Genomic DNA, 69496 nt, shown 5'->3' on the forward strand with positions numbered 1-69496 from the left:
TCTCTGGGCCAAGGCACGAACCAGTTTGGCTGCCAAGACTTTGCCCCCGTTGAGTTTCAGGGGAGTAAAAGCCAAGCCCTGAGAGGCATGGGGGCCAAATCAAACTCAAAACACTGAAAACACCAGGAGGGCCCCTTGCCTGGCTAGAATCGGAGAGTTGGGTCATCTAGCCCACACCTGCAATGCAGGAATCGCAGTTAAAGTATCCCTGACACATGACCATCCAATCTCCAATTCAAAATCCCCAGTGAAGTCCACCACGTTCAAGAACACACTCGATAGTTTTGTGCTAGCCTAAACGGCTGCCAAGTCCCTGGTGCCCAAAGCCATGAGGACCAGCAGCTTGTTTTCCTTTTTTTAAAGACTTGCAGAATTAGCTCAGCCCCTGGGCTTTGGTAGAAGGTCCCAGGATCAACTCCCACTGATGTCTCTTCACCAGAGATCCCGGCAAGTTGCTGCCAGTCAGTGTAGGCAGGCTGAGCTAGGCAGGCCAAGGGTTTTAGAGCATCCTCTGCTCCTGCGCCGAGTCCTTGGCCAACCCTTCTCTGCTTCCTCCGCTTGTCCCAGAGGGGCCTCAGAAATGGAAGCACATCAGTTGCCGGTTGCCAACACTGCCATGCGCTGACTCTGCTTCCTTTGTAAAACGGTGGCATGTTAAATCTATTTTCTGCCCTTTGTGGGACGCAGGGAGTGGCCTTCATTCAGACTGTTACCTGCTCAGCCTTCCTCTTGGGTCAAGGCCTGTCAGAAGGGCATGGTGGAATACCCAGATATTCCTTGCTGCTTGCTTGGGCATGGGGTGTCAGCCACACTCAGCTTACAAGCCCATCTTATTTGTTTTAGGCAAGGCCTGAATCAATACCGCAGGTGTGGTTGTTTGTGTTCTACCTTGGCCCTTACACCTAGCCTTGATAAGAAAATGGGTGGCGGCAGCGGCCAGGGAAAATCACACCCTGAGTCCATAGCTGCTCCTGTTGCTCTTTGCAAAGCATCCGCACTGTCCTCCCTTGGTTTAGCTGGAAAGGGGTGTGTCAGGGTTTGGAAACCTGTCTAGCAACTTCATAAAGGTGCCACTTCCACCCACCCCTCCCCATTTCAAGGACTTAAGAGCCTTGATGGATCCGGCCAGTGGCCCATCTAGTCCAGCATCCTGTTCTCACAATGGCCGCCAGATTCTTCCATCATGGGAAACCTGCAAGCAGGACCCAGGCACTCTCCTGTCCTGTGGTTTCCAGCAACTGGAACGCAGAAGCGTTGCTGCCTCCAACTGTGGAGGCAGAGCCAAGCCACTGCAGCAAGTAGTCATTGATAGCCTTCTCTTCCTCCATGAATTTATCTGATCCTCTTTTAAAGCCACCCAAGTTGGCGGCCATCAATGCCTCCTGTGGCAGGGAGTTCCATAGTTTAAATACATGCTGCGTGAAAAGCCCTTCCTTTTATCCATCCCTAATCTTCCAACATTCAGCTGCACTGGATGTCCCCAAGATCTAGTTCTGTTCCAGAAACAGATCTGTGTCGTTCCTTGCCTTCCAAAGGCCCTCCCTATGGACACCCCCATCTCTTTTATCCTTTAGGCACAAGGCAAACACATCCGTTTCCCCAGGGGTTAAAGAACTGCTCACGTAGGCATTCTTAAAATGCAAACCAGCTAGACTTCCCCCATCCTATTTAATATATATTTAAAATTGTACATTGATTTCTCTCTGGCCCTCTTGAGTTTTGCAAGACAACTCAAAGGAGCAACAGGGCCTGCTCCCAACTTGTGCTAATGGAGAAACAGCAAAGCAAGAAACTTTCACTGGTTTCTGACCTTTCTCACACCCCAGGACAAATCAGGGGGCCCCTCTATCTGGCAGGCATATTCTAGGGGAGCTGGAAGCAGCCAGGGGCAAGGGCCATGCTGTGGGGTGTAGAAAGAGGCTGCCTTGTAAGCCAAACTACTATTTGTAACTCCCTCGAGGAGCAAAAGAGGAAATGTTGTCCCCTCCTCCTCCTGGCACTGAGGCCTTCCACAGGCCCCCCCCCCCCAAAGCACAGACCGGACACTGAAGCTACTAGCACACTCGGGTTTTTAATTCGCGTCTTTGAATGTCACGACGTCTCTCCCTGCTGAGTTGTTTCTAACGGTGGCGGGAGCTCTCACCGCTCCTTCGGAGACTACGACGCCCTTCCTTAGGTCCATGGTTTTGGGAACAGTCCCGCCCCCCTCGCCAGCTCTCTGGCCGCATCACTTGAAGATCTTTCCCTGGTTGAAGGCTTTGCCGACGTGCTTGAACTCGCCCTCCCACAGGAAATACTCCTTCACCATCGTCTTGCACTCCTCGCTCTCCGGGTCCAGCTTCCGCCAAGTGTAGGATTCGTAATCCACCTGCCAGTCGGGGCTCAGCTGAAGGAGACACGGAGGGAGCAGAGTCAGGTTGGGTGGGGGGGGAGGGGGGGAGAGAGAAATAAAGGGGCCGCCTCCCTCCCCACTTCACCCGTTAACTGTAAGAGCAGCTCAGCCCCGGCTGCTGAAGCCCAAAGTGGAAATCACCTTTAAATATTTAAACACTGGCACTGAATCTCGTTAAGACTGCTTCCGCCAACCTGGTGCCCTCCAAGTTGTTTCTGGACTACAACTCCCATCAGCCCCAGCAAGTATAACCCATATGTCAGGGTTGATTGAGTCGCAGTGCAAACTACCAGGGCGGCACCAGGTTGGCAAAAGATATTCTCCATCAGATCTGACCGTTGTGAACAGAAGTCAGTTTGCAATGGTATTCTGCTTTTCTTACGTATAATAAAAATGCTGCAGGGTCGTCACGCTGCAGTTTGTAGTTTGTGGCCAGGCAAACTACAATGTGGCAAGAGGCGGTGGGTGAGAGGCCCATGTCAGCTGTGGAGGGACAACCACAGCTGGCTGTTGCTAAGGTGTGCATAGCCTCACTTTTTCTTCCTTCCAGGTGTTGTTGGACTACAACTCCCAGCAGCCCCCAGCAAGCACAGGTTGGCAAAGGCTGCTGTAAAGTGTTCCTGGCATGGCTGCCCACTTGATCGATCTATCGTGGCTCCTTGCTTGTGGGAGAGCAACATAAATCTAGCCTAGGTGGGCCTGACTAAAGATCCAATGGGGAGCCACCTGTCTGAGCTGCAGTGAGAACGGCTAATGGCAATGCTGCTTTTCCCTGACCCTCCTGCGAGAGAAATAGCTAGGGAAGCCATCAAGCTCAGATCTCCCAAGAGGTCCGGGTTCCTCACAGGTCTCCCCGAGGCATAAACTCACTGGAAAGGCTAGCTCCTGCCCACGGAAGACCCAGATGCCAGAGATGCAGCTGGCGTTGTTGGTGCCAAAGAGGATGACAGAAGCAAAGGCGTTCTTGCGCAGCTTGTCTAGGCGCTGGAACATGCCTGCCAGGAAAGAAAGGGGGGGGGGGACAAAGAGGTCACTTGACTGTCTGGCCCAGCTCAGAGGCCGCCAGCCCAGAAAAAAATGGAGGTGGTGGCGACTGGGGTCACGGCAGGCTTACCTGTGATGAGGTTGCAGCTCATGAAGGTCTGAGCGAGCTCCTCGGGGAAGCGATACTCTGCATACCAGATGGACCAACCCTCCTTGTCAAAATGCTCCCAGAAGTGGGGTATTGCCACCGTCAGGGTGTCCTCGTTGGAGTACTTCCTCTTGAACTCGTCCATGACGAAGGAGCTGAAGGGAAGAGGACAGGAAAGGGTCGTAGGGAGCTGTGTTACGTTGGGTTGGACCAGGGGCACATCTGGCTCAGTACTGCCTGCACTGGGTGGCAGCAGCTCTCCAGGGCTTCAGACAAGGGCCTCCCCCAGCAATACCTGGAGATGCAGGCAGGGACTGACCCGGGGGGTCCTTCTGCACGCAGAGCACATGCTCAGGCACTGAGCCACAGCCCTTCCCCGAAGATGCCACTCAGCCTCTGCCGCACAGAGTGAAGCTACTCTTGCTAAATTAAAGCGATGCTTTTAAGGCTTACTTTGATACCACAAGAGAAGGGGCCAAATGGAGTTTTAGGGGAGAGAATTCTACCTCTGTGTGTGTGTTGGCAGGGGACACCCAACTGAAAAAGCCCCGTCTTTGGTTCTCTGACACTTGACTTGTTTAACAACAAGCAGCAGCAGCAGGGTCTCTCGAGGCAGACCTCCAGGTCCAGGCAGGCCCACAGACCTCCAAACAAACCTCATCCCAAAGCATTTAGCGCTTCTGAAATGTTAGCAGCAGCACTCTGAAATGAGCCTGGAGATAAAGGAGCTAACTGATGCAAAATGCAGTTGAAATCCCAATAAGCAGCCTGGTAGAGGAATTAAAAGCACCAGTCTCTAAAGGCAATTGTGCGTAGAGAGAACAGTAGTCAATCCATCATTCTGCACAAGAAGAATAGAGGGAGGGGCACAGGTGAGCAGCTGCTGTAGGAAAGGTGACTGTCCTAAAGTGGGAGACCAGAAGGTGTGGCTGCTACCCTTGTTCAATAGACATTGCCATGGCTTTCTCCAGAAAGTCGTCCACTTTTGTGTGTTCATCATGGGTTCGGGGGTGGGGGTCTCTTAGCCAAACAGGCAGAAATTCTGTAGAAGCCCACTGGGTGGCTGGGTCCCAAAGATGCTGATCCCAAACAGCAGCCCACCCACATCCAAGTTCACACTCACTGCAAAAGGGAAAAGCCAGCTGAAAATCTAGAAAAACCTGTTTTCGGGGAGAAGGGAGGGATCGCGTGGATGAAAAAACCCAAACCAAAACTCAAGTGGTATTATGACCCATCTGCCTTCAGAATGACGAACGCTATTAATTACGCCTGATACAGAACACATGGGGTAGGGGAGGGGGGTTTCCAAAAACAAGGCAGCTACTGTTTAAGAGTATATTGGCTCAGAGGATGGTTTGTGCTGGTAACAGCTGCAGTGTTGCATCAAGGCCAATATTAACGGTGTGATTCCTCTTGTAGAAACACACCATGCTCTGAATACAGCTCAGCAGGGGAACATGTTTTACATGGGGGGCGGGGAGAGAGAGAGTTGGCTGTCCCACCCAACCCAGTGGACAGGCCTCCTCTGCCGGATGCTTGAGTGTGAACAACATACATTTGAACATAGAAGGCAGCCTTACATGGTCCATCTAGTTCAGTAGCGTCTACACTGACTGGCAGCAGCTCACCAAGAAGTCTCTCCCAATCCTGGGACCTTCTGCACTCAAGGCAGGTGCTCTGCTTCTGAGCTACGGCCCTTCCCATCTTCCAGGGCCAAGCCAAACCCAGTTTTCTAACCCCACCTTGTTTTGCTCTTTCACGCATTAAAGTTTTGACACTTTCGCTTTACACTCTGCTGCCAGAGCTATTCGGTCTCCCAGCCATTCCAAGAGCTGCGGCTGACAGGGGTGTTGCAGCCCCAAACATCTGGAGGGCACCAGGTTGGCGAACCACCCAAGGAGCAAGGCTCCTTGCCGCCGCCCAGTGTTTCTTTCTCCCAAGCAGGGAATGTGGGCTCGGCCTGGCTGGGGCAAAGCACAAAAGGAGCCCTAGCACGTGGCAGGGCATGGGATGTGGGACAGCCAAAGCACAGCTATGGGCTGCCCCCTAGTGGGTGAACCAGGAGAGGGCGCCCATGTGATTTTAAACAAGTGTGCAAGTTAAGCTTGTAATTTTAGGGGGCAGGATATTTTCTTACAGCCGCTGTTAAGCCACTATTAAGCAACTGGGATTCAGAAACACTTGCTGTAGGGTGATTTACTTTCTGCCCACGTCTGGACTCCTAAGTGTCTAACAAGGGCAGCTAGGGAAACAAGGGAAGCTTGGGGGAGTGGGGAGGCCAGGAGAGGATTCTGCCCTGGGCTGATCCTGTGCAAAGTTCTGAGCATATGCTTGCCCTCCAGTTCCACTGGTTTTGCACCTGAAATGCAGCAGGCATATATACATATAGTGCAGCGGTGAGCCCATTTCAGTAATTTTTCTCCCTGAATGAGCAGATCTCCTAAGTTGTCTTTCATTTACTGCTTTTGGACAGAACTTGAGCTGCTGTGCTTGGCCAAGCCCCACATACAAAGGAGAGAAGCAAGTCCCTTTGCCAAGCCCTACAGTACCTTGCCCTTCTTCACAAGATCCACTGTGTGGACCACCTGAAAATACTGCTGGCCAGGATCCTTCCCACAGAACCATCTACTCTTAAATCAAGAGCCTGCTGCAGCTGAACAATCCTTTCCCAAGGCCAACAACTGTCCTGTGCATTATAAGGTACGTGGTTCGCACCCACAGCCTTTGAAACAGAAGGGAAGCATGCAGCAAGCTACACACTCCCCTTTGGCTTGGAAAGCCATCCCTGCAGAGTTTGGGGGGGGGTCTTTGCCTGCACACTGCTCTCCCCCTGCCAGGGTCCTGGGGGACGGCTTGCATGCCTAGAACTGGGCCCTCACCACCTGGGAGGCAGCAGGGGGTCATTCAGGAAAGGGCACCTCAACCTTCCCCAACAGAGAACCTTCCCTATCCCATCTCACTCCAAGCAAGCTGCACACAGAGAGCCTGTAAGGGCTGCACACCCTGGGATGCTGCCCGGCACTCCCTGCAAGTAATTGAGGGAGAGGTGGATTCTGAACAGAAGGCCTATGCCAATGGCAGCCAGCCCTGAATGTCTTCTGACACCACCCATAAAACAAGGGTCAGTCACCGGACTTAGGAACAGTCCAGGAACAAAAGCTTGGCTAGAACACAGCTTTTTTTTTTTTTTTTTAAAGGAAAACTTCTAGACCTTATTTCAGAGGCAGAACCACTTGAACAATGCACGGGAAAATTTGAGGAGCCTCCAAAATGGCAGAATATAACATCAAGTGGTTGGGAGAAGGGAGACCTGGTGCCTTGCACAACTCTGGGACTTCCCCATTATCACAAGCTGGGATTTTCTGGGGGAGGGGGGTTTAGGGTGGAAGGGACTCAGAACTGATTTGCTAAGTGGCCTCCAAGCTTGTACAACGCACACCCCCCAATTCTCTGGCACTAGGGCTGAGCGATATATCAATATAGCATGCAAAAATGGTTTGAAGTACACATCATGAGAACTGTTTCATAATATTTCAGCTGGCAAAATATCACAAATCACAATGTGTGTAACGGCTTGGCAATATCTGGCTTTCAACATCAGGACAACTCACCAGCTAAACATTGCAAAGGTTATCACAAGCTAACCCTCTCAATATCACCTGCTAAACATTGCAATAGGAGTCTAAAACAGATAAATGACAATATTATCAATCATTACACACTCAGTTTCATCAGTAGTCAAGCCCCAAAGTAGACACTGTCCTGTTCGCCTCTGCATGGTTCCTTCCTTGTTTCAGATATTGTGATATATCAATATATAACAATGTTTAGCTGGTGATATATCGCAATACTGAAAACCAGTTATCGCCCAGTCCTATCTGGCACATGGACTTTTTCTAGCTATCCAGAAACAGGATTGTCCCAAGGCTTTCCCAATCCATCACTGCCACCCCGAGCAGGGCCTCACCTTTTGGGGAGGTGAGCAAAGGGGTCTTTGGATTTGGGCTCGGAGGCCAAGGCCTCATCGCACTCGTCCATCTCCTCCTCGGGCTCGGGCTTCTTCTCCTCTTTCTTCTCCGACTTCTTGTCCTCCTTGGGCTGCTTCTCCTTCTTGGGAACCTCCTTCTTGGGCTGGTTCTCAGCAAACTTCTTGGCTGCACAGAGAGGGAATGAGGAGGAAAATGGTGTGTGGGGCGGGGGCACTGTCAAGAGGTTGACCCCAGCCAATCATCTGGGATTATGGGAAATGCAGTCCCAACATTTGGAGAGCCACAGGTTGGCCACACCCACGCCAAGCTACTTACTTCAAGAAGGGACTACTGCATTGCACTCAGTGTGGGGCTTCCCGCACACTTGATATGGAAAAGCTGCAGCTGGAATGCATGATTGCTGACAGGGGTGAGACCCTGCCTGCATGCACCTGGGCTCAAGGGACCTGCACTCATTGCCAGTATGCTACTGGGCCAAGGTGTTACTATTAGTATATGAAGCCCTGAACAACTTGGGACCGGTTTACCTGCGAGAGCACCTTACCCATATATGCCCACTCAGCCACCTGGATCTGCAAAACTGACACTGTTACGGGGGACACATAATGCCCATTTTGCACCCACAATTTGGAACTCCCTGCCTATTAACATCAGTCAGGCTTCTTTGAACTTTTTTCGGAAAGCAGCTAAATGCAGTCGTACCTTGGAAGTCTTGGCTCCCGAACAAATCAGCTCCCAAACGATCAAAACCTGGAAGTGAGTGTTCTGGTTTCTGAACGTTCTTCAAACCCTTCCCCTGTCTGATGGGGCTTCCACAGCTTCTGACTGGCTGCAGGTCTGATTTCCAAACGTTTTGGAAGTTGGACTTCCTGAATGGATTCCGTTCGACTTTCAAGGTACGACTGTACCTTTTTGCTTAGGCAAACCTGCCTAGATACTTAGGTATCTGGTGTTTCACACTTACTGAAGATTTTAATTTTCAAATGCTTTAAATAGCTGTTTCTAACTGTTTCTACTGATAATTTTATTGCTTTATTATTTTCGTGAACTGCTCTTTTGGGGGGGGGGTTTCCTTAGCCATCAAGTGTTATAAAATTTTTAGGAAATAAATAAATAAAAATAAGCCAGCACATTGGTACGTACAAATGGCAATTCTGTTGTTAATTCCAAGCAATTTCTTTGGGTAGGCCGGTCATAAATTTGTGGCTGCCAAGCCAAACAGCACCAAGTTTTTCAAAAGCACCTTCTAGTTTTCTACTCTGCTCAAGACTTATTTTAATCTATTTCAGCAAGCAGATTTCATTAATTCCTAAGGCCGCAGAGGTGCCAAGTCAGCAGATCTGAAAAAGCATAAGGATGGAAGGTGGATTAATGGTTTAAGAAGCCAAGCTGGGTTGATTCGTCTAAGATCAGGTAGCTGAATCTGTAGATAACACTGGCGAGCTTTTAAAGAACAGTCACTTGTGATTAAGCATATGCTGCTGCCAGCAGAGAAACACAGTAAGGCAGACAATGCCCCTTCCTTGGGAGCAGAGTAAAGAGGGTCTTAGTTTCTGAACCACCACACTTTCCAGAAGGAGGACAGATGGTATAGGGGAGAGATGTCATCTTTCTGCACCTGTGTCTCATTTCTATAGCACAAGGAACAGAACCAGAGAGGGCGAGGACTGCCCAATACAGGGCACCAGTTCTCACAGAGCACATTTCTTTAAATTTATAAATCACCACTTTTTAGCAAGGACAATTCACAAACTATTTAAAGGCATTTTTAAAAACAAAATATGAATTTAAGTAGAGGCCTCTAGTTCCCTTACCATCAAACTGTGCCATCTTCTCACACAGCTTCACCTCTCCCAAGACAGCCTTGAACTGAGGCTGGTTTATGCAGGTCACAAACCAGCGGTTGACGTTTTCGTACGGCTGGCGGAAGGACGGCTCCAAAACCTGAAGACAGCAAGGGGAACCAGACTGAGTGGCACATGCTCATCTCCCCCGTCGTTTGGTTTGGGCTAGGCAGGCTGCATAAGACCGTGACTTCTAGATTAAACACGAATGGTCTGCAGCTTGTGTGAATAAACCGTAGGCTTCACATGACAACAAGGAGGATCAGACATCACCCAGCCCAACCCTGTGTTCAATGAAAGATGCAACTACACGCAGCGGTTCTCAACCTGTGGGTCCCCAGATGTTGTTGGACTACAACTCCCATCATCCCTGAGCTCTGGCCCTGCTAGCTAGGGGTGATGGGAGTTGTAGTCCAACAACATCTGGGGACTCACAGGTTGAGAAAGGCTGAACTACAGCATCCCTTACTTGTGGCCTCAGCCTTAGCTTAAACACCTCCAACAGAGAGCCCCCCTGAGGCAGACTCTGTCCCACTGCTGTAGCTTTCCCCAACCTGCAGGTGACATCTGCTGCCCTGCCATTTCCACCAACCTGTTCCAGTTCTGCCCTCTGGAGCAACAGAGAGACAGTTCTTCAGCTAAATGGAGATGGCTACCATGTCTCCCCTTCATTTCCATCAGTTTAAAGAAGGTTAAAAGCTTTCACTTTTAAACCAGGGTGGATAAAAATCAATGTTTTTTAAATTAAAAAAAATCAGATTGTTAAAATTTAAATTGGATTTTTAAAATAAAATGCTTTTGGAGGAAAAATCTTTCTAAAGTTAGCTTTCTATTTAAGTTACATTATAGTCCAAAGGCTATTCATCAGGAAATAAGGATTTGTTTTAAGTTTTTCATGTGTGCTAAAACTCAGTCTAAGTTTTTTTTAAATTGTTTAACCACATCAGTTAACAAACATGGATACATATGCAATGTTATTGTTTTAGTTAAATAAATTATTTAAATTGTTATTAAGGAAATGATTTGTTTTCTCCTTCCAATAAAGTACAGCGGAAAAGTTGCTGAAATATAAACAGTTAACTTATTAAACCGCACAATAATTTCATAATTATCTATCTATGTATTTCTAATAGTATAACCAAATCAGTAATTTTTGATATAACTGTAAAACCACTGGTTGTGATCCCAACTTGTTTGAACAAACCATTGTTTTGGATAAAACAGGAACTTCTTGACAGTTTAAATGTGGAAGTAAAAGCCCTCCCCTCATGGCCATGCCAGAGAAAAGGGATGGTGGCAGAGAACTTGAGCCTTCCCACACCTAACAGAAGTAGGATTATGAAGGGAGATGTTTTACATATTGCATAAGGCTCTTCAAGCAACTCTTGAGCATAATCTGGGTTTTTCTTCTCTTGACATTTGAGTTCCATCACAGCAGACCCAACAGCCTGCTCCTTCCATGTTTTTCTACACTCTTTTCTATCCAAACTGCTCTTAACAGCCTCGTTTAAAGAACGCAACCTGCCAAACGGTGAGGATAGGACACTTCACCCCCCGCAATCAGGTCTCGACCCGCCTCAGCTCTGCACTGCTTCTTCCGTGGTTACCCCTGGTTCAGAAGAGGTGCTGTTTCCAACCTTGCCGCCAGAGGACTCCTTGCCCTGGGCAACCCAGAGGGCAGAACTGCTAATCCGGCCCTCACAAGCTTCAATTACTCTCTGGAGTTGCAACTGGCCAGAGATGTGGAATCTTGCTGCCCCTCCCCAATACCTACTAGGAGCAAATAGCACATAGGTTTACCGTGCCAGGATATATGTTTACTACCATGCCCAGACGCTTCTGTCCCGTGCTCCTCAGTCAGCTCTCAGGAACTCACCTGCTTATAAAGCCAGAGAAGTGTGCAGACAATCGTGATGTCAGCCAGTGTGATGCATTCCCCCACCAGGAACGTCCTGGTCTTCAAATGGGCATCGAGGAGGGCCAGAATCCGCTTCACTTCCTCCTTGGCATACTCTGTAGCCTGGGGAAAGAGGGGGATGCACAATTTAGAAAGAAATCCTGAAGGGACAGCAGAATCTGCTGCAGCCAAAACAACCCTGAATAAAAGATTGAGTTAGGGGACTCAGGAGACAGCAAAAAGGATAAAAACCCCAGGAAAATAAGACAGCCACCCCCGCTATACAAAAATCCACTGCAAAGTGCATTTAACATGAATCAATTAAATATGCAACTTTGAAATAAGGTGGGGAGTGCATCTTCTATTTTTAAGTGCCTGTCCTGTCCATCCAGCTCCACATGAATGAAGAACACCTGCCTAGTGTTTAAGGACATGCGTAGCACATGTAAGACCCCTGAGTTCAATCCACAGCACCTCCAGTTTAAAAGACCTCTCAAGCAGAGGAGTCTAGCTTGCTAGTATGCACGACAGCTAAATGGGGCCTCTGGATTCAGGGGCAGTTTACCACCACTGAGTACCAGTTGTCAAGGGGAGGAGAAATAGCAGCAGGCTACTTGTGGGATTCAAAGAAGCCATCTGCCTGCAGAACATGTTGTTGCTCGATCAGGGCTAGGTAGAGAAATGGATATGTCAACAGGGCCTGTTGAGACACAGCCAACCTTCTGTGGCCCATGTCAATGGGTAGGTGGGGCATGCTGCCTGCCAATCATATGACAGTGCAACCTGGGGTTGCAAAGGAAGAGTCGAGGGCGCAGTCTAAGTTGGCTCTGCCGTAAGAATTCAGCGTTTTTTCTCCCCAATGTAGTACTTCTTTTTGTCACATCTGACACTTCCTTTGCAGCTGTGGCTTGAACTTTTTTGTTGCCTGACATAATATGACACCTGGCACAGGAAAGGTAGGTGTGGTCCAGGAGAACTACCCTTATAGCTGGGAAATAACTGGCCAGAAACCTCACAGAACTAGAGCAAGGGCAACCTGCAGGGGCCCTTGAGATGCTGTTGGGATGCCAGTTTCCAGAAGCCCCAGCAGCCAGGGATGATGGGAGTTATTGTCCAGCAAAACCTGCAGGACCAGAACCTTCCCAACGCTGCACCAGGTGAGCCAATGGCCTGACTGTGCACAGGCAGCTTCACCTACGTCCAGCACTCACCTGTTTGTTGTAATGCATGATGCCCAGCGTGGGGAAGACCCACGTGCTGGCAGGAGGGACAATGTCGCTGTCCGCAAAGCTCACCCACTGGATGACCTGGGCAGCTGCCTCCTTGGTGGGTCCTCGCAGCTCTTCGTTACTGACTGGAGGAGGAAAGCAACTATTACTGCAAGGGCAAAGACCCGTCTCCCCACCCCATGGCTACATCCATCTTATCCATCAGACTCTTGTTCTGCCTTTCTGTGCATTTTCCCCAAGGCAAAGACTAAAGCCACCAATTGTAATAAAAAAAATGAAACTATAATAGCCAGGATAAAGTAAATCAGAAACAAAACAACCAGAGGAGTTTTAAACTCAGCTTCCGAAAGTCAAACAAAAGATGTTGACCTGTCTGCAAAAGGATGACCAGGGGGAAGGAGGGTAAGAGAGGAGGGTCACAAGGGCCTCTCAAGGACAGCCTCTAGGCTGCTGTATTCAGAATCTCATCTGTAGCTCTTAGGAAAGCAGGTGAGGCATTTGGAAGAGTGAGCAAGTGCAAAACTCAGGACAGCGAGGGAAGGTGGCATAACAAGAACTGGCAGTTGCCCCAGGCCACCCACAGTTCCCTTGCACCTGCCACTAGCAGTCAACCAACCTCAAACCTTCTGCCTTGCACAGGAGTCCCCAACCAAGGAATTCTTGGTTCAATGCCCACAAACCCTGCTCCCACTTTCTATTAAGTTATCAGAAGCAGACAGAGGTGACTGGGGTTACCGTAGTGTGCAATGGCGTTGCTCTCAAACACACAGAATCCATCGTCCCCTTCGAAGGCTGGAACCTATGGAAGAAAAACAGCCTCTCTCAAGCCACTGGCTGGTCAAATGCAAAGGTCCCATTTGAAGCACCCACAACGCTGGGAAGCCAGCTAGTGCCCCCCAGCCAAGACCAATTCAACCCCACTCTTGGATGCTTGCAAAATAAGCATAAAATTATAGCTTGACATTTGACATCACTACTGCATGTAGAAATCCATGCACAGCACTCCAAAAGTGGTACAATGGCAATACCAAATCCGGATTGTACAAATGGCCCCGTTTGTAAGCAGAAGTCAAGAGGTGGGGCTACCTTGCTGCAGGTGCGAGGCTGAATACTTTCCTATTACAAAAGCACAACTCCTTGCATATAAGAAAACAAGCACGTTTGGGAGAGTTCAGCCCAACCTTTTCAACACGCGGTTTCTCCCAGCCCTGCGAGACTTTCAGGACTGTGACTCCTCACCCAGAACAGAGTGGCAGCTCTTGAGGATTGTGCCAAACCAACATTTGGGTGTAACAATATTCTCTACATGACTATATAAACACTGTAGTAAATGTATTTACTATATTGGCCCGAATATAAGCCGTACCCTAATATAAGCCACACCTTTAAAATTCAGCGGCTTGGGGGAGGTGGACAGGCGCCGCTGCCCTGCACTCCCAACGGCCATTGTGGGCAGCTGTTTCAGCAGCGATATCGTATGGTCAAGAATATAAGCTGCACTTTAACTTTTCACAGTCAGAATTTGGAAAGAAGTGTTGCTTATATTCAGGCCAACATATATAAATGCTACACTTGCCGAGTTGTCATACGTAAGGAGGAATTCCCTGCAGACCAAGTGCCCACAGGACACAGTGTGTTTCTCAGGCTCACAGTAATTTGTAGTAACTTTTGCCAACTTATTTACAGAATATACGTATTAAGAACATAACAAAGAGCTTGCTGGGTCTATCTGGCCCGGCATCCTGTTCTTATAATGGCCAACCAGATGCCTCTTACAGGAAGCCCACAAGCAGTTCCTGAACACAAGAGCGCTCTCCCCTCCTGTGGTTTCCTGCGACTGGCATTCAGGAGCATTGCTGTCTCTGACTGTGGAGGCAGTTCTGATGTAGGGATGCTGATGTTTTTACCAGGCATATCTAGAAAACCTTTGCCACTATGCACAGTCACCTCTTGGCAAACTGGGAACAAGCGAAGGTGACCCCAGCAGGCTCATAGGCAGCTTCCCTTTCACCAACTCTCAGCAAGGAGAGGCAGCTGGAAGACATCAGCCCAAGTGGGGCCAGTCACTCACCTTCCCAGCTGGGAATTTCTTCAGGAACTCTGGGGTCTTGTTGGTCTGCCCAAAGTGGAACTGTGGTGGGGTGGAGAGGACCTTGATCTTGGCGCCACTGTACTGGGCAGCTATGAGGGCTTTGAACGCCCGCCAGTTCTCGGGGTAGGTGTAAAGAGTCTGCAAAAGAAAGGATCAGTGTAAGACACAATGCAGAACAGAGCTTTGATACGCAAGAGAAGATTCCTAGCACAGTACACCAGCTCCTGCTCTCTGGAAACGACCCCCACCCCCAAATATATTTTCAAGTGGTGCTATTTTAGAACCAGAGATTTAATGGCTTACAGTTGACCGTACGAGATCTTACGGTTGTAGTATCCTACACTGCCATCATATCTCATCATTTCCTGCCTTGAGTCACTGCAACTCTGACACTGCAGTACTGTAGGAAATCTTGAGCTTACCACACCCGCAGCATAATGCTATCTCATCACTATGAACTAGAAACCTCAGCAGCCTTCTATTCTTGTATGCACCCTCCCAACTGCCCATATAAACTACTTCCTAGACACTCACTCCACCACAGAGCCACACCCACCAATGAACAGCCTCCAGGGTCTCCAAAAGGTTGCACTCCAGCCTGCTTTTCCATCAGCCTAGTCTCCCCCTCACAAAAACCCACTCCAACTATACAGGAAGCAGCAGCCTTATAGTCAAGTTACTGCTCTATCTAACTCTGCTAAACTGACTGGCAGCTAATCCCCAGGATCTTATCCAGGGGTCTTTCCCAGCCATACCTGCAGGTGCTGAGGATTGAACCTGCAGCCTTTTGTATGCAAAGATGCTCTACCCCTGAACTACGCCCCTTAACTCAGCGCCAAGCAGGCTACCCACCTTCTTCTGTATCCCGCTCTGCACTCAAGACTTCCGACCCACAAGACCCCACTCCCATTTCACAAGCCATTTCCCACTGCTCCCCAGCAGTGCAGCAAGGCACCAGACCCACCTCTCCTCTGACACACCTAATCAAGGCCTCAGACCAGATCTAGATTTAATCCAGCTTTCTTTTCCCATCACCTGACAGCCAGAAGCAGTCTCCCTTCTTCTGCGTAGACTGCTGCTAAACATGGAGGTTTCGATGCCCCACCATGGCTAAGAATCACTGACCTATTGCTCTTTAGATTGTTTAAGAGTCCCACTAGTTTACATTTCTCAGCAGCCGCCAGGGATGACCCCAGGAAATATCAGAAAACCAACAGCCCCCATCCTACTTGTTCGCTCTCTAAATCAGCTGCTATTCTGCAGTAGACTGCCCCTACACACAGAGGATCAATGGCATGCAGAACACGCCCCCACCATGATTCCAGCACGCACAAAGTCCCTTTAATACTCCTGCACCCCATAAATAAGAAACAGCATGGGAACATTACCAATGCCTTTACAAGCACACCAGGGGCATCAATTTATGGGGAAGCTTAGTGTAAGAGAATCTGCCTTGCATGCAGATCAATCTCCAGTTAGGGCTGGGAGAGACTTCAGACTGAAACGCTGGAGAACCACTGCTGCCAGTCAGTGTAAGCAATACTGAGTTAGATAGACCAATGGCCTTCCCACGGCGAGGTTCATAAATCTCCCATGTGGCTCCCTGGCACAGTTTAGCCACCCCAATGAGGCAGCCTGAACCGAATGACATTAGAATTGGGGAGGGGAGGAAAGAAAGTATCCCTGACACTCCCACCTCGGCCCTTCCTGCCCCTCTCCTCCTAACCCAACCGCCTCTCCCCAGCAATATCCCCCCCAAAACAACTGGCTAGGGTCATTTTTTCTATGTGCCCCACTCCCGGCGCCCAAATGCTGCCCCCAAAGTCGGATGCAAACGGATTGCGAGGGGCCCCCAGGTGTAAACGCAAGCTCACCCCGGCCGCCGCCATCTTAGCGAGGAAAGGAAAAGGAGGAGCGTCGCGCGAGGCGGCCGTAAAGCGAGTCGGAACCCGGCCTATCCAGCGAGCGCGACGACAAGGCCACGCACGCCCCGCCCCCTCTCTCTTATAGTGCGTCACTGGAGAGGGGCGGAGCCTCCTGGTGACAATGCTGGAGGGGGCGGACGGCGCCACGTGGGAGGGGGCGGCGACAGCTAGAGCACAGAGATAAGAAAAACAGAAGATACTTTACTGGCTGGATAGGTTATTTCGTGGTTCCCATTCTTGAAAGTGAGAGTTGTCTTATCGAAATTCATGTGGGGAAATCCAATATGTTGACGTGGTTGTGATTTAGTAATTGAGCATATCTGCACTCAAACGGACGGTATAATAATAATCAATGTTTTTTTTCTGGGAGGACGCAGGGATACGCATACCCTAAACATTTTGTGAATCTAAGTTTGGCCTCATTGAGGGACAGTATTTCAATATGAGTAGGAAAATGAGAGTACCCCTAAACATTTTTTTAGGAAAAAAGCTCTGATGATGATAATAATAATAATAATAATAATAATAATAATAATAAATTATATATTATAATATTTATTATATAATATACTATTATTATATATGTATGGTGGCAACAAAGGAAGGTATTTCTGCTCTTTCTAACTTGGATCATAATCCATATGTTTTTAAGTTTATAGCACAAACTGGCCCTGTCAATGTAAATTCCAATTTTTTATTTATTATTTATACCTGATTAATCAACTTAACACACCACCCATGCAGGCTGCCCTCGAAGTGCCTCAATCATGGGTCTGCATTTGGCAATGGCTGCCCATCTCTCCCTCCAACTCCCCACGTTCAGATGTTGCTCCTGCCACCCTCTCAAAAAGGGTATCTTCCCAGCAGGTCCAAAGTCAGCACATGATGGCACCCCTGTGAGGGTATTGTGCACCCCCTCTCCCCCAGCACACACCCTGAGGGGGTGGGGGTGGCAAGCCCCAATGCCCCTTGCTCATCCCCCCCCTCTCACTGCTGGGCATCTTGCAACCATATATATATATATTTACCTCAGAAGCAGCCTTCTTCTTTTTTATCATCCCACTGTTTGTTTATATTACATATGCTCAGCCTGGTGTCTTGGATGGTGATGATACGAAAAACGGAACGTGCTGAATATCTATGTGTATATATTAAGGTTGCCAGATGTCCCTGTTTCCTGGGGACAGTCCCCGGATTTACAAATCAGTCTCCTGACAAAATTGATCTGTTTAATAGGAAGTTGCAAAGTGTCCTCGGATTCATTGAAAAAATTCTGGTAACCTTAGCATATACAGGAATTTAACATTTTTGATGATACAGTCATACCTCGGGTTACAGACACTTCAGGTTGCATTTTTTCGGGTTGCGAACTGCCAAAACCTGGAAGTACTGGAATGGGTTACTTCTCCGTTTCGGTGGTTGCACATGTGCAGAAGCACTAAATCATGTTTTGCGCATGCGCAGAAGTGCCGAATCGCAACCCGTGTGTGCGCAGACGTGCAGGTGTGGGTTATGAACGCTGCAGGTTGCGAACGTGCATCCCACATGAATCATGTTTGCAACCCGAGCGTTCACTGTACTGTTTAATGGCAGAGAGAACCAGAGGCTTAGCGTGAGTGGGGCTGGGGGAAACTTCACCCCGGCGCTGTTGTGTTTTTTTTTGGGGGGGCGCATTCCTCACGACACCCTGCCAGCCCACAGGGTGAACAGGGCGTCATGAGCTGTTGCCCCCTTCTCCCGCCACCCTCTAGGTGAAGGACTCAACGAGCGTGTGCCCTGCCAGCCCTATGCAGCTCACAAAGCAGCGCTGGGCTCGCAGGGAGCCATGACTTGTGCCCATCTCTGGTTTGAAGGGTGTATTCCCACCACAGCCACCGCCCTCCCAGCTCCACACCAATTTGCAAAAAATAATAATAGTGAGTTCTGGGATGTAATCTATATGGAACTTAAAAGAATGTTTGAAGTTTCATTTTTTTAAAAAAACAGAGGCTTTCCTTTTGGGAATCTTAGGCCGATATACCCAGGAATGCAAGGGAGTTATTTTTATGTGCCACCGTGGCGGGGAGAATCCTGATAGCCTCCAACTGGAAAGGAGAAAAGGTACCATCAAAACTGGAGTGGCAACAAAAATTAATGGAATATTCAGAGGTGGCTAAATTAACAGGGAAAATGAGAGACCATACAGATCAAATGTTTATTCAAAAATGGGACGTGTATAAAAACTATCTTAAGAAGTACTGTAGTAACATAACGTCTGTGGCAGCTTTTGAATAACTTCGGCATTACATTGGATATGTATAGGAAAACATAATCCTCTTGAGAATTGGTAGCAATAACTGAGATAAATGGCGCAATAAGGAAATGAATAATTTAAAATATATGGAGCTGACGTGAAGTCGATGGAACCTCAAGAAGATGATGACAAAGTGTAACAAACTTGTATAATTTTGTGTTATCTAGAAATAATTTTTAGGGACGCAGGTGGCGTTGTGGTCTAAACCACTGAGCCTATGACTTGCCGATCGGAAGGTCGGCGGTTCGAATCCCTGCGACGGAATCAGCTCCCATTGCTTGGTCCCTGCTTCTGCCAACCTAGCCGTTCGAAAGCACATCAAAGTGCAAGTAGATAAATAGGTAAACGGCGTTTCCGTGCGCTGCTCTGGTTTCGCCAGAAGCGGCTAAGTCATGCTGGCCACATGTCCTGGAAAAACTGTCTGCGGACAAATGCCGGCTCCCTTGGCCAGTAAAGCAAGATGATTTCCACAACCCCAGAGTCGTTCGTGACTGGCCTTAACTGTCAGGGGTCCTTTACCTTTTTTTAAGAAATAATTTTATTTTGGATTCAATGTTACTTTGTGTTAAGTTCAATAAAGCATTAAAAAAAAATACTGCCAGGCTGCCAGGCAGCGTCAGCCATGTTAGCCAGCTCGGCTCCCCACTGATATGGTTAGGATAAATAATAATAATAATAATAATAATAATAATAATAATAATAATTTATTATTTATACCCCGCCCATCTGGCTGGGCTTCCCCAGCCACTCTGGGTGGCTTCCCAAAAAATATTAAAATACTGTAATACACCAAACATTAAAAGCTTCCCTAAACAGGGCTGCCTTCAAATGTCTTCTAAAAGTGTGGTAGTTGTTGTTCTCTTTGACATCTGCTGGGAGGGTGTTCCATGGTTTTCTTTTCGCATATAGACAAGGTGAGTCTAGGATGGGGGCGCTCCCAGCATCAGCTCCCCAACAGATCTTGCCTTCCCATTCTCCTTCACAGGAAGAATTGGCATCCAGCCAGGTGAGGTGGGAAAAGCCCACCCATTTGTCTCTGTGGCAGCCTCTTAAGACATGTATGTCTCCGTACTTAACAGAATGGAAGATGGCAGGATGCCAAAGGATATGCTCTACGGGGAACTGGTTTCAGGCACCCGGCCAGTTGACAGACCATCTCTGTGTTACAAAAATGTCTGCAAATGTGACATGAAGGGTGGAAACATCAATCCCGCCATATTGGAATCCCTTTCAGACGACCGCAGTGCCTGGAAATGGACATTCGAGTCTTGCATCCATAGCAGTGACCAGAGGAGGAATGACCGCTGGAGGAGCGCAGAGAGAAGGAGTGCCACAATGCAGCAGCACAAGCGGACGCCTTCGTCTGCCCCAGCTGCAACAAAACATCTCTCTCCTTTATCAGTCTCTACAGCCACAGCAGGCGCTGCAACCTTCCAATGGTTTGACTCGACTCACAAAGACACACTCCTCCATCGTCTCCCGAGACAGATGGATGCCAACCACAAGGGTTGGTTAATGTTTCTAAATTTGCATCTGTGCCTATGCAAATATTTTGTACATCTTTGTCCTTCCTCCCCCCCTTTTAAGTGATGCTGGAACGGCCACCCTAACAGGTAAGGGGAGCTGAACTCACACACCACCTTGTGAAGAAAGGAGGAATCTGCCTCCAGCATTCCTCTATGTCAAGCTGTTATGTCTCTTCCTCCCCATCTCTTCAAATGCAAAAAAAAAAAAGAAAGAGAGAGAGGCTACTTAAGATGCCTACCTGCAGGACCTGAGCAACTGGCTCTTGATCTTATTGGTCAGAAAGATGCAAGGGTCACTCTTCCCAGAAGAGGGGAGAGAGTCATTTAAAGACCTTTTAAGAGCTGAGCTGCCCTACACTAGAGCTGATAATCTTTGCTCCTTACTTGTGGGCAAACCAGAATGACTATAGCATGGGTAGGCAAACTAAGGCCCGGGGGCCGGATCTGGCCCAATCGCCTTCTAAATCCAGCACGTGGATGGTCTGGGAATCAGCATGTTTTTACATGAGTAGAATGTGTCCTTTTATTTAAAATGCATCTCTGGGTTATTTGTGGGGCATAGGAATTCATTCATCCCCCCCTTCAAAATATAGTATGCCCCCCCAAGGTCGGAGGGACAGGGGACCGGCCCCCTGTTGAAAAGGATTGCTGACCCCTGGACTATAGTGTCTAGGCTATGATTAGTCCAATTTTAGAGCTACAGAGCTCTACTTGTTTGAATTCTGTTTTTACCCACCTGCTTTTTCTCTACCTCTTTTTTTTAAAATAAAGTTTATTAATTTGGCACGTGTGTGATTGCCAGCCTCAGGGTTTTAGAATCCTCCTGTGCTTAGAGGCTTGGAGTTCATGCTTCTGGAAGTTAGGTTCAGGATTTTTAGAGACCAGCAAGGTCTCTCGAGGTGTGGATGAGAATCGGGGAGCGCAGGCTGCCTTTGCACTCTGAGTAAATAACTGGGAAACACAGGAAGTGTTGGTCTCAGAGTTCCTGGGATTTAGGAAGTTTAATGTGGGTTTGCCAGGGAACAGTTCTTTATAACCCAGCTGTTCAAAGGGCGCTCTGGCTCAGAGAAAATACCCTATCGCCCCATCATCAAACAGGGACAAAGACCTAGCAGAGCACTGGCCAAAGTGTCAAGAGGCAGCTGAGGAGAAATGGAATTCTCAACAGGGGCTTGGCTCTGTCCTTGAGGCCACACAGCCGCCAGTTTCATTCCTCCACTGGTGCTGGGGAGGCATGGCTGGGTGTGGAATGCGCTGGCAGTACATTCTTGGGGCTGCGCTCTCCGGAGCCCTGCTGCTTACCGCTGGGATCTTGTTAGGGCACTATGCGATCTACAAAGAACCCCCAACCCCGGAGTGGCTTCACAGCCTCTCTAGAGACCTGGACCCAGCTCTGCTCGAAGACTTCATGAACCAGGTGGAAGCCGCACGCATTGGACAGAACCTCAAGTAAGGCTGGCGGAGGAAGAGGCAATGTTTTAAAGTTCTCTCTTTGTTCTGGGAGAAATGGGATTTCTTCCCAGGTCAAAGAGTCTAATGGAATGCCTGTACCTATGCATTCTCTCTAAAGATAGATAGATGATAGATAGATAGATAGATAGATAGATAGATAGATAGATAGATAGATGATAGATGTATTCTGGCTTTTGAGGATTAGAGTCCACTTCACCATCCGAGAGGTGAAGTGTGCCAGGGTGCAAGTCTTAAATGTGGCATTCTGGGGTCCAAACAGAAAGATGTCCTACTTAGAACAGGACAGTTGCGGGGTATGGAACGGGAGCTAAAACAAATTAAGCTTAGGTGTGTACATGCTCACATAGCACAGGGTTATAATCAGATACTGAATAGGAGTTCAGAGGGGTTGCAAACATAGGGGAACCTGTCAGGTAATGCTCATCAGGTGAAGGCATCCCCACATATGTCTGGATTTTCCCAGACATTACCGGGATTTCAAAGGCAGAAATGACGCCCAGGGGTAATTTCTGAAATGTGGCGCTTTGCCCTGGATCTTAGGCAAGTCAATTGAAAAATCACAGGTTCTTTTGTTTTTTGCATTTTTGTGAAAAGAAGCTCAACAATTTTGGGGGTTTCCTAAATAAAGCTCAACCATTTTGCTGGTTTCCTTTAGAAAAGCTCAAAAATTTGGGGGTCTTCCTAAAAAAAACACTCAACAACTTTCAGGGTGTCCTGGTTTTTACTTTTTGAAATATGGCAGCCCTATCTAGGGTGTGCGCAGCAAGGGCCACTTGAAATGTAGTGGGGATAAATGACCTTACTGTGTCACTTCAAACTGCTAATGTGTACATTCCCTGCCCTCATTGGCTCGCTGGAGGAGTCTTAGACCCCTTGGCAAACTATGGTTCCCAGGATTCTTTGGGGGAAATGAAATGCTTCCAAGGTGCTTCAAATGCACCTTGTGTAGATGGAGCTGGCAACTGTATTGTGTGACGTGAGTGAACGTAGAATCAAAAAACTGAGGAGCTGGAAGGGACCTCAAGAGTCATCTAGTCCAACCCCCTTAAATGCAAGAATCACAGCTGAAGAAGGCATAAAATAAGGAGAAGCTTCTTGTTTCAAAAGCTGGGGGGAGGACGCTGTGGTTTTGGGAAGGACTAATTATATGCCAGATTCCAAAATTTGCCCAAACTCCAAAGACCTACCCCACCGCCAAGTCTGTTCCCCATTACTCCCTCTTGCATTAGGGATCTGTCTTCCAAGCCCCACATGGCTACCACGAAGGGGGACGAAGAACTGGTGCAGCTGATTCTGAAAGCCTGGCGAGACCCCCAAACTGGCCTGGACAGTGCCACGGAAGGCCAGTACGAGGTGTTCCTCTCCTTCCCTGACCCTGAGAAACCCAACTCTGTGGCTGTGGGTGAGTGCTAGGTAATGGGGTGCAATGCAAAATTTATGTTAGGCCCATTATCAGCGAGGGCCACGCCACGTACGCAGGAATGCAACCTGACCACCAAACTGGTAAGAACTGGGCAAAGAGGAACCAAACTGCTCACTGCCAAAGAGAACAGCAACTCCAGTTAAGGTACAAGGAGGGTTCCAATTTGTACAGTTAAAAAAATGGGTTGGGTAAATGTTTTCAAGGGTTGTGGTTGGATGAGAGATGGTGGCAGGCTGGGGTGGCAGGAGGCAGTTGGGAAGAAAACAACCAGCTAAGATGATGTATATTTCCTGTATAGTGTGTGGCCTAATGGGAATGCTCTCTCGGACTAAGCAGGGTGTCAGGCTTCGGGAAATCGGCTTCCTCCCCCATGGCAGTAAATAAGCTGATGAAATGAAAGGAAATTCATACCAGTTAGTTTCTTTAATAAACACGGCGAGAAACAACAGAAAGCTTCTCCCTCGAATGGCCGTGCTCCCAATTAAGGCTTCCCTTCTCCTCCGTCCCTATTAATCTGTGTCACTCCTATGTTTTGCAATCTGAGCTTCCACTTTCTGTTCTAACACTCTTTGAGCTCCCCATGTCTTTGGGGGTGTGGGGAGGTGGATGCTGCGAATTTGTTAACCCTCTCTCTTCCAGTGTTTCTTCACCTAGCTGTTCCCCGTCCAGTATTTCCCAGCTTCTGCCTTCTGAACTATGCCCCTCTGCAAACCACTGTTCCAAATCTATACTGTCCTCCTGCTTCTGGGAAGATTCAGGGTCAGGGGGAGGGGGCGGCTCCCACCATCACTGCTCAGTGCAGTCCTCCTCAGCACGGTCCCTGACACAGGGTAAAAACCAAAAAGCCAACCAATTAGTTTTCAGAGCATATGTTTGGAACTGGGGAACGAAGACAAATTTGTGAGCCAAAACCTGGACACTAGGAAAAGGTGTGGGAATGAGTGAAGGTTGAGAGCGGAAACCACTGAAGGGAGAGGGTGGGGACACCTGCTATGGATGTTCTGATTAGACCTTCTTCTTCTTCACACCAGTGATGGAAAATGGCAGCCAAGCCTTTATCTCCCAGGAGACAGAGAAGAATCTGACTGCAGACCAGGCTGACAGAGACGTTGTGAAGCCTTATGCAGCTTACGCACCTCCAGGGAACCCCAAGGTGCAAAGCAAGGGCGTGGCCTTTTATCCTCCCTTATCTCTGATATCTTTATCTTATCTTCTGCTTGGAGTTTGCCCTCTTGATGGGCCAATCAAAGACACCACATGATTCTCAGGGGGCCTTGCCCTCCTAGGTGTGTTTTGTCTCCAACAGAAAGAGGCTTCACAGCACATTCAAAGTACGTTTTCCACCTCAAAGAATTCTGGGCCTTGTAGTTTGTTCAGGGTTGTTGGGAATTATGACTATGCGAGGGGGAAACTACAGCTCCCAGAATTCTTTGAGGGAAAGGACATGCTTGGAATGTACTTTATGGCACCGGAGGGAGATCCCAAATCTTCAGCCACTCTTTAAATGTCTGTGATGATAGTTCTGTCTCTTTGTGTAGCAGCGTCAAAGGATGATTTCAAGGTGTAAACCCCTCATATCTCATATCCTCTCCTTTCCAGAGACGGAAAGCGTGGGAAAGTGTGAGTTGGCAGCTAAGATATCCACCTTTTTCAGTGTGTGAAATATGTGTGATGCTGCCCAGACAATCTGGAGTAGCAGACATTGGAAGTCTGATTCAGGGCCGTCTAGGGATGGGTGGTTTGAGAGGGTGTGGGGCATTGCCTTGTCTGAGCAAGCAGGGATTTGAAGAAGAATTACAAAATGAGACCATTGTGGTGTTGTATGGTCTCCGTTTATGTGCTTCATTTAAAAAACAAACAAACTTGTAGCTTAGGCTCCCAACAGCACAGGCCTTTGTGTGGTGAGGTCACCTTATTGATGATGATGATTATTTACCTGCCCTTCACACTAAGATCCCAGGGCAGGTGACATCAATTTAAAAAACAGTATTAAAAACAATTTAAAACAACTTACAATCCCAGAAGCAAGGTGGGTCCTAAAAATATGCACCTCAAGTGTCAGAGAAAGAGGCACATATTCAGCATTTTCCAGAACCTTCCAGGCACACTTCTGTGGGGAGGGAGTTGATCAGTTTAGGGGCCACTACAGAGAAGTCCCTCTCTGTGACTCTTACTTCCAAAATGTCCCTTTGTGTGATCTATCTTGTTATGATGCCTGAAAAAGTATATTCCGCTTTCTGTCTTTGTTCTGTGATTCTTTATTGTTTTTCTTGTTCGTGTGGCATGTTTTTGAAAACTCAATAAGCACTTAAAAACAACAACAACCCTCTCTTTTATAAAAAAACATTCCAGGGGAAACTGGTCTATGCCAATCAAGGAAAAATGAGCGACTACGAATACCTGGTCCAACAGGGCATTGATCTCAATGGCACCATAGCCATAACTCGCTACGGGGGTGCTGGCCGCGCAGACAAGGTAAACTGGGAGCTGTTCCTGTTCCCAACCTTCAGCTTTTGTGGGACATTTTGAAAGAACAGCTGGAGAAAATGCTGGAGGATGTTGTTATTTATTCTTTTTTTAAAACAACAACAGCCCTGCCCTTCACCATCAGGTCTCCGAACATGCTGCAGCAATTTAAAATTCAGTATCTAAAACAGTTGAAAGCAAATTACAGTCAACAGTCCAACTCCTGGAATGTAGGAATCCCAGCTAAATAATCCCTGACATATGGCCAGCCAACCTCTCTTTCAAAGCTTCCAGTGATGGAGAGTTTCTTGAACAGCTTTTACCACCAGAAAGTTATTCCAAATGCTTAGCTGGAATTTCCTTTCTGACCGTATGAATCCATGGGTTGGGTCTTCTGCTGACATCTGGGCCTCTCGGGTCCCTGATGCACAAACACACCTGTCTGGATCTTGCCTTGACAGGCCATCAACGGCGCCAAATTTGGCGTGGTTGGGGTGGTGGTCTACACCGATCCTGGGGACATCAATGACGGCAAGGCTTCAGCAACAGAGACGTACCCCTATTCGTGGTACCTGCCCCCCTCGGGCGTGGAGAGGGGTTCATACAACAGCCACTTTGGAGACCTGCTGACTCCTTATTACCCAGCCAAAGGTGAGGAGGTTGGGGTGGAGCAGCAAACACGATTTTAATGTATATGCAAGAATCCGTGTTTGGGGTGAGGGGGGTGGAGAGAGAACCAAGAGCCCACATGCCAAGCTGTTGTGTTCCAAAAGCAAGGAAGGATTGGACCCTGATTAATAGAATACACACGAGGCTTGACCAGCAAGACTCTGGGAGGAGGTGCCTATAATAATCCTGTCCACCCCTCGGCCCAGGTCGTTTTATTCACAAAAGAACTTTTTACACAGTGTTCGTAAGAACCAATCAGATTTTCTCTGAGCATTTCAAAAAGCCCCACATGGGACAAAGTCAGATCAGAAGAAATCCTTTTAACTACAAAAGACTACTTTGAGCATGCATACATATCTGAGAGTAAATAAAACAGGACTAAAGGAGGAATGCATTCAGCAAAACCCCGGAGGTCATAAACAGGCAGGAAAGGAAGGAAGGATGGCAAGGGAAGAGTATTTACCATCTCCTTGTGAACTCTCTTCCTGGCCCTTAAGATCTACCTAAAGTTTAACAAACTACATCAAAGCTACCTTCTATCTTTTTGACCCAGGATGCCTGGTGAAGCAACTGGCCTGTGTATTTAGAATGCTTATACGTGCCTGTCAGGCGTAGAGAAAGCAAATGGCAGAGGTGCAGAGACTTGTGGGATTTGATCAGAAATTATTGTCAATGAATCAAGCCCAGTCAACATAATGCTTTCATTGCGGACACAATGGCTTGCTCCATATTTCATAATTCCTCATAGCAATCCCACCTGACCCCCACACTCTGGATATTTGCACCCCCACACCAAGCAGACCTTATCCAGCAAGCCAGAAAGAGAGAGTGTCAAAGTTCTTTTCATGCCAGGTAATCCAACCAGACCCAGCAGGGAAACAGCTTTTAAGCTCTCCGCCTTGCTTGGTGGGGCAAGGCACTGCTCATCATGCAGACTCTGTGAATCTAGAGATGCTCGCACGAGAGTTTGCAGGAACTTAGCCCCACAAGATATTGTGAGAACATCCCAGAGCCAACACACGGAGCAGGCTTTGCCCTACAAGCAAGCTTAAAAGTTATTTGCATGCACTGGGTAACCCCAAGTAGACCCATTGCAAAACGATCTTTTAAGCTCTCCTTCCTTCATCTAACTTGTGCAAGTGGAAATAATGGATGAGCCCTAAGATGCAATCGATCAATCATCCTGTACATAGAAGGCTCCTGCCTGATGTCAACAGCCCCAGTGTGGAGTGTGGGAGGGTCCTAACATCATTGGAAACAATCCCGTCTTTCTTACCTTCTCCTCCTCTCTGCTTGCAGGTTTCACCTACAGGATTCCAGAGGACCAGATCACAGGGATCCCTCCCATCCCCACCCAGCCCATTGGTTTTGAGGATGCCAAGACACTTATCTGGTGGGTGGTAGCTGTGGAGGAGGAGGTGCATAAAGGAGAGCGATGAAGGGAAAGGAAGGCCAGGGTGTGCAAGGGGAGGGGGGGTTGTGGAAGTCCAGACTTGGAGGGAAGAGTGTAAAATGAAATCCCACACATCAGAAGATGCTTAAAAATCTAGGTTTTGAGATTTTAAAATTCAGAATTCAGTTTGAGGGACAGTTGGGGGGGGCTATGAACCTCGAATCTTGTTGGCTGATCTTTAGGGAGGGAAAGGTTATGTTCCAGTATATCATTCCCCCCCTCCAAACCCCTCCCCTCATATTCAAGTAAGCTGCCATCTGCACATGTGCAATGGCTGTCTTGAATGTATACACCTCAACTTAACTGCAAAGTGAATGCAGCTTACGTTTTCAAATCAGATAGAAGCTGGTTTCGGGGGGAATGCATCCGACAGGAGCATTTCTTAAGAAATTGCGACTAACATAATTTGTTCCCCATATACACCCATCCGACCGCCTTGATCTGCGGAACTGGCACTGTTCAACATGCCACATAATACCCATTCTGCATTTGTAAGAAATTATTCTTTCAGTGTGGTAGCCCCTACACTTTGGAACTCCCTGCCTATTGATATTGGGCAGGTGCTTTCACTGTATTCTTTCTGGTGCCTGCTAAGAACATTTTTGTTTACACAAGCCTGCCCAGATGTTTAGAAAGCTGATGCGAGTTGTAATCTGTTCTCAGTCTATTGCCATTTTAACTTTTCGAAAGCCTTGAATTATTGTTACTTTTCTCATTGATAATTTTATTGTTTTAGCTTTTTTTCGTAAAAAAAAAGTCAGTCAGTCAACACCAGCAGTGGGAGCACACTAGAACCAGAATAAGTGGAAATGCACACCCAACCAACAAAATAGAACAGATGTGAGCTGAGGGCTAGGTCTTCTGGGATGGCAACGGAGAAAGGGCAGCATTCAGTCTTCACCCTCCCCTCTTGCACTTGCAGTAACCTGGCTGGCAACCCTGTGGCAGAGGCAGCTTGGCAGGGAGCACTGGGCTGCGTCTACCATCTTGGACCAGGATTCAGACAAGACGGGCTGTTCTCCAATGCCAGGTGAGGGATGAACAAATAGGCCAGTCTCAGTTTCTCTCTCCCCCACCCAGTATTCAGTTTAGCTTCTCCTATACGCAATTTTGAATGCAGTTTCACTTGACATCAGTAATTTTCACTAATATATGGATTTGATTGCACACGTTATCCTAGTGTACACAGTCTCCCCCCCCCCCCGTACATTTTTGGTTAGCCGGATAACTTCAGTGCAACATTCAGAGAAGAGCAGACTTCGAAGGAAAGCTGTGCTTTGGTTCCTGCATTGTTCTGAGACTGTGAATGAGGATAAAAGGTAAAGGGACCCCTGACCATTAGGTCCAGTCGTGACCGACTCTGGGGTTGCGGTGCTCATCTCGCTTTATTGGCCGAGGGAGCCGGCGTACAGCTTCCGGGTCATGAGGCCAGCATGACTAAGCCGCTTCTGGCAAAACCAGAGCAGCGCATGGGAACGCTGTTTACCTTCCCGTCAGAGCAGTACCTGTTTATCTACTTGCACTTTTTGGGGTGCTTTCAAACTGCTAGGTTGGCAGGAGCAGGAACCGAGCAACCGGAGCTCACCCCATCGCAGGGATTCGAACTGCCGACCTTCTGAGTGACAAGTCCTAGGCTCTGTGGTTTAACCCACAGTGCCACCCGCGTTCCTGTGAATGAGGATAGGTTCCTATTAAAATGCAAACTGAACCACGTTATCCCCTGTACCTCCATGAAGTATCCATGGAGGGTTGTAGACAATGCAAGGGAGGTTCGTCATTCTATATCTTTATGCGGCAGGTGGAAATGTTCCTCTTCAACCAGGCCGATTAATATTATTCAGCCTTTTAAATGTGTTTGTGGGATGAAGGGGTTATTTGTTTTGTTTTTCTTTTAACTATTCATTTGTGCTTTTACCTTGCATTTTTATCTTGTCACTGCCCTGAGATCATAGAGATTTAGAATTGTAGGGTTGGAAGGGTTGCCAGGGGTCATATATTACAACCTGCTGCAGATAAAAAGGTAAAAGGTAAAGGACCCCTGGATGCTTAAGTCCAGTCAAAGGCAACTATGGGGTTGTGGCGCTCATCTGAGGTTGAGGCCGAGGGAGCCGGTGTTTGTCCACAGACAGCTTTCCGGGTCATGTGGCCAGCATGACTAAACCGCTTCTGGCGCAATGGGACACCGTGAAGGATACCAGAGCGCACAGAAACACTGTTTACCTTCCTGCCACAGTGGTACCTATTTATCTACTTGCACTGGCATGCTTTCAAACTGCTAAGTTGATAAGAGCTGGGACAGAGCAACGGGAGCTCACCCCGTTGCAGGGATTCAAACCCCCGACCTTCTGGTCAGCAAGCCCAAGAGGCTCAGTGGTTTAGACCACAGCGCCACCTGCTGCAATGCTGGAATCTCAGCTAAAGCATCCATGACAGATGACCATCCAACCTCTGCTGAAAAACTCTCCAAGGAAGTCCACAACCTCCTAACTTAGGTCCATTAATTTCAATGGGTTTATTCTGAGTCGGACTTGGTTGGAGACAACCCAGGAGGCCTCTCTTCTCTATCCTGCTGCTGCAAAGCGGGAAGCTCCAGTGATGTGAGAAGCCCAGAGCCAAATCACCCATATAAATGATTTCATTGTGTAATTGGGCGATTGAACCTGTCTCTCTTTTGTTTCCTAGTGAGGTCCAGGTCAACGTCCATAACTACAGAAGGATCAACACGTCTTCTAATGTGATGGGACTGATAAGAGGAAGTGTGGAGCCTGGTGAGTTGCCCTGGGCAAACAGATGCCGGGGGGGGGGCATGGGGGCACAGAGGGAGGCAGGAGCATCCTTCTGGTGGTGATGGGTCACTCCTAGGGCAACCAAAAGGGGAAGGAGTGACTCACCTATGAGGAAACGTTGAGGCATTTGGGACTTTCCAGTGAAGAGGAAGAGGCAACGTGATAGAAGTTTATAAAAACTACACAAGCCATGGAGAAAGTGGGAAGAGAAAATGTGGTCTCCCTCTCAGAGCTCTAGAACTCACAGGCATCTAGTGAAGCTAGAAGACTCAGGGATAAATAAACGAAAGCCTTTCTCCATACAGAACATGGTTAAACGCCGTGCTTTTCTTCTGGGGGTACTCACAGGCCCAAGTGTGTGGCACTGATAAAGATATAAGGTAAAGGTAAAGGGACCCCTGACCATTAGGTTCAGTCGTGACCGACTCTGGGGTTGCAGCGCTCATCTCGCTTTACTGGCCGAGGGAGCCGGCGTACAGCTTCCAGGTCATGTGGCCAGCATGACTAAGCCACTTCTGGTGAACCAGAGCAGCACACTGCTCTGGTTCGCCGTTTTACCTTCCCGCCGGAGCGGTACCTATTTATCTACTTGCACTTTGAGGTGCTTTCGAACTGCTAGGTTGGCAGGAGCAGGGACCGAGCAACGGGAGCTCACCCCGTTGCGGGGATTCGAACCGCTGACCTTCTGATCGGCAAATCCTAGGCTCTGTGGTTTAACCCACAGCGCCACCCGTGTCTCTGATAAAGATATACTCTAATCTAATATTCTTAGCTCCCACCTAGTTAGTCCCCCTGTCCCCTAGGGGGCACTCCTGCCCACTTTGGGAGCCGCAGATCCATCCCTTTTCAGGCTCCTGTCCAACATGTGCCCTTCCATTTTTGCCGAGTTCCTACTCCTTCCTCTACTAGACCGATACGTCCTCTATGGTAACCACCGGGACAGCTGGGTGCACGGCGCTATCGACCCCAGCAGCGGAACAGCTGTCATGCTGGAGATCAGCCGAGTGCTGGGGAAGATGGTGAAAGAAGGTGAGCTTAGGGCGGGGGCTGGGATTTTATTTTCTTTGGTGGGATGTGAAACATGGCAACTCCAGGGGAAGGTCTGGTAGGTCCGGGCAGAGATGAAGATGCAATCCACATCAGCCAGTGAGTGGGCAGAAGTAGGTGGAGATTCCTATGTTTGCAAACTAGGCAGCATCCCAGCTAGTCATTTTATTTATTCCATGTATATCCTACCTTTTTCTTCAAGGGGCTCCATGTGGCGCACATGATTCCCCGCTCCTCATTTAATACTCACAACAACCCTGTGAGGTAGGTTAGGCTGGGAGGTGTGGGGTGGGTTTTAATAGGTAGGAGAGGATATATTAACTGCTCTCTATCTCTCCAGGCACCCACGTGTGTGGGTTTCAAAATCCCATCCTTGGCAGCAAAATTTAAAGCATAGGATTTAGGCTGTAAAAGCTTGCTTTGAGCAAATCCAGCTATGAAGTAAGCTGGCTCTCCCTTTCTTACCCCACTTAAGATTCAGGCAACAACTTGGGAAGTAAGTTTAAAAATATAATTTACATATAGTCTTGCATTAGTTCACAGCAAAGGCAGCAGTAAAAACTATGCAGGCAAAATACTTACCGTATATTTACAGGGCCTAAACCTTGAGCAAATGGAGGGATGTCTGCATCCAATGCTGTTAAAAGGAAGAGAGAGAGAGAAACAGGAAATACCAATGTACTCCTTCCTCTCAAGGAGAGGGGAAGTGACATCACACAGAGCCCTCTCTGTCAATTCTATTTCTATGGTCTTGGGTATCTGCCTATCAGCAATACAGCTCTGTGGTCTTCACCTCTTCTCATGCTAACTAGCAAGAATGTGCATCTGTTAGGTTTGGCTGCTATCTCCCACAGGAGGCAGGAACTGGCCCAATATCACTCAGTGAGCTTCATGGCCAAGTGGGGATTTGAACCCTGGTCTGCCCCAGGTCCTAGCCTGACACTCTAGCCACAACACCACGCAGGCTCTCAGAAGGAGAAGCAGGCTCTGCAAAAGCAGCCAAGGAGAGCAAGGAGCAGGACTGGCCAGGGGTGTGTGTCTTGGAGAGAGTCTCAACTGAGAGCTAAAAAGAGAGACCCGTAGGGCTGCATTCAGCCTGTGGGTCTGAGGTGCCTCACCCCTGCTCTAGAGGTGCTCCACCTGTCTCCGATTTGCGCATTCTCATTCAAGTGTCTAGGAATAATGTGTCCGTTTCTTCTCAGGGAAGTGGCGCCCACGAAGGTCCATTATTTTTGGTAGTTGGGGTGCTGAAGAGTTTGGTCTCATTGGTTCTACAGAGTATACAGAGGTAAGAGGAAAGGAGGTTGAATGGATGGAGTAGGTGAGAGAGAGACCGAAGAACAGGTGGTTCTGCACTGTGCATTTAATAAAAAGAATAATAATTTTATTATTTGTACCCCACCCATCTGGCTGGGTTGCCCTAGCCACATTCAAAACACAATCCTACCAATTTAAGCAGTCATGGCTTCTCCCAAAGAATCCTGGGAAATGTAGCTTGTTTATCGTGCTGATGTTAGGATACCATTGTTCCCTTACAGAGCCAGAGTTGCCAGAGTAGTTTAACAATCAACCCCTCTCCCTAAGTAACTCGGGAAACTGTAGCTCTCTGAGGGGAATACAGGTCTCCGTTCAGCAACCTTAACAAACTACACTTCCCAGGAGTCTTTGGGGGAAGCGGTATCTTCTTAAAGTGGCTTGATTCTGCTTTAAATATATAGTGCAGATGGGGCTGAGTAGAGGTTGGAAAGGGATCATAGCTTGGTTGGGTGTTTTGTTGTTTACATTTGTGTTCAGGGGCTTATGTACTTCAGTTCCCAAAACGTCTGACCTCAGAGTCAGGAATCGGGCTGATGCAAAGCAACCGCCTTTTATTCTTACTATAGGAATGGGGGAAAGGCAGACTGAAATCTGCCGGGTGACTTGTAGCTGACTCCCAATAGTTTAATGCCACTATAACAAAAAGCAAACAAACACCCACACATTTCCCGCAACTGCCCCTTCCCTCTGGCAAATTAGGCTGCTGAAAGGAAGCTTGGGGTTGAAACCAGGAGTGGATTTGGGGGGTGAAAGGATCTGGTCCCGAAAACAAATCCCTGATAGAAGCAGAGAGCCTCTCTCTTTCGTAACTCCAAGCGCTCGTGATGACTTTGTGGTGCAGGGGTCCTCAACATGCACCATGGGGATTGTCAGGGGGTGGGCTGGAGACCTCACACTTCCGCAGAAGTTTATTTGCTTATCACATCTCTCCGCTGCACAGGAATTTTATAGCAAGCTGCAACAGCGCAGCGTGGCCTACATCAATGTGGACATTGCAGTCTTTGGTAAGCTCACCTCACCTTTCCACACTTTGAAGCTGCACTGACTGACTTATAAATCTGTTGTAGTTATAATGCCTGGGAGAGTGTTGTCTGAGAGAAGGGTCCTTGATGCAGCCCCCTGGCTGAAGAGAAAGAAGCAGGTTTGGGTCTGGTCAGTGCCTGGATGGGGGACCCTGGATGTGAAAATCCCACCCCATTTATTTTTTGAGGGATTTGGGTATGTTTAGCCTGGAGAAGAGAAAAGAGACGAGAAGAGAGAAGAGTGAGAGTTGATAGCAGAGCCATCTTCAAATACCTGAAGGGCTGTCCCATGGAAGATGGAACAAGCTTGTTTTCTGCTGCTCCGGAGCGGAGGGCCGAGACTGATGGATTCAAACAGCAAGAAAGGAGATTCCAGCTAAACATTAGGAAGCGTTTTCTGAGGGTTAGAGCTGTTCAACAGAGACATGGACTCCCTTGGAAGGTGGTGGACTCCCTTTCACTGGATGTTTCCTCATTTTTCCTCATTTTGTTCTCTCATTCCAGATACAATGGTTCTGGCAGATAACACTGATGTTCGTTCTAGTGTACTGATGTCAAGGAGTCTATAAAAAGACTTAAGAGGGAAAGAGAGAGGGCACTGGGGAGGAAATCAATGCAAAAATGTATATGCTAAACTGTTTGCAAGAGGCTCAAATAAGGGGCTGTAGATTATGCTTGTTTTCCAACACGATAATAAGAACACTTGGATCACTTTTTTTAATGGTGCTTCTGAAGGGAAAGAGTAAAACATGAGCTCTGTTTTCACAGTGCATGACTGCGGTATGAAGGAGCAAAATGGCTCAACTTGATATCCAAACTGCATTTCTTAAGGATTTTAGGTTGAGATGCTGCTGATTTACCAACGGTTATATACTGAGATTGCCATCTCAGCAAATTCCATCATCTTCATAAGCCAGTCTTAATTTGTTGCGACTTCTTCTTTCCATTTTCACTTGTAGGCTATTCTTGCCGCCGTCATAGAGTTTTAGGGCCACAAAAGCTCTGGTCCAACTATACCCAACAGAAAGGCCTGTGCTATCAGATTTTCAATGTCTGATAGTCGTTTACGCCTCCATCATTCCCTGCCCGCCCTTGTCTCTTGGCCCCCTCCCAGGTATTCCCCCCCCCCCCCCCGAGGACATCCTACCCACTTTGGGAACCAATGGTCTACACACTGGCAAAAAAACTGAACGTACCCCTATCACACAAGGCACAGGAGCCTTACCAGGCAACAAAGGGAGAACCCTACATGTGCCCTGGGGTCAGGAGAGCTCCCCGTAATGCTTCTCTTTCTCCTTTGACAGCCAACGCCACCTTGAGGGCTCAAGGGACGCCACCTGCGCAGAGTGTCATCTTTGCAGCTGCCCAGCAGGTAACTTGAATAGAATGGAAAGTCAACTCCAAAATAACAGTCTCTGTATAGGAGACACGTTCTCGGTTTATTTTTCAGGGAAACAAAGGCTATAGGGGGTCACTGGCCTTACATTTGCAAAACTGGAGGAACGATCATGAGCACCGCACTCATTTTATTAGGGGGAAAGGGACGGCATCGGTCAGTCACACCTGCAGCAGCTTGCAAATCAAAATAATGAAGTCAATCCAGCTTTGCAGCCTGAAAGGAGTCTTGGGCTTCAGAGCATCCTTGCAGAAGTGAGACCCCTAAAGACCAGCCTCCTTCCTAAGATGAGTTGTCATGAAACCTGCTCCATTTCTGATGTCACGGGGCCTTGTTTCCCTCGTAGGTGAAAACCGCAGCTTCAGATTCTTCCCCGTCAGTCTATGAGAACTGGAAGCAACACTTCAGCCGAAACAGTTCAGTCTATGGCGTCATCCCCAGGTAAAACGATGCTGTGAATGTTTCCCTTTCTTAACAGCCCGTGGACCCCCTCACATTCGCAGAGACCAGGTGTGTGGATGGGAATCACTGGCTCTCCAGAAGTGGCTGAACTACAACACCCATCATCCCTGCCCACTGGTCATGCTTGCTGGGAGCTGTACTTTTTCTCCTTTGTCAATCGCTTTAATGTATATATACTAATATTTATTTACAAAGGTGGTCCATTTTAGTGTATCATTTTCACACACAAAATTACATGGGTTGTACCCAGCTAAGTTCTACTCAGCTTACTGATATAATAGACTTAAATTTGTCAAGCCCATTGATTTTGAGTAGGACTTTGCTGGGAACAGCTCCCGGTTAGGGGGTGTATGTGATATATTCTCTAATATTTATTTATAAAGGTGGCATTTTTTTAAAAAAAAAATTGAATATATATACCGGTATATGCATTGCTGTTTATAATTGACCAACCTGCAGTGGGGAGGTTTTTGTGGGTTTGTTTCTGAGGGTTCTGTGTTCGAGTCTCTGCTTCAAAAGATGCTCCCCCAACTTACTGTCTTCCTCCTCCATTCAGCTTAGGGTCTCTGGGTGCTGGAAGCGATTATGCCTCTTTCATTCATTACCTGGGCATCACATCCATGGATATCGCTTACACCTACGACCGGGTAAATTGTAGCCCTGCGCTAGTTGGAATGGCCAATGGGCAAGGGGCAAAGGGAGCTGGGAGATCCAGCAACAGCCCTAGGGGCACAGATTTCCCCTCTCCCTGATCAGTTTTCAAAATTTATTGATTCAAAGTATTTTTCTCCTGCTGTTCAAGAAGATCTTCTTGTAGAGCAGCAACTGCAATTAATCAACTTAATCAGCAAACAGTAACAATGCAAAAATAAATAAATTGCAATGGATCGCTTTACATTTTAAAACACCCGAAACCTTTTTTAAAAAATCAGTTCCTAAATAACAGCAGTCGGCTGGTACAATCTATAAACACTGTCCAATAAATACTTCTCATATATCAGATATGCCCAGTGAGGCTGCAGCAATGGACCCAATCAAAACATCAAACCCCAAACCTATTATGGCTTGTCTGTTCACTATGAGTTTAGACACCTCTTAAGATATTGCAACCAAATTTTGTGTGATTGTTTCCGAGATCAAGGAGCAGCTTTTCATCTATGTTTCGATGCCATTTTGAATCAAGATAGCGGACTGAACCTTTCAATACTGCTCTGATTGTATCCAAATTTTGTATGATGGTTCCTGAGATTAAGGAGTGGGATTTCCTCTATGGTTTGAAACCAATGGACGCCATCTTGGATCAAGAAGGCTGACTAAGCCTTTCAAAACTGCCCTGACTTTAACCACGGATTTGAAAACTGAGCTGATTTCTTAGAATTCCTAAGCAATGCTGGGGGGCAAGGCTCCTGCTAACCACATGATTTGACCTTCCCTTCTTTCCTTTGTCTAGTCCAAGACTTCGGCCCGCATCTATCCAGCTTATCACACAGCCTTTGACACTTTTCACTATGCAGAGAAATTCATTGACCCAGGTGAGGGGTGAGGGTGGAGCATAGAGAATCAGCAAGAGAGGAAATCAGGGTTTGTTAAGGGTGCTGGGAATTGTAGCTCGGGGGTGGGGGCAAACCACAGTTCCCAGGATGCCTTGAGGAAATTCCTGTGCTGTAAAGGTATGTTGTCTACGCAGCCTAGAATTTCTGAGGTTGCCTTTGCTTCTCTCTTGGACTGCTGGGGTAATGGTTGGCAGCCATGAGAGCTACCTCATGTTTATCTGTTGCCTTAGCTGAATTTAAAGTACAGTGGTACCTTGGCAGTTGAACTTAATCCATTCCGGCAGTCTGTTTAACTCCCGAAACCGTTCAGAAACAAAGGCACGGCTTCCGATTGGCTGCAGGAGCTTCCGGCACTCAATTGGAAGCTGTGGAAGCCATGTCGGACGTTTGGCTTCCGAGAAACGTTCACAAACCGGGTTTGCAGCATTCGGGAGCTGATTTGTTTCGTTCAATTACCAAGGCACCACTGTATTCAATTCCAGCATGCTTAGGAGCATAACGTTCGCACCTTAAAGGGTCAGCAGCTGACCAGGATACTATCTGTTTCTGTGGAGAGCAGGAGCCAGTTCTGCTTTTGCAAAACAGCGTAAATGTTGTTTGACAGTGAGGAGGCAGGACTGAAGATTTGGAGATATGCTTCAGAGGTCCAGACTACGGGGAGTCCGGAAAAATTAATAATTAAAATTTGGATTACAATTTGGTCTTTTTTTATTTTAGTTTTTTGTTTTTAATTAGATTATGATGTGGACATGCTGATTGGCTGTCTTCATTGGAAAATCAATAAAAATGATTTTTAAAAAGTTGTTTGACAGTGGAACGGTCTCCCTTGGAAGGTGGTGGACTCTCCTTCCTTGGAGAGGTTTCTGAGCAGAAGTTGGGTGGCCATCTGTCATGGATCCTTTAGCTGAGATTCCTGCATTGCAAAGGATTTGGACTAGTGGACCCTTGGGGTCCCTTCCAACTACCGTATTTTTCGCTCTATAGGACGCACTTTTTCCCCTCCAAAAATGAAGGGGAAATGTGTGTGCGTTCTATAGGGCGAATGCAGGCTTTCGCTGAAGCCTGCAGAGTGAGAGGGGAGAGCCCCAGTGCCAGCCCCACAAGGTCGGGGGACAGAGGGAGGCTGAACGCCGCCATCCCGCTGTCTCCCGAAGTGGTTTGGAGGCTGACGGCGGGGAGACCCCGCTGTCCCCGGACCTGGTCTGAGGGCGGGCGGCAGGGAGAAGAGCGCTTCTCCCCGCTGCCTGCCCCGCAAGCTCTGGGGACAGCTGGGAGGCGCAGCGCGTCTCCCCGCTGTCCCCGGTCCTGATCTCAAGGTGGGCGGTGGGGAGAAGAGCGCTTCTCCCCGCTGCCTGCCCCGCAAGCTCCGGGGACAGCGGGGAGGCGCAGCGCGTCTCCCCGCTGTCCCCGGACCTGGTCTGAGGGCGGGCGGCAGGGAGAAGAGCGCTTCTCCCCGCTGCCTGCCCCGCAAGCTCTGGGGACAGCTGGGAGGCGCAGCGCGTCTCCCCGCTGTCCCCGGACCTGATCTCAAGGCGGGCGGTGGGGAGAAGAGCGCTTCTCCCCGCTGCCTGCCCCGCAAGCTCCGGGGACAGCTGGGAGGCGCAGTGCGTCTCTCCGCTGTCCCCGGACCTGATCTCAAGGCGGGCGGCGGGGAGAAAAGCGCTTCTCCCCGCTGCCTGCCCCGCAAGCTCCGGGGACAGCGGGGAGGCGCAGCGCGTCTTCCCGCTTCCCCCGGACCTGGTCTGAAGGCGGGCTGCGGGGAGAAGAGCGCTTCTCCCCGCTGCCGGCACCACAAGCGCCTGGGGGGGGGGGGAAATAAAATTTTTTTCCTTTATTTCCCCCCCTAAAAAACTTGATGCGTCCTATGGGCCGGTGCGTCCTATGGGGCGAAAAATACGGTATATGCTTTTATGAGAGAGAGAAATCACTGGGACTGTGCTAGCTAAGTCCGCTAAGATTGGGCACAGGCCGGTTTGCACTGCTGCTGCTGCTGCATCTGGGGAAATTCTCTTGCCCCTTCCCAGGATTCACCAGCCACCAGACTGTGGCACGGACAGCTGGCAACGTGCTGATGCGCCTGGCGGATGCCTTGATCCTGCCGCTCAACGTGAGCGACTATGGCGAGATGCTGCAACAGATGTACAGTGTTGCCAGAGAGGCATTCCAGGCAGACCTGACCCATCACAACATCTCGCTTGGTGAGACGGGTGGGAATGTGCGGGATTACAGGCTGGGTTAGTGGGCAGGTGGCCTCTGCAGGTAGGATCGCCAGGTACAAAAGAGAATAAGGGGCCTGCCAGCCTTTTCTCCCCTTCATTAGGGGCTGGGTGTGTGGCAATTAGGCGTCATTAACTCAGATAAGGACTGGGGTTTACCCATGTGGGGTAATTAATAAAAGAATTGGCTGGATCCCTAGATCAGGCATTGGCAAACTCGGCCCTCCAGATGTTTTGGGATTACAGCTCCCATCATCCCAGTGGTCAGGGATGATGGGAATTGTAGTCTCAAAACATTTGGAGGGCCGCGTTTGCCTATGCCTCCCCTAGATCCAAAGTGTGGGGCTAAGCGCACTCTTCAGCATGAGAAAGATCCCCAGCAGCAGAGTTTTAAGGCCATGAAAGTAAGCAGCAGTGTGAAGCATGAGGAATATAGGCTGCTAGTCCTTTTAGATATCTTGCTTAGTCCACTTACAGTGCTTCCCTTCTCTGCCCCTCTTGCAATGAACAGACCACACCTTTAGTAAGTTTAAATGCTTTACTTACAAAGCTCCAAAGGGCCGGATTCATGTGTTGTTCCATGCAGCAGCATGAAGAACACAGGTAGAAATACTGGGATGTGAAATACCTCTAAGCACATGGTCTGAGCTTGTAAAGGGCAAGCTCAGGCACATCCTGTCTCCTTGGTGAGTTCACATGGTGAAAGGAGAGCGAACAAAGGAGGAAACTTAACTCCCTTCCTTCCAGGTGAGGGCTTACAGTTCTGTGTTCTTAACCCCTTCATGCATTAATGAGCCCCAAGCTTGCTACTTATATTTGACTGCAATTTCCCACAGTTTATAGGGCTGAAGTTTAGTCGCTAAACTGAACACCACTGCTTAGGAACAATAGACTGCAAATGGAACTATGGGTTTATCTACTCAGGGCAGAAGCTAAACTTGACCCTTAGCTAAATCCTTAAAGGCACTGATCTGTTTTGCTCTTTTGCCCTTCAGATCCACTCTGGGCTGCAATAGACCGTTTCCAGGCCGCTGCTGCTGGTCTTAACCAGCGCATAGCAAACCTGAGGGAGGAAGCAAACCCCAGGTGAGAGTCTCCTCTTGTGGGGAACTTTGTACTATACATGCATATAGAAGTATTTGAATATGGCAGATTTATATAGTAATCTAGAGTGTACAAGTTGTCTCATATCCACCAATCTGAATAACCCAGTGATGCTGCCCTCTGGCCAGTCAGTGAGAGATGTTATGGGGCAGGGGCTTATTGGTAGTGTCTCCGCATTTGTGAAATTTGCACTCCAGGAAATGTGATTCACCTCTTGAGATATTTTTATGTGTGTTTCAGTGTGCATTTGATTTAGTTGCTGTGATCCGATTACTCATTCTTAGGGGATATTAATCTGATGTTTCATACATTTTGTAAAAACAAAAACAAAAAACTAAACTAATGTTTTCAACAACTCTGTAAGGTAGGCTGGTATTGTTATTTTATTTTATTTGCTTGTTTATGAAAAGATTTATAGACCATTATTTCATAAAGAATATCGAAGTAGTTTACAACAAAAATACACAGAAGTATATAGTAAACACCATATTAAAAGTTTTTAAAGAGACATCAATTAACCATTGGGGATGGATGTCTTCTTAATTGTCTGCATAGGCCTGGCAGATTAGAAAAGTTTTCAGCAGTCATTTAAAAGTTGGCCCAAAAGGTGCCTGCTGAATGTCTAGTGGCAGAGAGTTCCACAGGACTGAGCCAATGACACTAAAGGCTCGGTTTCTTGTTGTTGTCAAATGAGCCTCACCAATTTGGGGAATGACCAGTGACGCCCCTGCAGATGATCTCTGTGACTGAGCTGGGACAGAAGGATTAGGCGGTCGTTGAGGAACCCTCGACCTTAGTCGCTCAGGGCTTTGTATTATTATTAGTAGTAGTAGTAGTATTAATACCCCGCCCATCTGGCTGGGTCTCCCCAGCTATGCAGGGCGGCTTCCAACAGAGTATTAAAATACAGTGGTCTGTTAAATATTAAAAGCTTCCCTAAACAGGGCTGCCTTCAGATGTCTTCTAAAAGTCTGATAGTTGTTGTTCTCTTTGACATCTGGTGGGAGGCCATTCCACAGGGCGGGTGCCACTACCAAGAAGGCCCTCTGCCTGGTTCCCTGTAACATGGCTTCTCGCAGTGAGGGAACCGCCAGAAGGCCCTCGGCGCTGGACCTCAGTGTCCGGGCAGAACAATGGGGGTGGAGACACTCCTTTTGTAAGTCAATACAAGGACCTTTCTTCTGGCTTGGTGGTAGGTGAGCAGCCAATGCAGCTGTTTTAACAAGGATGCCATGTGTTCCCATCAGGTCAGGGGCTCTCATTAGCAGTCTGGATGAACTTCCAAACCAGGCCCAAGGGCAGCCCCACACAGAGCACATTGCAGTGGTCCTGCCTCAATGGATGGATCACAGTGCATCAGGCTATCCCTGTCCAGGAACAGCTGTAGTTGGCAAACCAAAGTTGGTAAACAGGACTCCGGGGTAGTGCTTGTTCCTGAGCAAACTTGGCTTTCACATAGCAAACCAGCTCTGTGAAATTCTGCTGTGGGGCTGACACATTCTATGGTTGGCCCCAAGACGGCTCTAAGCCCAGCCCTCTTTCTCCCTCCTCTTTCTCCCCCCCCCCCATTTCCTGAAAGCCCCCTGGACGTGCGGATGGTGAATGACCAGCTGATGTTGTTAGAAAGGGCCTTCCTGAACCCCAGAGCCTTTCCAGAAAAGTATTACTACAGGTAAGCAATACCAATGGACCGGCTTTCTGGCTTTTGATGTGCGATTCTCTTGTGGAATTCACTGCCACAAGATGGCAGTGGTGCATAACCTTTGAGATTTTGTTTTTGAACTTGCTTGCTTGTTTTAAAAAGGATGGGCTAACTGAGACCTCCAGTGTCAGATAAAGTGGACTTAGCAACGTCAGGCAAGGACCAAAGAGCAGGAGAGGACTTGCTCATGGCTTCCTGGAGCAGTGGTGGGAAACTTGTAGCTCCCTGCACTTCAAAAGCCCTTTGCAAGCATTCAGTTACTATCTGTGGCAAGAGCAGTCTGCCCTCACTCCCTTGGCCATCTGCAGGGTGGGTGGGAGAGAGAAAGAAGGGGCTGGCTCCCTGCCTCCTATTGGCTGCAGTCCCACCCACCACCAGCATGCTACCCCTGATTGTTGCTCCCAAGGTGGTTTACATAAACTGTAAAGCCATGCAATAAAAACCATATTAAAATTAAATTCAGAAATCAGCTAACATGTTATGGGAAAATGCATACCCGCCTGAGAAACCGTATCTATCCAAATGCGATTTTGGTTTTAAACGCAGTGTAAGCTGGTCTTTATGTGAGTATATTGTATTCAATTATGGGGTATCAGAGTTTTTAGGGGCTAACCAGGCTGGGATAGCTGGGATAGCAGGCTTGTGGGTTTTTGAATGTCTGATGTAGATTTTTTCCAATTTCGTTGTTCTGTATGGGACAATGACAATAAAGATTACCGTATCGTATCATATCGTAGACCTGGCAGGATAGAAGAGTTTTCAGCAGGTGTTTTAAAAGTTGGCACAGAGGGCGGCTGATGAATGTCTAGTGGCAGAGAGTTCCACAGGGCTGGACCAATGACTCTAAAGCCTCAGTTTCTTGTTGCTTTTCCTCATCCAGCCACATCATCATGGCCTCTCGGTCATCTTCTCTGGCCACCTTCCCAGGACTTGCTGATGCCTACGATAACGCCAAGGAGGACGGCCGGTGGGGTGAGGTTCACAAGCATCTCACCATTGTAATCCAAGCGATAGAGAATGCCGCCTCCATCCTGGAGCCTGTGGCTGAATAACAGGGATGATAAAATACAAATAGTAAGAGAAGCAGTGTGATCTATTCCTCACTGACTTGCTTCTTCCACCCTGTTTTTAAAGTGGTTTTGTGGGTCATGGATTTGTCTTATCATTGCTTTGTTTTTCTTCCATGCCTGTAAGCTACTCAGGGGATGCTGGAAATGGGGCAGCTTGAAAATTGTACCAATAAATAAAGAAATGCTTTGCCTTTGAACAATGTTGTAATTGGTTCACTTACATAGTCTCTGCAATCCTTACGACAGGGGTGGCTTTATAGCTCAAAAACAGCACTTTGAATTGGACCTGGAAACTAATTGGCAGCCAGTGCAGTTGGGCCCAGATCCGTGTAATATGCTCAAACTTTCTTGCTCCGGTGAGCGATCTGGCTGCTGAATTCTGCACCAGCTGAAGTTTCAGAACCGTCTTCAGAGGCGGCCCCATGTATATATAACATGTTGCAGTAATCTAACCAGGGCCGGATTTAAGTTTGATGAGGCCCTAAGCTACTGAAGGTAATGGGGCCCATTATATGTCCAGCTGTCCTTTGTCAAAAACAAATTGTCACTTTTTTGTGTTGAATATATGCTATATAGTAATTTATGGACCTAATAGGTATCTCAAGCCATTTACATACACACACAAAAATGTATTTTATCAAAGTAATTGTAGAACTGAAATACAGTTAAGAAGTATATTAATAGTGAAACACATTTAAGAAGTGTATATACTTTATCTCATATTTTGGAAATATACATCCAGGTTTTTTTCGTTTAATTTTTTTGGGGGCCCCCAAGAGTGTGAGGTCCTAAGCTATAGCTTGTTTAACTTCTACGTAAATCCGGCACTGAATCTAACCTAGAGGTTACTAGAGAATAGATGACAGAAGTTAAGCTATCCCTATCAAGGTAAGGGCGCAGCTGGGCCACCAGCCGAAGCTGATGGAAGGCACTCTGTGGCACTGAGGCCACCTGAGCCTCAAGCGACACAAAAACCCAGAAGTACCCTCAAGCTGTGTACCTGCTCCTTCAGAGGAAGTGTAACCGCATCAAAAGCAGGCAACCTCCCATAGTTTCATCTAGGGAACCACCCAGAAACAAAAACAAAACCCTAACAAAGCAGACCTTTGTGGCAGTTTGAATCCCTGCGACTGAGTGAGCTCCCGTTTCTCCGTCCCAGCTCCTGCCAACCTGGCAGTCCGAAAGCACACCAACGCAAGTAGATAAATAGGCACCGCTGTGGCGGGAAGGTAAACGGCCTTTCCGTGCGCTCTGGTTTCCGTCACGGTGTCCCATTGCGCCAGAAGCGTTCTAATCATGCTGGCCACATGACCCGGAAAGCTGTCTGTGGACAAACGCCGGCTCCCTTGGCCTGAAAGCCAGATGAGCACTGCAACCCCGTAGTCGCCTTTGACCAGACTTAACCGTCCTCGGGTCCTTTACCTTTTTTTGTGGTAAAGGCCCATTTATCAATCTGGGGAAAGTCTGTCAGATCAAAATTGCTTTGGATTGTTTTTGGAAAGGGATGCTCTTCCACAGACCGGGGCAGCCACCCAGAAGGCCCTGCTCCGAATTAGTACACTGGGGCGAACAGAACCCTGACAAAGCTGCAAATCACCCCTCTCCTCTCATCAGATCAGTCATTTGATGAACAGAGAGGAGGCGATAACCCTGCCACTCTGCTCCCCATTACTGGATCTGTGCCGATTGGCTGGAGAGGGCAAAGTGCCCTCTGTGTATATGGAGTTTGTGGGGTACCCCTACACCTTTGACTGCACCCAACGCTGGCATGCAGCCTCTGGAGAGTTGACTGAAGGTGAGAAGGGTGGGGCAGATCGATTAGCTGCCTTTGCCTTACAATAAACCTGTGAGGTCGGCTTGAATTATTATCCTGTTGAGGAGGGAGAAAACAACAGCCTGCCTAACTTGGAGTTTTGCAGGGGATGGCTCAGTCTTAGCCATTACACATTAACTGTAGGTTTTGGGGGGAAATAGAAAGCCAGAATTGTCCAGCATCCCCAACCGGAGGGCAGCTGTGTGCACACATCCAGAGACTGGGAAATGCTAGCAAATAATAATAATAATAATAATAATAATAATAATAATAATAATAATTTTTATTTATACCCTGCTCTCCCCAGCTAGAGCCAGGATCAGGGCAGCTAACAATAGTAAAATTACAGTAAAAATATAATGGGGGGGGGAAACCAATTTAAAATACAGGTTAAAATGCAATTTAAAATGCAGCCTCATCAAAACCATAAGGGGAGGGAAACATAAGGGTCAGACTGAGTCCGAACCGAAGGCTGGGTGGAACAGCTCTGTCTTGCAGGCCCTGCGGAAAGATGTCAAGTCCTGCAAGGCCCTAGTCTCTTGTGACAGAGCATTCCACCAAGTCGGGGCCAGTACTGAAAAGGCCCTGGCCCTAGTTTCGACCAATAGAATAGAATTGTAGAGGTGGAAAAGGCCCCAAAGCGTTGTCTAGTCCAACTGCCTGCAATGCAGGAATCGCAACTAGTCCCCAGAAGCTGGTGCTACTTGGAAGCTTTGATCCCAGGGTTTCCCCCCCCCAACTCACCCTGCCCCTCATCCAGCAAGAGCTCCTCTCTGCTCCCCTCACTTCATTCCCCAACCCTGTGACCTCTTCCTAGCCAGCTCCCTGGCCCACCCAGTCCCCTGCCTGTGGCCACACAGCTCCTGCCAAGGTCAGCAACTGCCATAAGTGCAAAACACAGGGGAAGTCAAGTGCTATTAAAAATGACCATGGAAGAACATCAACATCCAAGTCACCGGAATGGAAACGAGGTTGGTGATAACAATCTTGTTTTTATAGACTTTTAAACAATTGATAGAAAGGTCCCATTCTGAAAGGGTCAGTTTATCAGGGTTTTAGTTGGCAAGGAATTTGTACAGGGTGTTATTCAAATACTTCAGAAGTACCTGCTTAGCAAACAACTCAGGGACCAGGTTAGAGCTCAGGTGATCTCGAGAGATGGGCCAGCTTTGGATTGTTATTTTTTAATGTCCCAATAAACTAATAATATTGGCACCTTTTGGTTTCATGTGAGCTCCTGAAAAGGTGATTGCTTTATTAGGTGGCAGCTTTGCTGAGATGGCAGATCTGTAACCTGGACCTCACCTTTCATCATCCACCTGATTTCATCTCTCTGTGGGGCTTGGGGAAAGTGCATCAAACTTCATTTTTAATCCTCACCAATTCTCAACCATGAAACTCACTGGTTGACCTTGGGCCAGTCACTTTCTCTAAGCCTAACCTACTTGCAAGGTTGTCGTTGTGGAGATTAAATGAGGACGGGGAGAATCATGCAACTCACCTGGAGATCTTTAAAGGAAAAGGTGTGATATAAACAATAAGTAAATAAAGTTGTGCAAATATGTTCTAACAGGCGTGACCACAGATTGCCAATAAGGCGAGATAACAGCTAGATAAGCTGATTTTTAAAAGGGCAAACCTGTTGCAATCTTCTTGCAACTTCCAGTCTCTGTGTGCCAACTTCTGTGTAAATATTTTGCACTTTGCGCAATGTTCAGACCACCCATGGCATTGATGGGCAACGTGACTCTTGATATGTGCATTATCAGAAAATAAAGTGAGGTCGCTGGGATACGTTCAGATGATGGCTTCCTTCCAAGTCTATGACTTTTTGATCATCTTGTGGTCTGATACCCACAATAGGCATAAAAGGTAAAGGTAAAGGGACCCCTGACCGTTAGGTCCAGTCACGGACGACTCTGGGGTTGCAGCACTCATCTCGCTTTACTGGTCGAGGGAGCCGGCGTACAGCTTCTGGGTCATGTGGCCAGCATGACAAAGCGGCTTCTGGCGAACCAGAGCAGCGTACGGAAACACCGTTTACCTTCCCGCCGGAGTGGTACCTATTTATATACTTGCACTTTGATGTGCTTTCAAACTGCTAGGTGGGCAGGAGCAGGGACCGAGCAACGGAAGCTCACCCCATCGCAGAGATTCGAACCGCTGACCTTCTGATCGGCAAGTCCTAGGCTCTGTGGCTTAACCCACAGCGCCACCCGTGCCCCCTTCAATAGGCATAAGCCTACTTAAAAGAGATGGTTCATCTAGGAATCTCAGATAGACTACCTCTGGACCTGGAGGTTCCATAAGAAGAGCCCTGCTGGATCAGGCCAATGGCCCTAGTGCAGCATCACAGTGGCCGACCAGATGCTGGTGGGAAAACAGAAAGTAGGACCTAAACACAAGATCCCTCTCCCTCCTGTGACTTCTAGAAACTGGTATTCAAAAGCATTGCTGCCTCTGAGGCAGAGCCGAGCCATCATGACTAGTTGCCATCAATAACCCTCTCCACCATGAATTTGTCCAGTCCTCCAAGTCGTAGCCATCACTGCCTCCTGTGGCAGTGAGTTCCATAGTTTAATTTCAGTGGGTCTTTGCTGGGGAAGCAGAAGTTGAATACAAGCCAAAGTGGGGCACCTGAAAGCTGCACCTTCTTTTTCTTGTTAGTCTTTCAAGCTGTTGTCTCACTTTTATGAACAAAGCCTCATGAGCTCACAATGAAATTAATTCTGTGTTGTGTGAAACAAGAGGCCTGAAGGAGGGATAGTGGAGAAATTTGGTTCAGCTCACATTTTAATGCAAACCTGCTTAATTCACACTTCCTGAAGCAGGACATAAAGCCCCCAAAAGACAACCATTTTGAAATTCATACTTCTCCAAATTTTGCAATGCAGCTTTCTAACAAAAAATATGTAAGAAAAGGTATGTGCTTAGAGGAAAGTGGGCATGATAAGGCATAAAGGTAAAGGTAAAGGGACCCCTGACCATTAGGTCCAATCGTGACCAACTCTGGGGTTGCGGTGCTCATCTCGCTTTATTGGCTGAGGGAGCCAGCGTACAGCTTCCAGGTCATGTGGCCAGCATGACTAAGCCGCTTCTGGCGAACCAGAGCAGCGCACAGAAACACCATTTATCTTCCCTCCGGAGAGGTACCTATTTATCTACTTGCACTTTGACGTGCTTTGGAACTGCTAGGTTGGCAGGAGCAGGGACTGAGCAACGGGAGCTCACCCCGTCACGGGGATTCGAACCGCCGACCTTCTGATCGGCAAGTCCTAGGCTCTGTGGTTTAACCCACAGCGCCACCCGTGTCCCGATATGATAAGGCATACATTAGTGAAAATAACATACAAAAAAGCATGTTGCGTTTAGGGAAATGAATTGCAAAAATATTTAAACAGGAGAAATGTGTACTTAATTGTGGATGAATTTCTGTGAGAACTTTTTTTTTTTTAGCACCTCAAATCCCAGGCAGGAATGTGGCAAAACGAACTGAAGATTCGTCAGGAAAATGAGAAACTCAGAAAAACCAAAATTGACAGGTTCATCCAACACTAAACATGAATTAGAAAGATCTGGTTTTCAAGGCTGCCTTTTCCTTTGGAGTAGACAGATAGGTGTGTTACCTGAGATTTTTGTCGAAATAGTGCCAATCTTTGCTATGACTTAGTTTGTTGGCCTAAACTACTGAAAAGTGAGACCGTATTATTTCCTCATCAAACAAAGGAGCACAATAGTGACTGTATGGTTTGCTGCATATTCAGGTTCAAGTAGAGACTTGAAATCCACCCCCCCAAGTATTTATGACTCTGTCCATGTGATACCCCCTTCCTTCCTTCCTTCCTTCACAGCTGCTTAAAGCAGTTAATATTTCCTTCCTTCTGGCACATGGGGGTGGAGGACGCTATTTTAAGATGCTCCCAGGAAGTGGCTGCAGGTCATAACAAGCTGCCCCTACCTGGGGGACTGCATGGGGAACAAGATGGCTGCCCCTGTCCAATGTCCTTGTAAGGATATGAGGGAGATTGTGAGAGATAAAGATGGCTGCCTGATACAGCCATCAGGCAGCCCTTCTTTTCTCTGTATGATTTCCCAGGAAGGGGCTGCACATTATAAAACAGCAGTATGTTGTTGTTGTTGTTGTTGTTGTTGTTCACCCATGAGGGAGGTATCAGCTGCTCTAAGCAGGCCGTAAAATGTGGGGGGAAAAGAGGCAGCCCTCAGCCAACCTTGTAAGTACAGAACAGATCCTGCATGGGTCAGTTTCCCAGTTACTCAGCTTAATCCACAAATCCACATTCTGGGCGGTGCATGGGGTTGGTGTCTGTGTGTGAATGCGATGGGCACATTCACTCCAGACTGTGGACAAAACCAGAATCCTCCCTACAGTGGATGCTTGCCTGCCCCACCCCACTTGTGTGGGCATCCCTTTGGGACATCTGGTTGGCCCCTGTGAGAACAGGATGCTGCACTAGGTGTGCCCCCTTTGGCCTGATCCAGCAGGCTCTTCTTATGCCCTTATGCCTCTCCCCCAGCTTCCCTTTCCTCCCTTCAGCTACACCGTCATTATGACTTTCAGTTCATCCACCGGGTCCAGGTCTGGCCAATGCCAAAAACAGGGCAGAGGCACCGGAAGAACTTCCACAGCTGCCCATGTGGCAGAGCCAGGCTGCTCCACTTGTGACACCTTTGGGAGAATATTTCACCATGTTGGGACTGTCCCACTTCAGCATCCCACCCAGTGGTCCTGCCTTGGAATAGTCCCCTGTGCCAACAGCCCCTTGCACATATGAAATCTATCATGTCAGGGAGGTGGAGTTGAAGAGGTGTTTTTTCCCCCCTCTGCCCTCATCAGCTTCATTCCTTTTAGAGGGGGAAATATTCAACGGTCCAATTTCTCCACACTGATTCTGCTGATTGTGTGGCAGGGCTCCTAGCTACCATGCAGGGAGATTTCTTAGCTGTGATTGTAGGGAGGGATCCCTTCCAACTCTACGATTCCATGAAGACACAGGTGTTTAAACTGGACAAACAGACAGAGCTGTCAAGTCACATGGCAATGCTTGTGCAAGTTAATTTTATTCTCCTATTTCAGAACAGTGGAAAACAGAGGCAGCGGGGGGGGGAGAGATCTATTAGAGTGTCTATGGGGAGTAGGGGACTGTGCTGGATTTGGACACCAGGTTTGCTTCTAAGTGATTATGTTGCAGCCGTGGAAGGAAAGGAGTGGACCAATTGGGGGGGGGATTTCTCCTTCCCCCACCCCACAATTGGCTGGCGGCAGCATCTGTGAAGGAGGCAGAGGCTTCAATCTTCACTTTCTTCAACAATTTTCACTTCTCTGCAGCGATGACCGACGATGTGGTGTCGTTTCCCTTCGCCTTGTCCACCAAAATACATTGAAAACGTGCATTTCTGGATCTGAAAGCAGAAGGAGAAGAAGGCAGAAACGAAAGGAAAAAAGATGTCAGTCCGGGAAGGCCTGTTTTTATTCATTTCAATATGCCTCCACTCTTCTCTTGAAGACAAGCCCTACCAGGGCTCTCCCTGAGAACATGGCAGAAAGGGTTGCCTAGATTTGGGCTCCCTTGGGAGATGAAGGACTCCCCCTCGTTGGAGTTTTGAAAGCAGAGGTCAGATGGCCACTTGTCAGGGATTCTTCAGTTGTGATTCCTGCATTGCAGGGAGTTGGACTAGATGACCCTTGGGGAACCCTTCCAACTCTATGATTCATGACTACACACAGCAAACACAGGCAGGGATCCTGGGTGCAGCATTTGGTAGTTGGGAAATATGTACTCTGGTTTTTAAAAGAAGTGTATATGTTTAAGAGTTGCAAAAAGCAAACAGATGAAACAAACCCAGCAGTGTGAATATTTGCAGAGCAATGGCCGGTCAAGTCCCAGGAATCAGAGGGAGGGGAGGACAGCACTCTGCAGCCATGTCTCAGGGGTCCTTAACCCTCTCAACAAATCGTCAGATCAATAAAGCTGACCTGGGCTAGCCTTACCATTAGGCAGAGGGAGCTGGGCTCCAGCAACAGCTGATTTTTTCAGGGTAACCGTTGAGTAGCATTTGGTCAGTTATAATTCGGTATTAAGCAGAGCTTTTGCCACCAGGAAGAGGTGCTTTGGGGGAGTTTCCAGTCTCAGATTTTCAAAAAATCTCAGCCTAACCTTCCTCGCAAGATTGTTGTGAAGATAAAATGAGGAGCAGCAGAGCCACGTATGCCACTTTGAGCTGCTTGGAGGAAAAGGTGGGATAAAGAATGCAATATTTAAAAACTAAAAACAACAAAATGGGGTGGGGGGAGTGGAAGCCTGCCACATGCCAGACCATTTCAGCCTATATAAGGCTTCAGCTGGTTCATGGAGGAGAAGGCTACTGATAGCTACTAGCCAGAATGGCTCTGCTCTGCCTCTATGGTGGGAGGCAGCAATGCTTCTGAATACGAACTGCTGGAATTTGCTCTTGTCTTGCTTGTGGGTTTCCCTTTGGAGAATCTGGTTGGCCTCTGTGAGAACAGGATGCTGGACTAGGTGGGCTACTGGCCTGATTCAGCAGGTTCTACTGCATGCGTAGGCAAACTAAGGCCAAGGGGCCGGATCTGGCCCAATCGCCTTCTAAATCCGGCCCATGGACAGTCCAGGAATCAACGTGTTTTTACATGAGTAGAATGTGTGCTTTTATTTAAAATGCATCTCTGGGTTATTTGTGGGGCATAGGAATTCATTCATTTCCCCCCCCTAAAAAAATATATAGTCCGGCCCCCCACAAGGTCTGAGGGACAGTGGACTGGCTCCCTGCTGAAAAAGTTTGCTGACCCCTGCTCTACTGCCTGCAGAGGTTAACATCTTTATTGTCCTTCCCTTAGCCTCTTGGACCTGTCCAGGGTCCTGAATCATAGCTGATCTGTGACTGTACGCTGCTGGGCTTTCCTGGCAATCAACTGCCTGCAGAGGCAGAAAAAATAAGGGTCTCTGGGAACTCAAAAACGTGATGAAGAAGCCTCATCCCAACTTGGTAGCCATTAGCTACAATGGCTGTTTTCCCTCCTCTGAACATCAGCTGCTAGGAATCATGGGACAGTGCTGTGGTGCTCAGGTCTTCCTGCCTTGTCGGCTCCCCAGAAGAAACATCCAGTTGGCCACTGTAGGAATAGGCTGCTGGCCTACATGGGGCCCCTTTGGCAGAGCATAACCACTGTGACTTGTAGCCACTGACAGCCTGTTCCTCCACAGATTTGTCTAATCCTCTTTTAGAGCCTTCCAAGATGGTGGCCATCATCGAGACTAATGTGGGAGGGAGTTCCCCAGTTTAACAAGTGTTTTCTTCTCTCTGTCCCAAATCTTTCAACATTCAGCTTCATGGTGATTTCCATGAGTTCTAGTGTTAGGAGAGAGGGAGAGAAGCTTTTTTCTCTATCCACTCTCTTCCCCCAGAGAATTCTGGGAATTGTAGTTTCCTTTTCACGAGGCACCCATTTCCACCACCCTTAATGAACTACAGTTCCTGTGACACTTGGGGGAGGGGAAGGCAAGTTGTGCTCTTTCAATGCGCATCAAATACGCTTCGAATATACAGTGGTACCTCGGGTTAAGAACTTCCGGAGGTCCGGTCTTAACCTGAAACTGTTCTTAACCTGAGGTACCACTTTAGCTAATGGGGCCTCCCACTGACACCGCTGCGCAATTTCTGTTCTCATCCTGAGGTAAAATTCTTAACCCGAGGTACTATTTCTGGGTTAGCGTCTGTAACCTGAAGCGTCTGTAACCCGAGGTACCACTGTACAGAGTGCATCTGCCCAAAATCGAGTCAAAGTCTCATAATAACTTCAATGAAACATAGAACAGGGCAACAGACTCTGTGTTTTGAAGTTCGCAAGGAATTATGGTCCACCTCCCCTGACTTTGCGGGCTGGTTTCATTGGCATTGTTTGTAGGAGAATGCTTCCTGTTTAGAGCTTGCCAGATGGTTGTCCTTCAAAACCATGGATGGTGGAGTGGAAATGCTGTGGTGGAAATGGGAACTTATACAACACTGCAACCTGGACAGGGAATGGATATGGCAAAAGGGGAACAACAGTGGGAAGGATAGATCCAGATTTTACACACAAGCAAGATGAAGAGAAAGAAATAATACTGAGACAACAAGTAATGATTTAAGGTGGGGAGGCAAAGGGTTGGGTAACCTCGTTTGTTTTTTGTTTTTAAGGGAATAAGAAAATATACAAGCCGGAATTGATAAATACCGTAGACGGCCGAGAGAAAGGGGGGAAATTAAATTTTAAAATGTGGAATTTAAGGTTAAATATAAGCAATGGAATGTGAATTGGAAAGAAATACGCAATATAAAGCAGTAAATAGGGGAAAGAAGCGAGACATCTACAAAGAAGAGTAGGAAGGCAATGGGAAAATTACATTTGATGTAATTTAACACTGACATGTTAAAAACTTGGAAAACTAATAAAAATCATTCGAAGATAAGAAAAGAAAAAGAAATGCGGAACAAAACTGGTTGTTCTCTCACCTCCTCATCTTCATCGGACAGAGGATGGCAGTCTGACAGATCTTCTGCTGACGACTCCTCACCCATGTAGTCATAATGACTGATACGGCCGCGTGGCAACGGTCTAAGAAGCTCCTCGTCATCCCTCGTGCAATTGGTCTTCACCATATACACTGTGAATTCCATTATGAACCCAGGGGCATCCTGAAGCCAAGAAGGAGAGACATTTCATTATTACTTTTTTAAAATTCTTCTTTATTGATTTAAAATATCATCTTACATATATATTACAGACAGTTACATCAAAATTAAACATATAATAGAATTAAAAATATAACAGAAAAAAGATAAATAAAATAAAAATAAAAAGCAAAAAAGAGTTAACAGTCAGAAATAAATATTGGTTATAACATCCTGTCTTTTCTAATAAAGTCTTCTGAAAGAAACTTCCAGTCATTCTCGTTGTACTTTTTTCTATTGTCTTAATTTTATCACACAGTTTGTTTTGTAACTTTTCCTGTATATTCATCCAGTATATTTATTCCATTTGTTTATTATAGACAAGTATCATTCAGTTCTGCTAGGATAATGTCATTATTACAATATAATCTTATATATTCTTTGAATAGTCTCCATTCTCTGAATATTTTTTGATTTGGGGCTCCTCTGACTTTTCCGGTCAGCTTTGCTAATTGAAAGTACTCTAGCATGAGTGATTGCCAATCTATTATTGTAGGTGTTGTTTCACATTTCCAACTTCCAAGAAAGGGAGACATTTCAAGCCTTCCTGTTCTCAATGTTGCGTTAAGCCAGGGCTAGTTCAACCCAATCCCAGTAGCTGCTTCAAAGGTGAGGGCCCAAGCCTGAGAACATACATAAGTGAGGAAGGGCTCCTCAAAGCACATGCAAAGCTTTTCTTTTGCCTTAATGTTGTCTCACCCAGCTCTTCACAACAGCCTTCACCTTTCAGCCTGTGGCTTATGGGGGCCAGGTCAGAAGATGTAGGTTCTCAGGCACGGTCCCCTCAAGAGGCCCTTCCCTTTTAGAAACTCGGAGCAAGGCCTTCCCCCTCCCCATCCCACCCCCAGTTCCTGGGCCTGTTCCTCTGTGGCCCACCAGCCTAGTGGGTAGAGGCAGGAGAGATTTTTGCACAAGTCCCTCAAATCCTATGGAAAGAAAACCAAATCTGAAGGTTGCAATTAAGAAAAACAAAACAAAAAAACTCACCTGATGTTCTCAGATGGCGGGGGGATGGGGAACGATTCCTGGAGCTGCCCAATCATGGTTCTCCATTATTAAGCCCACCCATGAAATTGCAGTTCCCTTTCCACAGAACTGGGACCATTGCACCATCTATCTATTTATTTATCTATCTACCTACCTACCATCTGATATGTTTCATTTGCACAAAAGTAATATTTTATTTTATTTTTATTTTTAAATTACTCTAAATACCTGTAAAAATATTTCTAAAACTAATGGTTTTTTGTTTTTTGTGTTGTTGTTTTTTTGTGTGTGTTTTTTGTTAATTGGTATTTGAGCAAGCAGAGGAAGGAGACCAAGGCAGGGCGGGTGCATCAGAACTAGAGAGAGACCTACCAAGGAATCAAAAAAGAGGAGTGGGTAATATTGGTGGCCCTCGAGATGTTTCTGGACACCAGCAGATTCGGTAGCCAGAATGGCTAATGGTCAGCAATGCTGGGCATTTAGCAACATCTGCAGATGTTCTGAGACTGGGAGCTGAAGGGAACCCCAGAACATACACAAGTCAGACCAGCTGTATTCCCAGCTGAAGGTAGCCTTGGTGGCCAGAATTGCTTTTTGCCAGCTGTGACTGTGGTCCAGCTACAACCATTTCTGGACCAGGAAAGCCTAACAGTAGTTCATGCACTGGTGACTTCGAGACTGGATTACTGCAATGCACGCTGTGTGGGGCACCTCTTCCACTTGATCCAGAAGTTGTGGTTAGCAGAATACTGCAGCACGATTGCTGACAGGAGTGAGGCCCTGTCACCACGACACTGGTGCTCAGATATTTGCACTAGTTGCTGATTTTTCAACTGTTAATGGTGTGAATGGGGTCAGTTTACTGGCGAGATCGCCTTACCCCATACGTGCCCACTTGGCTGCTTCAGTTGGTGCCACATAGTGCTCATTCCCCATCTGTAAGAAATTGATATTTTAGAGTGGCAGCACCTACACTATGGAACTCCCTGCCTCTTGATCTCAAGCTGCATTCTCTTTGCTGCATTCTTTCCGGCGCATGCTAAAAGCATTTTTTGTTTAGGCAAGCCTGTCCAGATATAGAACATTGAAGTGTATTTTAATTTGGACAAACTTTTTTTTTTTTTTTGCGGGAAGGGGAGCAAGAAAAAAGAGCGACATACAGACACCCCACCCTGGGGCTTCCCAGCCACCTGCTCCTCTTACCTTGATTTTAAACTCTGCATCCTCGTATAGCTTATAGAAATGTTTGGGGTTCTGCGCATTAAAGTAATCTGTAATCTTTCTCTTGAAGTAATCCCTGAAAAAGTGAGAATGCTCTTCATCTTTCAACCTAAGCCGATCGTGTTTCGCCCTTTCCTCGTACTCTTCCTCCGATGTGAGCGGCCGTGCTGCTGCCCCTCGACAACAGTGCCACTGTCCTCCATCCCCTGATTCCGGCTGATTCTCTTCTTCCTGTGCCCCCCATGCTGGCTGACCCAAGAGCAGGACTCCCAAGAGGAGCAGCGGCAAACACAGCCAGGATCTGGTCATTGTGGCAAGGAAAGGCTGGGAACTCAGAGGCTACCCGGCTGAAGGCAAGGAGCCTACAGATATAAGGATGGAGGAGGCTCCGCCCCCTAGTGGCTCCGCCCACCCCAACTGGAAGGACCCCGCCTCCTCCAAGACACATTGCCAGATCAGAGAGAAGAAAAGTGAGTTGAGTCTGAGAACCCAACACAGGCTTCTGACCTCAGCCCCAGCCTCTGGGAGGTCCCTTTCGCTCCTCTGGTTCAAATACCTCTCATAACAAGCTACTGTCTACTAATCAAAACAGGCACTAGGAGATTTATTTCTTTGGCCCTCTGTTCTCCCCAGTGAGGCCTCCGGGATGCTACAGTCTACTTCCCTGGGATGCTGTGAGGCGAGGGGGTGTCCCAAGGATGAACACCCAGAAGAGGGTCTTGAAGCTGGATTTTTATTTTATTTTATTTCGAATATTTCATTCTTTTCACCAGTGCTTTTTTTCTGGGGAGGACGCAGGGATAAACATTTTGTGAATCTTTGTAATTTTGTCCATTTACTGTATTTATTTTTCCTGATTTGTACTATAAAATGGTGATTTTCTGGAGTCAAAATGAGAGCACCCCTAAACATTTTTTTAAAAGAAAAAAGCACTGGTTTTCACTGACTTCTACAAGAAGGAACAGTCAATACTCAACAATAGACAACAGATGTCTATTTAATTACATTTAACTTTTAAGTCATTTCTGTTTTTAAACTAAGGTACCATTTCACAAATCGCCATGTGTCCTTGGAGGCCTATAACCATCTCTATCAAGGTTGCATAGGCTATAAAACTATGCCAGGTAGATCAAAAAGTAGTGGGGGTTTTATGTCTTGGTCACTTGTTGTCAGTTTGTCCATTAACATCAAGTGCCAGAGTTGTGATATCCAGATCTCAGACAGTCTTCAATCTTAAATTAACTTTTTGCAGTAATTTGTGCGTGTTTTTTTAGCCCTCATGAAAATTATTCAGTATTTTTGCATGAATTTCTCTTAATAAATGCATTTTTGTCTGCAATCGGGGCCAGGGAATGGGGAGAAATGGGATGGGCTGTGCATTTAAAAGCCAGACTGATCAAACCCACACATATAATATCAGCCTTCAAATCTTTCGCCTTTGTCTCTGATATCTTTCAACCTGAAGTTTTGGAAACCTCTGATTCCAGCGATGCCCAAGTGCCTTTTGCCAACAGCTGCAGGGACCACCAAATGAGCAGCAAAACACGGGCATTGACCCCCTCTGTCTTCAAGGAAACTGACATAGAATCAAACAATTGTAGAGTTGGGAGGGAACCCAAAGGTTCATTTGGCCCAGCCCTCTGCAGTGCAAGTGTTAGGAACTACACTGGATGGTAGAGCATTCTTTTTCCTGAGGAAAAAGGGTCCCAGCTCCTCAGGGAACCCAAAGGTGCAAATCTGAGTTGAGGCTTAGCTTGAAAATCAGTGCCCAGCAATGTGGCTCAAGAATGAAGTATTAGCGAGCACCGTGAAGCTTGTGCATATTCTTTCAGACACCCTTGGCATTTACAAGATAGCTCAAAACTCGCTGGTGTTCCTCCTCATTCAAGGAAATTATTTGGGGCCATGTTGGCAGAATCTGGACACACAAAGGTCTCCTCTCCCCTCTTCCTACCCTTCCAAGATTAGGGCGAAGACCTCTTGGGTCCTCCTCAAACTGACACCCTCCACACAGCATCAGACACCCTCCCACAAACTGGTTACCCTCACGGTCATTTATAGAGTGACAATTCTGTTGCAAGTGATAAAACCAAACTGAGGTGATTTTAAAGTGGTTGTTGTTGTTGTTGAATTTATATACCACCCTATACCCGGGTGTACAAAATCACAAAATACATAATAAAAATAAATAATATTAAAAATACATAATAAAAATAAAAACAACAACCCAATAGCTCCACCCCCCAAAAAACAACACATTTTAAAAGGGCATAGGATGTAAATCAGATCAACCAAAGTCCTGGTTTAAAAGGAACGTTTTTGCCTGGCACCTAAAGGTGTATAATGAAGGGGCCAGGCGAAATTTCCTGGGGAGAGCGTTCCACAGACGGGCATCGGCGGAGCAAGCCGATCTGGCGCCTGGGGCTGCGCAAGTGCCCTGCACCCAGGGGCAGGATGCTCCGCAGGGCCTCTAATCAGTTTGTCTGCCTCCTCCTCTCAGCCGCCCTACAGCTGAGGGGGAGGCAGTGGGCGGACCGTTTGGGGCAGAGCGGAGCCTGCAGGCGCCCAAGCCACTGTGTCACTCCCAGGAGAGATGCGTGGTTCAGGTGCGCTGCAGGCCCCATGGTAAATGCCACCTGGCATTTTGTCAGCCCCTTCAGTGGTGACACCCAGGACAGCCCGCCCCCACCGCACCCCCCTTCGTCTGCCCCTGCAGACGGGGAGCCACTGCAGAGAAGGCCCTTTTTTGTGTTGCCACACTCCGGACCTCTCAAGGAGGTGGCACATGAAGAAGGGCCTCAGAAGATGATCTAAGGGTCAGGGTAGGTTCACATGGGAAGAGGCGGTCCTTGAGGTATTCCTGTCCTGAGCCGTTTAGGGGGGTGTAAATCAGTTGTGGGTGAGACAAGCTGGGGAAAGAAGCCAAGAAGATCTGAGTAGTTAAACTTTCGTTCAGTGGTGCCTTGGGTTACAAACACCTTGGGTTACAAACACTTCAGGTTACAGACTCCGCTAACCCGGAAGTAGTACCTCGGGTTAAGAACTTTACCTCAGGATGAGAACAGAAATTGTGCAGCAGCAGTGGGAGGCCTCGTTAGCTAAAGTGGTACCTCAGGTTAAGAACGGTTTCAGGTTAAGAACGGACCTTCGGAACGAATTAAGTTCGTAACCAGAGGTACCACTGTATACAGCCTTGTAGCCGCAGCCTACTGCTAAGTAAAGTTTGTTCCTTCTAATGCAGCCTGTGTGGGTATTGCAAATGCCACATGGTGAGAGCAGTGGGATAGCTGTAGTTCAAAGTGCCACCAAGATGCCAGAGAAGATTATGGACTCTGATTCGCCTGTGACTATATCACAAGAGGCAGAGTAACCCGGTACTCTGGATCACTTGTAATCTTGTAGATGCTACCATAATTGCAAATCCTGCATCTAGGTCAGGATAGACTCCAAATCTCATCCCCGCCATGTCCTGCCAGCTGAGTAGATGGGAGTCCAACAACCTCAAAGGGGCGGACATCACAGCTTCTTTATCCCTTCTCTGAGGACTCCCCCAAACCTCTTAGTCTCTCCTCTGTACCCATGGAATCATAGAATTGTAGAGTTGGACAGGACCTCCAAGGCTCATCTAGTCCAACCCCCTGGAGCGCAGGAATGGCAGCTCAGTTTTTCCTTTAACTTGCCCCTCTGGCCCCACTGCCTGTCCTGCTCCAGGCAGCAACCCCCTCTTCTCCTCCATCCCCTCTTCCTAACCAGCTCCCTGGCCAACCCAGTTCCCTGCCTCTGCCCTCACTGCCAAGGTCAGCAAAAGAGAAAACAGCATACGAAGCACGGGGGAAATAAAGCACCATTTAAAAAAATGAACAAGGGCATCCAATTGCCATTCACCTGGATGCAATTATGTCATCAGTCACGGTATTATTTCATTGCACTTCTGGACATCTTACAAGGAACTGCAATTCTGAAAGAGCTCACTCACCAGGGTTTTCTTTGGCAAGGTCCAGCCGGGAGCATTATCCACGTGGAATGATGGTACCCAGTTCTCAAACACCCCATGGGCCAAGAAAAATGTCAGGTGATGTCTGAAAAGAGGCCAGCTTTGGATTATTGTCACAATAAGCCTGACATTTCCGTCGCTTTGATGGAAGCGGTTCTAAATGTCACTGAGCAGTGTGACACGGCGCTCCTTGAGCCTTAATTGCAAGATTAGAATGTGATTTGGCTAGGACACACGCTTGGCCTGCAGAACGCCTCACTTTCAGGCATCTCCAGGTGAAAGCAAAGCAGACTTTCCTGAGGCTGATTCGGGAAATGGAATCAACATGTCGTGTTAAGATCCTGGGCGCTTGTGGCCAGAGCGTGCAAATGGGGACAAGAATTGCTGGAGGAGGCTGAAAGAGCGAGCTTGTGGCTTTTGGAGCCTGAGGGTGTGTGTGGCTGATTGCTCTGTGGGGACACAGGATCTGAGGCGGAGCAGATAAAGCTGAGAAGAAGCCAGGCTGAGGGATGTCAGGGACTGGACTGAAGACGAGGGCTGAGGATCGCCCCCTCCTTCTCCTCTGCTTCCCTAGGAGGAGGAGGGGAAGGGGGGAATTGTCCCACCTTCTCCAGCAGTTTCAAGAGAAAAGGGAGACAGGTTTGAATTACAGCAGAACTCAGAATATTATTGGCACAAAAATGGAAGCAAGAAGAATTACCAACGAAAGAAGAATGGCAGATGAAATTGATGGACTATGCAGAATTAGTTAAACTAACAGGAAGGATTCAAAACCTACAGGGCCAGAGATTCTTAGAAGACTGTATGAACTATTTGAAAAGTAACTGTAATGAACAGATTACGCTAGTAGGACTGTAATAAGTTTTGTAAGGAGGACTATTTGAAATATTGCAAGAAAGGCTATGGGGAGAATTATTAGTTAATGATAATTAAGAGTAATAGAGAAATTAAAAAATGCCGAATAAGTGATAAAGAATGGAAAATCATCAGAGGTGTTGACGGAAGTCTAAAATATTGTATAAGATAAGAAGTTATGTTATATGATTGTTGGAAATGATATGTTAAAAAAACCAATAAAAGTGTGTGTGTGTGTGTGTGTGTATTTACAGCAGAACTCAGGGCTGCCAAGTTATGAGGTGTTAGAAGGACGGGGTGGGGGAGAACTGCCGGCAGAGACATCCTTGGAAAGCATGGAAGAGCCACGATCCCCGCGTACACGCCGCTCAATTAGAATTCAAGAGCAAAGGGCTCAACGACATTTGACTCCTGAACAACGCCCCCCCCCCCCCCGAGCCACGGGCTGTTGCTGGGGAAAGAAGGGAATGAGTTCAGAGTGAGCAACGTCACTATGGAGTTAGGGACTGAATTCTTTGTCTTGCACCACAATGACTGAATGAAACCATAAATACGAACTTTCTTGTTTCTTCCTTGATCCTTGATGCTACTGGGGGAGAAGAGAATTCTCCCAAGCCTGACAAGGGAGGAGTTAGCAGGGGGAGACCCAGAATTCTGTCTCTTGGTATGCATAGGACCAGAGACATGGAAGGCAAGGGAGTTGGTGCAGTGACCTATAACACCTGTGCCATGTTTGTCATTCTGCCAGAGAACAAGCAACAGTACACTTGTAGCAATGGCAAGCTGGTGGAGGCCCGCCTAGCCACACCTCAAGCAACAGGGCAACATTGCAGAGTTTCGTGATAGAGCCGAGTTGACTGAGACTGAGCACTAAGATAGATGGGGTGCCTCCAGGGTGGAGAAAGATTGCCCGTTGCAAGAGTCTAACCCCTGGAGGAATGTGGTGCACAGACGTAGGACAGTCACAAACCACACTTTGTCATTGGAGTTGCAAAATTGCTTCCCTGCCCTCACCTTAGACACTGATTCTGGGTCAGAGGAGCTAGGACAGCAGTTGCCAACCTCAGAAGACACAAAGGCAGCTGTGAAAGGAACAGTGCACAGAATGATTATTGCCACCCTCCAGAGGCGAAAGAGACAGGAGATGGATTTAGAAGGGTCTTTTTCCATTCTTGATCTAACCCCATCAAATCCGTGGATGAGTATGCTGATAGCGTCCTTGCTGCCTTCCGTGGAGACGATGTTGGAGAAAGGGAATTTCAGCCTAGAGATGACAAGCTGGGAGGAAGAGGATGGGTGGGTGCGTCCCGCAGGGGTGGGGTGAGCGTTCTGGGAGTGGGGTGCCCAGCGGGGGGGGGGGGGAGGCAGCCGCGATGGAAATAAGGGAGATTCCCTTATTCCGAATAGGATTCCTCACAAGAAAAGGGAACAGTTGACAGCTGTTCATTCTACTCATGTAAAAACACGCTGATTCCTGGACCATTCGCAGGCCAGACTGAGAAAGCGATTGGGCCGGATCCGGCCCCCGGGCCTTAGTTTGCCTACCCATGGGCTAGAAAATAAAAGCTGAAAGTTTCGGGACAAAGGAAAGGACTTCTTAACTTAGTGCGTCATTTATACAAGTATATAATCTTCATCCCATTTTAGGCTGTACCTCCATGGTGAGAAGCTGAGGCACACAAGTGGAGCACTCAAGTTCTCCTTTGGGCTTCTCAGAGAGTCAGAGTGGTTAGAGTATTGGACTAGGACTTGGGAGACCAGGGTTCAAATCCCCGCTTGGCCGTGAAGCTCCTGGGGTTTCATTGGGCCAGCGCTTGGGCATGTTTCCTGCCTCAGATATCACAAATCTCAGCCTAACTGACCTCACAGGGTTGTTGTGGAAATTAAATGAGGAGGCAAAAATCCATGAACGTCTTGAAGAAAAAGTTGGGATATAAATGCAATAGATAGATGAATAGATTGATAGATTCTATAGGAGGAAGTTTGCTGAAACTGTCAGGCAAGTTCCTTTGTCAAGCTAATGCTCTTGACCTCTCAGCTAAGTACCTGCCATGCATATCTTAAGGAGTGAGTTCTGTTGCCATAGAAACAAATGGGCGGGCCTTTCCTGCCTCATTCGGCTGGATGCATCATCCTAGCCATAGTCCAGGGGTCAGCAACCTTTTTCAGCAGGGCTGGTCCACTATCCCTCAGACCATGTGGTGGGCTGGACTATATTTGGGGGGGGGTGAACAAAGAGATGCATTTTAAATAAAATCACACATTCTACTCATGTAAAAACACGCTGATTCCCACAGGATGCCTACCCCTGCCATAGTAAAATAAAAATAAAAAATTGTGTCTGTGAGAGAGAGAATTTTTGGATGGTACTGGAAGCTGGCTGCACAGAGTCTTGGTTCACTCTGTGCTAGACCCAAAGCTGTGACCTGGGGCTCCCCTAGAAACCTAATGGGGAAGTAACATCTGTTGGGGTGTTGTGAGCCCCTCCATCCTATGCTCAGGCTGAATATATGTGTAAACTAAACCATATATCCAAAAGACACCCGTCTCTTTCAACCTTCATTCCATAGAAACCAAACCCTGGGTAAAGCATCGCTGGAGTCTCTCACTGCCGGAGAATTGGGTTGAGCACAATATTTATTGCAGGGATGAAAGAGAGGTTGCTAAGAGGGGCACCTTCTGCTTCAAGGTCAAATAAAGTCAGGAGGAGGCCGAAAAAGACCCCAACTCATCATTGAATGTGTGTTACTCAGACAACACGGCAGTCAAGTGGTGCAGCTCCTAGAGGACCATACCATGAATGCAATGGGGGGGGTGGAGAATTGAGATTGGACCTTTCCATTTCCCCTTATCTAAAAAATATCCTTGCACTTAGAAAACTAGCCTGTTGAAGAAGATGGGCTCTGGCAGCCCTCACATTCTGTGTGTTGTATTCAAGCATGCATATCGTTCACCCGAAGTTGAGCGAGGGTTGCGCTATCCATTTCTGATTATCGTGCTTCTCTATCCAGCTCACACTCCAGAGCGGCCATGATGGCTTAAGGGGACACTCAGGAGAAAAGCCTGATGAGGAACGGTTGAGGGAGTTGGTGGTACGAGAGCCACCTTCAAGTATCTGAAGGGCTGTCGAACAGAATATGGAGCAAGCTTGTTTTCTTCTTCTCCAGTGGGGAGGATCTGAAGCAATGGATTTGATTTACAAGAACAGACAACTAAACATTGGAAAGAATTTTCTGATAGTAAGAGCTGTTCGACAGCGGAGTGGACTCCCTCAGAAGGTGGTGGACTCTCCTTCCTTGCATCTTTTTAAGCAGAGGTTGGGTGGCCAACAGTCAGGGATTCTTTAGCTGTGATTATTATTATTATTTTGGCCAAATAATACTTATTTGTTTTCCAAATTTTTAACAAATCAGTAACACATTACATCAAATTTAATATATTTTCCCTCAAAATTAATACATTTTCTCTCAAATTTAATACATTTTTTTCTTAATTTTTTGTTTAGCCGTGATTTCTGCATCGCAGGGGTTGGGCTTGATGACCCTTGGGGGAACCTTCTGACTCTTTTGTTTCTATGAAAACACACAGTAATGCTTGTGCAAGTCAATTTTATTATCCTACTTCGGAACAGTGGGAAGAGAGTGATTCTGGGGTTCGGAGGGGACTGTGGTGGATTCCAACGCCTCCTTTTAGTGGGAGAGTTTTCTGGCTTGTATCTAAGTGATTACATTGCAGGTGCGGAAGGAAGGAAAGGGGTAAATCGAGCGGGGGCTTCTCTCCCACCGCTGCCAGCAAAAGTGGGCATCAGCATTCAGAGAGGAGGCCAAATCTTCAATACTCTTCAAGGGGGGGTTCAAACATTTCTTCCTCCTCCTCCTCGTCCTCCACCTCCGCCTCTTCAGAGATTCCTTCCGTTCTTCCAGGAACATGTTCGCAATACTCATCAATCACAGTTACCCCTCCATATTCCTCATCTAGAAATATTTTAAACGTGCAGTCGTATTTCTAAAAACGGAGGTAAGATGGGGGGGGAGAACAAGAGACACATGCAAATTAAGAAAACAAAAGACGAGAAATCCCATGTATTGAAGACAATCTGGCAACACACTTATTAGGAAAGAAGGAAGGGGCCCTTTGGTTCCAGTGGTTTGCCTCGGGTTAGACACAGCCATGGACTCAGGCTGCAGCATTCAGCATCCTGAAAAGGCCAGCTCTTTATGTTGGGGAAACAGTCAGAGACAGACGGCAACTGCTTGGTTGTCCAGGGAATACAAGCAAAGGAAGGCTGAGCTGGATCTAACATAAGGAGAGGCTGCTGGATCAGGCCAATGGCTCATCTAGTCCAGCAACCGGTTCTCACAGGGGACAACCAGGTACCTGTGGGGAGCCAGCAAACATGGCCTGAGCACAAGAGCATCTCCCCCCTCCTGCAGTTTCTTCCAGCATTATTTCCTCTGAGCGTGCAGGGACAGCACAGTCACCATGGCTAGGAGCCATCAATAGCCTTCTCCCCCATGAATTTGTCTAATCCTCCTTTAAAGTCACCGTGGTTGGTGGCAATCACTGCCTCCTGCAGGGGCGAGTTCCAAAGATTAACGCTGCTTAACTATTATCCTTTCCCGCCCTGCTGAGCTCCACAAGGGCAACCCAGAGGCTGAGGGTGGGGGAAGCCGATAGGCAGGCCCACCCCTTGTAAGAAAATGGGACTGTGGGCGGGGGGGGGGGGACAGGCTGAGGTTGGTAGGGCAGCGCCCCATTCCCCCTAAAGGGCCAGCCTCCCTGTTGCTCCCAGGACATGTTAAGACATCTGACATCATCTGGCAGTCCGGACTGAAAAACAACACCGATTCTGTTATCTTACCTCCTGTTCGGATTCAGGTAGTAGCACACAACCCTGGCTCTCCAAGTACAGATCGGAGTACCGCGGGACGGAATCCTCATGGTTGCTCACGTCATCCTTTGTGCAGTTGGTTTTCGCCAAAGTCATCTCTAAGGTGAGTATTATCCCTCGCGCCTTCTGGAAGCAGAGAACGAGAAACACTTTCGAGCTGAAGCTGATGCATGGCTCTGCTTGGCCAAGTCGTCTCCAGAGGTGTAGGCTTGCATTAAGGCAGGGCTTAGCTTGGAATGTGCTAAGTGCGTAAAATGCAAAAAAAGGGTATCGAAGCATGTGCAGAGTGCCTTTCGCTCACCACCAGGGAATTGCTCCCAACCCTTAGAACGCTTGGCATGTCAGGCCAAGTCTGGCTGTTGTCATTCTTGCATTTGTATCTCACCTTTTCTTCAAAAAGCTCAAGGTGGAGAACATGCTTCTGCGCACTCCCACCCTCCGTTCTATCCTCACAAGAACCCTGCGAGGTAGACTAGGCTAGGAGAGAGTGACTGGCCCAAGGTCACCCTATGGGCTTCACAGGTGAGTGGGAATTCAAACCCTTGTCCCCCAGGTCCTAGTCCAGCGCTCTAACTACTACACCATGCTGGCTCTCTGAGTCCCTCCAGTCTAGGGTTGCTTTGTGTCTGGAATTTTGAAAATTCAGCAAAATGTCTGGGTTTTTGCAAGCAGAACCAGGAAGTGACTTTTTAAAGGGGGTGGTGGGGGAGATTCTTGCTCTTGGATTCCAAACACCGCCCGCCCCGTCCCGCCCCCCCCCCCGGTGTTCTCTGACTACAAACGTCATACTGTCGCAGATTAAGGAACCTACCCCCCCCCGCCATTTACAGAAATAATAATCATCATTATTTTTTATAGGTAATTGGGATTTGGAGAAATGTAGAAAATAGGGAAAGGGGTTTGTGTATTGTTTATTAGTTAATTGTTTTATGTAGCCTCTACTCCATATATTGAAAGCACTCTTAAACCTCTTTAAACATTCATGGTTCTCCCCGCTACCGCAAGAAAAATAATCGTCAGAAATGTAGTTTCTTAAGGGTGCTGACTCACAGAGTTCCAAGCTTTCCTAACAAGCTACAGTGCAGTTTTCCAACCAACCAATGTTTACAAAAATGCATGTACTGGGGCAGAAGTGTGCCTAAGAATGTAAGTAACATGCAGAAATGCATTGTGTTTGGGAAAAGATGCCTGCAAAAAATGTGAGACAAAACTGCATGCAAAAAATTTTGTTTATTAGGAGAAATCTGCACTCAGGTGGTAAGGGATTTTCATGAGGATTTTTTAAAAGAAATAAATCTGTGGATTGCTGGGATAGCTCAACTGGTAGAGCATGATAATCTTAATCTCTGGGATGTGGGTTTGAGTCCTATGTTGGGTGAAGGATTTCTACATTGCAGGGAGTTGGACTGGATGACCTTTGTGGTTCCTTCCAACACTACAGTTCTATGATTCTAAGCTGGATTACTGAATTTCAGACTGGGAAAATGAGGGACCATCAGGTTGGGAAGTCCTGGTGCAGAGGGAGGGCAGGGGGCTCAGTTGCACCAATAAGCCGCACCACCTGAATGCTAGAGGACCCTCCACCCTATACAAGGGGAATCTCAACAGAACAATATTTTCTACTTCCTCACTTTATGTGCCTTTTCTCAGCCTCAGGAGAGAGGATGGGCCTTTTCTGCAGTGGCTCCCCATTTGTGGAATGCTCTCCCCAGGCAGGTTCGCCAGACGCCTTCATTATATATATTTTAGGCACCAGGCAAAAAACGTTCCTTTTCAACCAGGCCTTTGGCTGATTAATATCCAACAGCCTTTTAAATATATCTGCAAGAAAGGTGGGGTTATTATTTTACTGCTTTGTTTTCACTATTGGCTTGTTTTTAATCCTGTATTGTATTCTGTGAACTGCCCTGAGAGCTTATGATGAAGGGTGGTTTTTAAATCTAATAAACAACAGTAATGAAGGTCCCCAGGTGTCTTACACCCGAAGGGTAGCAACCGTACCAATGGATTCAAGTGCCAAGAATGGAGATTCCGACTAAACATTAGGAAGGACTTTCTGAGGGCAAGAGCTGTTCAACAGTGGAGCGAACAGTCCCTCAGAAAATGGCAGGCTCTCCTTCGCTGGAGGTTTTCGCACAGAGGTTGAATGACTATCTGAAAGGCATTCAGCAGTGATTCCTGCATCGAAGGGGATTCAGCTAGATGATCCTTGAGGTGCCTGCCAATTCTACAATTCTAGGATTCTATGGTCCCATAGTCCACACCCACACCCACACACTTGGGGAACCTTTCACAACCTCTGCTTTGCTCACCTCGACATCCATATGGCTGCTCTCATAGTGCTTGTAGTAATTCCCATATCTGCTTTGCCAGTCATATTTGTTATAGTGAGCCACCGCCATATGCTTCATGAAGTCATGCACTGGCCATGCGCTGTATGCTGCCTCCTCCTCCATAAACCTTCTATGCGCTTGAGCCATCATGCTCTCATGGTCCTCAAAGCTGCGTGGCCTCCAGTAGTCTGAATCTTCCAGGCTTTCCTCCTCTTCCCAATCCCCCTCTTCGTCTTCGGCCGAAGGTGGCACCATCTGCTCCTCAGGCTCCTCTGGGAGAGGCTCATTGGACTCTCCCCAGGAGGGCTGCTCTTCTTCTTCTTCTTGCCCCCATGCCGGCTGCCCCAGGAGCAGGGCTCCCACGAGGAGCAACGATAAACACAGCCAGGATCTGGTCATTGTGGCAAGGAAAGGCTGGGAACTCAGAGGCTGTCCGGCTGGAGGCGAAAGCTCTGCAGATATAGGGATGGAGGAGGCTCCGCCCCTGGTGGCTCCGCCCACCCCAACTGGAAGGACCCTGCCTCCTCCAAGACATGTCCACATCACAGAGGAGAAAAGTGAGCTGAATCTGACAAGCCAGCACAGACTCATGGCTCCAGGCTCAGCCTTTGGGAGATCCCTTTTGCTCCTGCAGTTCAATTACCTCTCATGAAAAGCTATTGTTTACTAAGGTGCTCGGACAGAGGTTTCCCAAATTGTGGTCCATGAACTTCATGCTAGTGGTCCATGGCATGCGTGCATTAAATAGTCATTATTATTATTATTATTATTATTATTATTATTGGATTTCTTTAATAAGATCTGCAAATGCAATGGGCAAAAACAAAACATCAAGCTAGAAATAATAATTAAACAGTTGTAAGAGTAAGAGGAATAAGAATACAATAGAAGAAGAAGAAGAAGAAGAAGAAGAAGAAGAAGAAGAAGAAGAAGTAGTGTCACAAAATATATTCCATAGTGGAATGTAAGGTTCATATTTATGCAAAACTTATCAAATAATCATGAATCCATTATTGATTTCTAATTGCATTTTTACTACAGTGGTACCTCGGGTTACATACGTTTCAGGTTACAGACGCTTCAGGTTACAGACTCCGCTAACCCAGAAATAGTACCTCGGGTTAAGAACTTTGCTTCAGGATGAGAACAGAAATCGTGCCCCGGCGGTGCAGCGGC

The 69496-nt window shown here is 47.5% G+C and overlaps 4 protein-coding genes across 7 annotated transcripts; 1 reads left to right on the forward strand and 3 right to left on the reverse strand.

Annotated features, from left to right (window-relative positions):
* Positions 1 to 2052: 2052 nt before the first annotated feature.
* Positions 2053 to 16624, reverse strand: EEF1G (eukaryotic translation elongation factor 1 gamma). The gene is made up of 10 exons (XM_083592035.1): positions 16450 to 16624; positions 14555 to 14713; positions 13219 to 13282; positions 12466 to 12608; positions 11234 to 11377; positions 9328 to 9457; positions 7492 to 7678; positions 3507 to 3679; positions 3263 to 3387; positions 2053 to 2386 (listed from the first exon to the last, which is right to left on the reverse strand). Exons 1-10 carry the CDS (start codon positions 16462 to 16464, stop codon positions 2228 to 2230), a joined length of 1299 nt encoding a protein of 432 aa, XP_083448161.1. The 5' UTR covers positions 16465 to 16624; the 3' UTR covers positions 2053 to 2227.
* A 23-nt stretch (positions 16625 to 16647) lies between these two features.
* NAALADL1 (N-acetylated alpha-linked acidic dipeptidase like 1) lies at positions 16648 to 43678 on the forward strand. Of its 4 annotated transcripts, XM_083592009.1 has the most exons (20): positions 16657 to 16743; positions 21639 to 21768; positions 23022 to 23194; positions 24247 to 24368; positions 25568 to 25690; positions 26143 to 26332; positions 27650 to 27743; positions 28726 to 28833; positions 30486 to 30571; positions 31499 to 31618; positions 32839 to 32924; positions 33894 to 33957; positions 35280 to 35347; positions 35718 to 35812; positions 36390 to 36480; positions 37284 to 37365; positions 39411 to 39584; positions 40598 to 40688; positions 42286 to 42378; positions 43289 to 43678. In XM_083592009.1, exons 2-20 carry the CDS (start codon positions 21728 to 21730, stop codon positions 43458 to 43460), a joined length of 2073 nt encoding a protein of 690 aa, XP_083448135.1. In that variant the 5' UTR covers positions 16657 to 16743; positions 21639 to 21727; the 3' UTR covers positions 43461 to 43678. The 4 variants fall into 4 exon arrangements, with proteins under 4 accessions (XP_083448137.1, XP_083448135.1, XP_083448136.1 ...); XM_083592011.1 differs by lacking the exon at positions 21639 to 21768 and having other exon boundaries at positions 16648 to 16743; XM_083592008.1 differs by lacking the exon at positions 16657 to 16743 and having other exon boundaries at positions 20946 to 21768.
* Positions 43679 to 50351: 6673 nt separating this feature from the next.
* LOC310752190 (uncharacterized protein) lies at positions 50352 to 56581 on the reverse strand. Its single transcript, XM_083592060.1, has 3 exons — positions 56230 to 56581; positions 53821 to 54003; positions 50352 to 50712 (listed from the first exon to the last, which is right to left on the reverse strand). Exons 1-3 carry the CDS (start codon positions 56554 to 56556, stop codon positions 50599 to 50601), a joined length of 624 nt encoding a protein of 207 aa, XP_083448186.1. The 5' UTR covers positions 56557 to 56581; the 3' UTR covers positions 50352 to 50598.
* Positions 56582 to 64687: 8106 nt separating this feature from the next.
* On the reverse strand, positions 64688 to 68764 carry LOC310752205 (uncharacterized protein). Its single transcript, XM_083592080.1, has 3 exons — positions 68300 to 68764; positions 65958 to 66113; positions 64688 to 65101 (listed from the first exon to the last, which is right to left on the reverse strand). The coding sequence occupies exons 1-3, from the start codon at positions 68717 to 68719 to the stop codon at positions 64928 to 64930; spliced, it is 750 nt and encodes a 249-aa protein (XP_083448206.1). The 5' UTR covers positions 68720 to 68764; the 3' UTR covers positions 64688 to 64927.
* Between the last annotated feature and the right edge of the window lie 732 nt (positions 68765 to 69496).

The sequence above is a fragment of the Podarcis filfolensis genome (genome assembly GCF_964270895.1).
Source record: "Podarcis filfolensis genome assembly, chromosome: 16".
Classification (NCBI taxonomy): Eukaryota; Metazoa; Chordata; class Lepidosauria; order Squamata; family Lacertidae; genus Podarcis; species Podarcis filfolensis.

Bases quoted from the DNA above. Each gene is read 5' to 3' on its own strand.
- LOC310752190 (XM_083592060.1), bottom strand. From the start codon at position 56,556: ATGACCAGATCCTGGCTGTGTTTGCCGCTGCTCCTCTTGGGAGTCCTG. The intron at 54,004-56,229 runs GTAAGAGGAGCA...TCTTGGCTTCAG, and splicing joins ATGCAGAGTTTAAAATCAAG to GATGCCCCTGGGTTCATAAT. The intron at 50,713-53,820 runs GTGAGAGAACAA...TTCTGCTTTCAG, and splicing joins TGTCCGATGAAGATGAGGAG to ATCCAGAAATGCACGTTTTC.
- LOC310752205 (XM_083592080.1), bottom strand. From the start codon at position 68,719: ATGACCAGATCCTGGCTGTGTTTATCGTTGCTCCTCGTGGGAGCCCTG. The intron at 66,114-68,299 runs GTGAGCAAAGCA...CTCTGCTTCCAG, and splicing joins GCAGCCATATGGATGTCGAG to AAGGCGCGAGGGATAATACT. The intron at 65,102-65,957 runs GTAAGATAACAG...CTCCGTTTTTAG, and splicing joins TACCTGAATCCGAACAGGAG to AAATACGACTGCACGTTTAA.
- NAALADL1 (XM_083592008.1), top strand. From the start codon at position 21,554: ATGGCTGGGTGTGGAATGCGCTGGCAGTACATTCTTGGGGCTGCGCTC. The intron at 26,333-27,649 runs GTGAGGAGGTTG...CTCTGCTTGCAG, and splicing joins TCCTTATTACCCAGCCAAAG to GTTTCACCTACAGGATTCCA. The intron at 37,366-39,410 runs GTGAGGGGTGAG...GCCCCTTCCCAG, and splicing joins AGAGAAATTCATTGACCCAG to GATTCACCAGCCACCAGACT.
- EEF1G (XM_083592035.1), bottom strand. The intron at 12,609-13,218 runs GTAACCCCAGTC...TTCCTCCTCCAG, and splicing joins CAACGCCATTGCACACTACG to TCAGTAACGAAGAGCTGCGA. The intron at 7,679-9,327 runs GTAAGGGAACTA...CTCTCTGTGCAG, and splicing joins GAAGATGGCACAGTTTGATG to CCAAGAAGTTTGCTGAGAAC.